The 70,341-nt window shown below is 44.4% G+C and overlaps 1 protein-coding gene across 1 annotated transcript; it reads left to right on the top strand.

Annotated features, from left to right (window-relative positions):
* Window positions 1-16,474: 16,474 nt before the first annotated feature.
* LOC117206527 (homeobox protein SIX3) lies at window positions 16,475-69,850 on the top strand. The gene is made up of 3 exons (XM_033445970.1): window positions 16,475-17,365; window positions 66,663-67,058; window positions 67,754-69,850. The coding sequence occupies exons 1-3, from the start codon at window positions 16,722-16,724 to the stop codon at window positions 68,136-68,138; spliced, it is 1,425 nt and encodes a 474-aa protein (XP_033301861.1). The 5' UTR covers window positions 16,475-16,721; the 3' UTR covers window positions 68,139-69,850.
* Window positions 69,851-70,341: the final 491 nt, after the last annotated feature.

Below are 70,341 nucleotides of genomic sequence, written 5' to 3'. Positions count from 1 at the left end.
CGCGCGAACTCCATGATAGAAGAGAAAACAGACTTTTTCCATGGCCACGTTTTACCAAGCCCCTCGGAGATCTAGCACGGATTTAAACGGCAAATCAGGGGTTACATGGTTACCTATTGCTGTTACAAATGGCGCTTTTCCCTCGAGCAAGTTTATAACGAGGAAAAATCGGCCGGATGACGGTCGTAGAGCTTCGAGCAGGAAGCGCGATATCGCGTACATATTAATTTCACGTATAAGCGATAACGGAAGTTACCAAGTTACGGAGATTTTAGATGACGCTGCATACTGTTCCATTCTTTTCTTTTTTTTTTCTTTTTTTAACTCTTGCAATATCGAGTCACACTCGTGGCTTGATAAAAGTAGATTTGTTTGTTTTGTTGGCGATAAAATTTCATTTGCGATGCCTGAATTTTGTTTCTGTTTTCCGACCGAGCTTTTACGTTTCTGTTTGCTGGACGAATACAATGGAAGAGTTCGCGACAGCGACTCTCTGACTGTTTCAAGCAATACGACACTGCAATTATACGGAGAAAAGCTGTCGAAAGAGAACCGTTTGAAAGATTTCAAATTACACAGATACGGCTATTTCGAATGTACCTTTCGCCGATACGAAAATACTTTGGAAAAATGCTTCTCGCAATCACGTGGCTGGTACCTTTGCGAGCCTCGCTTACGGTATGAATTTTTCTTTTTTTAATTAAAATTTACAATCAATTCTCGCATTGAGAATTTTCAGTAATTTTTCTGGTGTGGCACAGTGACATGGCTAATTATTTATAATAGGTTAATACTTATTATAGATAAGTATAATTTGTAAGTAAGTATTATAAATAAGTAAATATTACTTAATTTAAATAACTAATTGAATCTAGCGGGTAGTGTCTCTTCAGCCTGCGGATCTGGTCCGACGTATCGAGTAATCCAGTAATTAGGGTGTTTCGGTGTTTTTTGACTCTTCTGCTATATCCGTCGCTATATTTTGCAATTTCCTCTTTGACCATGGGTATCTTGATGCCGCGATGTATTGTTTCGTTGGTAACATACCAAGGTGCATCTATTAAGGATCTTGGCATTTTCGATTGGAAGCGTCAAAGTATCTCGATGTTGGAGTTACTTGCTGTTCCCCATAGTTGCATTTCGTAGGTCCAGACAGGTTTTATTACGGTCTTGTAGAGAGTAATTTTATTCCGTATGTTTAGTTTGGAGCGTCGGCCCGTGAGCCAATAGAACTTTTTTAGTTTGTCCTTTAATTGCTTCGTTTTATCCGAGATATGGTACGGTATAAATGTCGCGACTCTAATGGCCGAATGCCTCCAGCTTTGCCGGATACTCCGATTATGCCAAGGTGTGAATTTACGAAGCTAGCAAATAGCTGGTTCCGAGCACAAAGGTAGTCTCCACGGGGGCAAGCCGCTTACGATCAATACCTTGATCCTTCGATCTCCGCTAGTCTCTCACGCCCTACGCTCGAAAGTGTCCATTCGACGGCGCACAATGCCAAATGGACGGAATATGCTTCTTAAATACCCAACGGGCACTTCTCTGGGACGAGAGGCTGCCCGAAGCTGCGGCAATTCAGGCCGAGGCACGTTCCAGCCGCGAAATAATATCGCAACGCGAATCGAATGGCAATTGGTCGAGACGCGATTCATCGTTCTACGTCAAATTTTCATTTTCCTACCTTTCGATTTCTCTATCGTGGAAATAACAGAAGATTCCTGCTCTTAAATCTAAACTAACTTACCAGAGGTATTTACATAATCGGATTTATAAATAGACAAATACACGGATTTGTCGAAAGAAAGTTTTACCGACTTTAGTTTCTCGATAATAAATCTTACGGAACTGTTTCGTTGACGTGGATGATTATAATATATCATAATCGCTGACAACGAAGTCATCGTTGCATGTTACGAGTGACTATGGTGATCAAACGTAGACAGTAGATCATCCGACGTAATCCAACAATATGGAAAGATCTGTTAATATTCATAAATCGTATAATAAAGTCATAGAAAATGATAATGTAATATCGTATTTAGGTTTCATTCGTTACTTAATCGGCTGAAAGTTCGATTAACTGTTATCACGATACCTGACTACTTACGCTTTCCTGCTGTTCGTATTCAAATTTCGGAAAACGCGATGTTACGATAAAATGCAACATTCTTCGGATAATACGGAACTTTGAAAATCACATCGTCTTCGTATTCTTCAGATTCTTCCAGATGATTCTTACGGGAAACGATAGAAAAAGAATAAATTACCTAAATATCAATGTGACTTAATAAGAGCTGTCGTGATGTGAGATTCGCGTCGTTGTTGTTAAAGCAGATAAACACAACGCGTTGCAAAGTTACAGAAGTACATATCGTGATGCGAAATTTCTCTTCGTGGCTATTTACGTATAAATAAATAAACTTTTTTGCAAGCAGTGTAAGCACATAGGCGACCAATCAGGGAAATACACTGGCGCTATAAATAGCTTTCAAAAGTGTATAATATTTAAGTATATAATATTTACCGACCTAATATGAAACAGTCAAGGCGAAGAACGACTTGGATCACAACAGGTTGACACACCACTTTTTCTCGAAAGAGCGGAACGAACGTGTCGAACAGCAAAACGAAGGTAATGGGACGACGAAACTGGTGTTGAGGTTGCATGTAAAACAGCAACGACCAATCTTTTTCAGGTGAATAATACATTTTGTCTCGGTATACTGTTACAGATGGCACACTGTTTCGAAACGTCTGCGAAGAAAGAAAGAGATTGTATCGCGACTTCTGCCTCTTCCGTGAGGAAGAAGAAAACCAGAAAACCAAAAAGCATCGGTCACTAATCCCGGTACCTGACGAAATGTCACGTTCGATACCGCGTGGAGCGCTACCTTGCAGCCTCGAGTTTCTATTTCCACCTTAAAGGATCTTACACCTGAACGTTGGGTCAGTATCCTTCGTAATTACTTCCAGATGTGCTGTCGCTCGGCCGTAACGACTTATGTACGACTGGTACAAGTTCGATTTTATTGTCGTAGAAAGACCCAACTAAGTGTTAAGTCCTTGAACGACGACCTATCGCAGTTCTGTAAAATTTCTCGGAACCTAGCGGAACCTGACCTTTGTCGCGTGCAATTAACGTAAGATTCACTACTACTAGATAATAACCACTTGCAACTGGTAATTCGAGTAGTTCGATACGAAAACTTTTCCACCACTGTGTTGCTTCGGTGCTATTATCCGCATGCCGCATTTTACTATATTTTCGTCGATTTCAGGTTCTGATTTTTGCATCACTCTGCCAGAGACTTCAATAGTCTCGAAAAACCCTATTACTTTACGAAACTCTACGGTACGTTTTTCTCTTGGCTTTTGTTCGCGCGTGACAAACGAAGTGCTCAGGTAAGAAAATATTTTTTATTTTTTGCCGAATAATACGCTTTTCGTTCATTCGTCGATCAAGTACTATAACGTGATAATATAACGAGCGAGTTAATTTTTGCAGTACAATATGGATCGTCCGTGTGGCACTGTCTTCTTCGATATCGCTAATACTTTCAATAGGTCGAAATAGTTTAAATTTCATCGAGGATTATTCGATCGCAGTGAAGTTCACCGAAACTTATTCTTGTTCTCGATGGGAAATTTAATAATTTATATGCGAACGCTAAAGTAAGTTGAAATATATTTTACTATCTTATAAATATAATGCGTTTTATTTCACGTAATGAAACAAGGTAAAATTTACAACGTAATATGTTTGTTACCAAGTATATTAATTTAACGCCTTCCGATGTATCTTTTCATCTTATGAAAGCTTTCGATAGTTTCGTATTCGAACGCGTATGTAAGTTCACATTCACGACTTGTTAAACGATGCAAACTATCTGGATTCGTACTGCGTTACAAATAGCGACAGTTAACCAACATTTCTCTTATCGAGGAACATTTACCAAGATCAACGATAACTTTAAAGCACTGAAAAGAACTTTCACGCGAGAAGGTCAAAGGTCTGGTAGCTCGATTTTTCTTGGTCATCGTGCCAGTCCTCTATTTACCCTGCGTTTTATACGCGCGACAGGTTTATTGCCACTTTGTAGAGAGCGTCGCGTCGGTGCAAAAATCTCGTTGGCGTTTAAGCGGCGGTAACCTTCGAAACGAAGGAGATGGCTCGCGGCAACGAAGACCGAGTGTAACGTTTAATTTCAGCTCGTTGTTATACCTCGAGGTAAACGGGGAGAAGAACGAGCCGCGTGAAAGCTCGCGGATTTTTCGAAGATTAGACAGGCCCCTTTTCGCATTACCAAGGGAAACGAGTCGACGTTGTCGTCGTCGTCGTCGTCGTCGTCGTCGTCGACAAGGTTCTCGTGCTAGCGCCACACGAAGTGACAACGAGACGTTTTAAAAGGCCACCCCGTTCGCCAAGCAAAGATGTAACATAACAAACAGCCCCGAGGCAAACGTATTTGCCCGGGGCGAGATCGAGTTCCCGGCCACTTCCTGCGCTCCTTCATCGTCTTCTTGCCTCGTGGCGCCGTTGCACTCGCCGACCTGACGTCTCTACCGAGTGACGAGTGCCACCCTTGAACGCATCAGGAATAGACCTTCTCACGAGTGCATTTAGTCGCAAACGTATATTTTTTTTCTTTCTTCGTTTCGCGTCTCTTTCCATCGTTTTCGTTTCCTTGGTGGTTTTTATGCCGATAAAAAAACCAACGTACGGGAACGTTGCGGACGACAGGCGACGCGCGGACAAATTTTCCAATTGAAATAACAAACACCGGTATATATATCTGTGTTCTTGTTGGCTGATTTGCATCGTAACAGAGGAAGGTGTCTCGACGTATTTCTCTCGTTTTGCGAAAACAATCCGTGGAAAGAAGATTTCTTTCCTACGACGACGATTTAGCGTTGGCGTTGGATATTCGTTTTATCGATCGATCCTACGATTGCATTAATTACAACGAATGAAACGGAACGAAGGATAATCCCCCTATAAACACGGAATCTCTCAGTCCGTCGATCTCATTAATACTCGCGGCAACGAAAGGATTTTCGTCGAAATGAAAAATCGAGCGCATCGTGTAAAAAAGTATGTCTGTAAAAAAAAAAAAAAAAAACAGGAAAAAGAAAAATACGCGAAGAGGAAGGAAAAAAGAAAGAGGGATGGAGAATGGCGGGTTAGAGAAGGAGGGGTGGAAAAAACACGCGGGGCAACAACACGCGGAATGAAGGGACGGGAGATTGGCCGGCGATAATCATCGGCGCCGTCAATTTTCCGGCGAATGTAAAATCACCGTCACGTCGGCGAATTATGGCCGCGTCAGGCCGCGTTCTTTGTACATATTTCGGCCGAAATTCGAGTGTCAGTGCATGGGATAAAACGTAATGAGCCGCGCGTTCCGGTCGGCCAGCTTTGGGTACCAGCGGGGAAATTATGGCGGAGGCGACCGATGTTAAAAGCGCGATGTAAATTCGGGACAACGTGCATGGCACACGCACCTGTACGTATACGCGTGAACACGTGCACACGTATGTATGCACGCGTAACACGTAGAAATACAGACGCGTATTTACACGCGCGGCGCGACACGACGCGGGCTGGCAGACGCGGGCTGGTAGACGCGGGAAGGGCGGCAAGGAAGGTACTTGGTGCTCATGATTGCGATAATGCCAAACGCAATATCGCGGCAAAATTTATCGGTCGCTCGAGCAACGGCACGCGTAGCGAACCGTGCGAAAAATAGTAATGAGTTGCCGGGGAGAGCACGAAAAAGCGTAATAATGAGAGGACGCGGCTGGTGAAAAGAGACGGACACGAAGATAGAGGGATAGAGACGGAAGAGAACGAGCCGGCAAGCGGGCAGAGAAAGAGAGAGAGAGAGAGAGAGAGTGAGAGGCTGATGGAAGGGGTAGGGGTGCGTACGGGGGCAAAAAGATAATGGAAGAGTGTGGGAATAAAAATCGAGAGGATAGAGAGGTGGAAGCGAAGAGAGGAATCGAGAGGACCGCGATAAGGGGATAAAATCGAGAAAGAAAATAAAAGGCGGAATAGAAGAGCGGGCGAAGGTAGACGTAAAGAATATAAAATGACGATCGTCGAAGAGGGATAGGGAGGGGGGGGAGGAGAGGGTTTAAAAAACAGAAACGTAAAAGGAAAGGAGGGAATCAGTGGGCGAGGAAGAGTCGAAGGTGGAATGAAAAAAAGCGTGGAACGTTTAATCGGCGCACGGCAAGCTCTCTCTCTCTCTCTCTCTCTCTCGCTCGCGCTTTCTCTCTCTTTTGGTATATATTTGAAAGGAAAAAGAGGAAAAAAGAAAAGGGGTGGCGCGTTGAAAAAGCCTGTCGCTACGAGTCTTCCGTATTTCGGATATAACGGTGAACGATGAGGTTTTTTCCAGCGCGAAGGAAAAAGCGCGTCGGCCAGATGAACGCGCAAACAGGATTCCGCGGAAAAGCAATTTTTTAATAAATCCTGTTTGCACCGGGATATATTTTCTACGACGTGCGTCGCTTTAAAGTTTGACGACGGAGTCGGGCTGCGCGTCGCTCCATTTCAAAAATGAATCGCGGGTAATCCGTAAGACGGAGCCGCGTAACGATTAATTATGCGCGACCGTTAATACTATCGTGGTTATTTTCATTACTTTATAGTACGATATAATTCAGTAGCTCGTGTAATTTTACTTTTCCTGTCACGTCACGATGCGAAAAATTTCAAACAGTTTAATAATATAACACAGCGGCTGCAAGAGTCGAACGAAGCGAAATCCTAAAGCAGTCGCCAGAAACATTGAGTCTGTGCAGCACTTGTGCAGAGGATGGTTGATCGTGAGATTTATTAGACGAGATTGCTCCTTGTTGAAACCATCGAGTATATTTAAAATGTTAAACAAATAAATACGGATAACGTTGTAACGGATTCGCTAAGACAGTGTATAAGTCGCAAAATAAGATCGCTAATAACTCGTCGATGACTGATAGACACTCGGTAGATACTCATAGATACCGACTTCCTTACGATCGCGTCCGTTTATTTTACTGGTCGGGGAGAGCCGGAAAATTCAAATTCGTCTTCGTTTGACGGTTGCACGACGACATCGTTTTGCCCGGAGTTTACTTATTATCGCATTATGCGTATCCTAACGATACTGCTACTGCGAGGCAAAACAACGACATAATTTGAATTGTCCTGTGGCTCGTGTGCCGCTACAAGTCCGTTGGAAACGAAAAGATCGAGAAATAAAATAAAAAAGACAACGTTCGTTTGATTGCTTTGTTTTAAACGAAGTAATAATTGAAAAATAAAGAGCACGTTAAACGTCGGCGGGAAAGAAAGAGGGTCGTACGAGACGTCGATTCAAGGCCCGCCACGAGGTGGCTGGTCGAACGAAACAAGGGAAACAAAACCAGCATGGATTCCAACGAGGTACGATATTATCTGGCAGAAAGAAGGCGCGGCACAGCTTCCCGGCTAAGATAGTGGAATTAGTGGAAGTCTCGTTAACGACCTCATTAACTCACGGTTAGAGTCGATGGAGGGCCGGGTTAGAAGGCAGCCTGCCCAGAAAAGTAAAACAAACAAATGGCCGTGGCGCCATCGCGCAGATGAGTCCTGTCAAGACTTTGGAACGAATTCCGCACCGATCCACGCCAGCTTTTCCTTCGCCGTCTACGTCTAACCCCTCGGTCGCGTCGCGGCCGTTTCAAACCTCAAATTTCATCCCCGGCTTTCCAAGTTTCCTCTGTAAACATAGCACGAGGAGGGACACGCCGGGCGCCACTTGCAGCTTCTCGACAACGACCTACCCAAAAATCGACTTCTCCGCTTCTCTCGCTGCATTTTCCTAGTCTCTAACCTCTCTGTCCGCCTACTTTCATCTTTCGGACGCTTCTGTTAGCTGATCGTAATAGATAAGAAGAAATTAAGCTTCGGAATACATCGTCGAGGAAACGGTAAACGAGCGACGACGACGAATATCGTAAAAAGAAATGACGTTGAAACAAGTTGATGCAAGATAAATTCCAGATACGTTCGATATTCTTATAGAGAAGATTTTAATACGCCAAAATTACGCGCGATTACATCTTCGACGAAACGTGTCTACGCGTCTGCACCGGCGAAAACCGACCACATCTGTATAACACGTTCTTCCGAATTCGGATGGCTTAAACGAATGCAGAACAGTTCGGAGAACGACAGAAAAGCATGCTATAACGCAAACATCGAAGTATTGCACGAAGGACAGTCGAATCCCCGAATTTTCCTTTCAAAGCACGCCATTCAGCACTTGGTTTTTCCTGCAATTTTCCTCCCTACTTACTCTACGTTTTCGGTCCTTCTTTCGTCTTGAGGATAATTCTATTGTTAATACCGATAATGATGAATACGAAGTTAAGCTTTCGAGTACACATGTACCTTGTCGAGGAAATAACAAATGACCGAGGCTTGGAAGAATACTCCGAAGGATATGGCGTTAAAAGAAGAGGAACAACGGAAGACGAATTTGCAATAAGTACGATAAACTGTAAAGAAGATTTTAATAGAGAGGAATCTGGTTGGACTTTAGTGCCGAAATACGCTCGCACGCAAGATTGCGGAATAATACAGAGCAACGCCCCATTAGTACGTCGTTAAATAATAAAGCCTCCATATTAGGCACCCTATAGCCCGCACAACCAGAAGAGGATTATTCCACAACGATATGTGTAACGCTCCCCATTTCTCTGTACCGGCAACCAACACCGTTAGGCTGGTGTCGTGCACGAAAACTCCTCGTACGTTCGGATAGAACTGTGCTCGATGGAATCGTTTCGACGAGTGATTTGCACGATTTAATCCTGGGACAAACAGGAACGTTTTATTCGACTGTGTAATACATACAGAGTAATCCCGTGCGCGTTTGCAGCGGTGCCTTGTTAGCTTTTAAACTGTTACCAAACGCGTAATCCTTGAGTATTCGATTATAAAGCGTAGATACAGGGCTTGTACAGGGGCGATTTTCTAAGTATAAATCGCGAAAAGAATATTACGCCACATCGGAACTGTTAAAATTGTCCGAACGATGATTTCGGGTCTGTCTCGATATTCTATCGTTTCCGCAACGATCGACTCGCATCTGAGAGAAAAATTAAATAAGTACATAAAACGATACATCTTATTCTAAATTTTCAAATTTTTGTTGCAGCTCGTTCGACGCGTTTTAACGTTCTTTTAACGGAATTTTCTATTAAAACGTACGTCGATCGAAATGATCCTTCGCGTACGATATAACGACGTACTTAAAATCATTTTTATCAGATACAGTAAATACGACCATGTAAATTTCGAGATATCGAAAGAAAGGTTAAAGGAAAGATATATTCGAACGTGTTAGAAAGTTCGATAAATTGCTACCAATAATTAACAAGCCAAACTCTTCTTCCTTCACTTGAAATTCTATGTTCAAGATAACGTTGAAAATCCTCATTTCGAATCAACGAATCAACAAAAATTCAGTCCTGGAAAAATCAACATTCGTTTCTCTTATATCTTGCATGTCCACAACGTCGAATCAGCGGAACGTGCTCGCATGCTCGATATTCTAATCCGTAGAGACATCGGGTGCGGCGTGTGCGTAATTCATTATGCGTGTCGCGAGCGCGGACACAATGTATCCGGGCGATACGCGGCGGCGAACGCCGTCCGACGTTTTCCTTTCTTTGGTTTCTAGACCGTGATTAATCTACCCTCGGTAACGAGTCCCGCTTGACAGTTCTCATCGCGGAAAGTAATAGCGGTGCCCGATGGAATTCAATGAAAGAACCTTTGTACGGGGGCCCGGTACACGCGAGATGACGCCTTGTTACCGGTACGAGCGGAGAACGCGTGATAAGAGGAGCGAATATTTCTCTCTCGCCCTCTCGTCGAGTGAGAGATTTCCCCCGTCGAGTTTGAGGAACGTGGTCGAAAAGATGGAAGGTTGTTGGAAGCAACGAACGAGCAATTGCTTTGGAAACTGGAACAAGTTGGGACATACACCGGCGTTCCTAAGTATTGGAACATACGCGTAAGGTAAAGTATACAATAAAGAATAGAGTTGTAAAATTATTAGGAAATTATCGACAATCAGATATTATCGATTGTTTAACCGTATTTAAATATATCGTACATGGACGATGAGATAATCGCGATAGGAATAAACGTTTCTGTTAGTGACAGTTCATTTTTTCGAGAGTCTCGCGTGTTGTTAGCGAATTGCGAAAACACAAAGTGTCCAAGTTTGGCAGTTTCAACGTTGAAGCTTATCGTTATAACATTTCGTATGAAACTTTAGACGAAAGCATTTATGTGTATTTCGAGTATTATAATACCAATCTGATCAATTATACGGAGGCAATAGCGTTATGTTAATTTTCTTTATGCGTGTCCGTGACATATCTGGAACGCAGCTTTAATCAGTTTTAATATTCGTATTACGAAGTTTCGCGTTATATCCGGCCCTACGTGTGTTATAAATCATTCCACGAATTTGATTCTTCTCTGAATTTCCCTTTTCATCTGCTTCAATTTTGTTTGAAAATTTGACTCGATTGCAAAGGCGAATGGGCAATTGTTAATTGCGCGGCTCTTGCGCGTAATATCTGCGAACTTTCATCCTGTACTTGCGATCGTTATCCTGCGCCAATGTAAAATCGTACACCTCCGATCCCTTCTTTCGTCATCTGAATCGATTATCATCACGCTATTATAGAGATCAGCAGATATCCTGATACTTCTGACGCGTGGTGCACCAGCGAAGAAAAGAAGAAGCGGATGGAACAAGAAAATGGTAAAATGGTTGTCGTGCGACGAAATCATTTGTCTAGGAAGGTCAGCAAACAAACGGACACCAGCGGCCGATAGATCGATCCGCGTAATCGGAGGTTGGATGATGGAACGGTGTAATACTCACGGCCTGTCTGTCGTTATCGCGACATTTATCTGCGAGACACTTGGCACCCCGATATTCTATTATATTCGACGGCAAATGTAATTCATCATTCAATCGTGGCGCATGGCCGGTCATCGTTAAACGCGTTTATCCGTCACGTTCCTTAGTACATAATTAAGAATGAAATTTCGCGCAGTCGACGTAAAACACCGATGACCAGTACGAGCTGCTGGGAATTTTGGATTTTAATTTGTACGACTCGCTATTAATTCTCCGAAGTTTCACGTTCGCCTTCTTAGGAAAAAATAAAATTGCAACGATTTGTTCGCTGTCTTTTTACATCGATTTGAAATTGGACAAACGATTACGTGCAGCTATGGAATAGGTAAAACGTATCTATACGTTTACTGTGCAGGGTAACGGCGTTATGGTTGATTAACGAGCTGCGAATGTTTAGGAAAATTTTCAAATATTTTTACGAACGCTACCGAGGAAACGAAACTTGATCGAAAAGCTCTTTCGTCCATTTTATAACAGAACTTTGTACTCGGGTATCTTATCGTCTTTAAATTTCCCATGAATTCATAAACACATCTGCAATCTACTATACATGCCGATCCTATTCGAAATTTGTGAAACGACACGCGACAATTTGAGAAAGTTTGAAAGAACATCGTAATTAAAGAAACTAATTGATTTGAATAATACACTGGCGCATTCACCGATTACGCGTATTTATTGACAAAGTTTGCGAGAACTATCTGCAAACAATTGTGCGCCCGTTGTCGCATTATGCAATACGCGTATTCCACCGTCGCCTATGCAATTCTACAAACACGTATCTGTTCGTTCGTGCCTACTAATGCGCGCAATCAGAGGAATTTATCCATTAGACGGGACGATTAATTGCTCACCATTCACGAAGATTAAAGACAGGTGAAGGTCAACGAAGAATCCGCACCGTACTAAACTCGCTTAGAGAGTCACGATCAGGATCGCATAACCTCGTCCATTAACCGAAATTAGTAACAATTTTCTGGCAACTATAGAGGATCCCTATCGACACGCATCTCTCTATTTATCAAAAATATTCTCTGTCCCAATATCAATTTGAATCGTGCATTCGCGTCGAACGCAAACGCATTTATATTAATCACTGATATATTTATCAATGCGCGTTTAATTAAATAGAATTGCAGCCGTCCGAAACAAACGCCGACGATTAGAATTTAGCAGCTGTGCAAGTCCGTCAGGTCTGTAGTTGGAACAAAGCGATTAACGTTTATCGGTAGCCGCCAGAAAGAGTTAATACGTATAGCGAGCGTTAACAATTACTTATGCAACCGACATTTTCCATTTATAAATCCGTTTAAAATAGATTACGTCTATCCATCGATTGATAACCGATCAAATTTGCTGGGAAGAGAAGAAATTATTTCTATAATCCGTATCTTAACTTGCGTCTACAACTTCGACTATACATTTAGTTTAAAAGTACGAAAGTGGTCGGATGTTTTTTTACTAGAGTTTTACGCGCAAGAACAGCGGAAATGTGAAATCGTGCAGCGTTAATACTCGAAGTGCAGACGACGGCACAAGGAAAGTACGAGGAAAGAATGAAGCCACCAGTCGTAGGATAATTGAGCCGTGAGTTCGGTAAGTGTGTACGATGTCCGGATTTTGCCGGTCAGTTGGTAGTTTCAGCAGGGATCCGTTGAAGGTTTCAACAGAAACCGTTGGTGCCTTCTCAGTGGGTCTTTTATTACATGTACCTAGTCGACTTGTGGACGTCTATTGTACTGTTAAGACCTTTGGGGAAAACCCAAGAATTTTCATTTTCCAAATATTCTACAATGACTGGAAGAAACATATATTTTGGATCGAAACAAATCGTATTCCAGGCACATTACACCTGTTTTTCAACATCTTCGATCAGAATATAACATTCTGCCTCTATCGTAAATTTCTAGAAAATTCCCATTGTTCTCCTATTGTTCGTTATAAATCCGATAATTGATATTTCAGTTATAAATAATTAGGTCGATAATACCTTTTACACATAGCTTTTTGCGAATATAACAATAACGCTAAGAAAACCATTTAATATGTATACATTGCAAACGTTATTGTATATGTAATCTCGCTGCACTTTTCAATAGGTTTATTCACACAGACTATAATACTTGCCTGTTGCTAATCTCAAATTTCAGAGTGAAATGAGGAGACCGATTTGACACGCCTAATTTGATATTCGAGTTCGTTTGAGATATAAAGATTCAATAGCTGTCTTAAATGAGCAAACATCCTAGATTTACCCATGTGTCAATACATTTAGTGTCATGTTACCGTATTTATTAAACAAATTCGTTAAACCTTAGAAAGTGAATATATAACGCTCGATATATACGAGGTTACATATTAACGACTGAAAACAAATGAAAAACCGACCCTTCATTAACAGGTATATTACCAAAAGATAACCAAAGGTATGGCATAGTTTGGTAGATTACCAAAGATAATATGTACAATATACAATTTGACAAAAGAAAAGAAGCATTTATGCAACTGAGCGAAAGGAAGTAGCATTTAACGCTACCTACCTCTTGGAATCCAGGACAAAGCGATAACTGCGAAAGTGGCCATTTTCCTATATTCCTTCGATAATAAAATCCAGTCGTTATCCGGGTTTAACTTTGTGCGATTTCATAGCACGGCAATTGAAATTTTGAACACCAACGCTGGTCGCTATCGAGCAATCACTGTTAAAGTCTATCCGTTTCCATTTACTTGACTACTTGCGAGCTGACGCAAACGGATGGATGGTAGCTCTTAATCGGAAGAACGCAGGCAATTACGACGAGAAGGATGTCTTTCGAAAAACTCGTGATCCAGCTTCTCCCGTAATACGATTTAACCAGGGCCAATCGGTCTGGTATCGGCCGTATAACGGAACGAACGATCGCAAAACGAGACCAATCGACGGCATCATCGACGCTCGAGATTATATTTCCTTCCATTTCGTTCGAGTGACGCGATATCCAAGAAACTTATCCGAAAATAAATGCCAAGACTACAAGGGAGAGATAGGTAGACGATAAGTCGAAGAATTCGATTTAAAATTCAAGTATATCGTTGCACGCGTTTGCGAAAATTATCCGTTTATTCGGTTTTGGAAACTGCCGTTTCAACCTCCTCGTAATCACAAATCCACGTAAAGTTACCACATCGAAGACGTTCAAATTTATAATAATAACTTGCGGCTGGTTTCCGGGAGATCTACATCTTCGAACCAAAGATATCGCAGATCGTTTTCGTTTTCAACAACTCGTATCAAAATACCAATCCTTGGTCGTAAAGCGGCGTTTAATATGAAAAAATTAACGCGTTGCTGAACCCTGGTCTTGGTGTATTTTCAGCCGATCGGTCTAAATAATATTCGCGATAATTCGTGGAAATATTGGGTAGATTTTGCGAGGAGATTTTGCCAGGTTATTCTATCAATTCGTCTAAGTCGGTGTTAAGGGTTGCTACATGGAATGGTATGCGAGTTGTTTGAAGGTAAGCAGAGGTGAAGTATGGCGAAAAAGTTGGTAAAAAGGCTGACGACCAATATCGCGAAGGTAGGAAAGTAGACACGTCGGCCTGGATACGTCAGAGTTACAAATCAGAATATTTATCACGAGACTGAAGCTGCTGCGGCGGCTGTGCGTTCGATAAAACGGAGACGCCTTCGGCGCCGTCGCGCGTCCTCGGCTTCTCGATACGCGTGCACCTGTCGTCTTGACGAGAAATGAAATCTAGTCGCGTGTCGATAAAGGGCTTCTATCCGTATTGCCCCGATATCGGCGTGGTGAAATTCTGTCGAAGACGCGACGAATGAAAAATGGCGCGAGAGTCCGTAGGTTCAACGTCCTCTTTTCGTCGGATGCGCCAACAAAGGGACGACATCTCGATCCTTCGACGCCACGAACGTGTAATTTAACCACGGAAAAATCTTCGATAATCGCGGAAAGTTGTAAGTTGTAATAAAAATCCTATTAAAATGAAGCTTGGAACGTATCTGCGCTAAAACGAACGTAACTTATAGCCGAGACGCGATCGAAACATCCCCCGGAAGCACATGCACGAATCCCACGTTTGCGAAACGTGAAACGAAAATGAAAAGAGAGCGTTCTCTAGAAAGCAGAGATTTTTCTAGAACGATGCCAAACGTCGGGACGAGAATCGCGAGAAAGTGATGGCGCGAGCAGAACATAGCGACGGAGAAACAGAGAGGCGAAAAGCCGATGGACCTTAGAGTCGTGGATGTTGCGCGAGAACGAGAGCGGCGAGTCTGGTCTCGAAAGCAGTTCGTCGAGAGATCACGGCAGCAGGAGCAACAGAAGGTACGGAACGGCAGCAGGAACGGCAGCAGTTGAACGTGGGGATCATGCCTTCGTTCCCCGCGTCCTTGCTTCCACCCCACTTTTCCATACTCTCCGTCCCACTTTCCGCTCGGCGAATCGATCGTGCTCTCTCTCTCCGTGTTCCCTCGTCTCTCTCGCTTTATGGTTGGCGCGAGAGGTAAGGGGGCACGAGGGACGTCTCTGGCGGGAGCATTCGCGGATCGTTGGCAGGGGTATGGGTTACGGCACGAGGAGCGAAGGGGATGATCGAAGGAATAGACGGAGAGTGGGGGACGATGTGGATTGCGGAAAGCTTTTGGTGGGGTGCGAACGGTGTGGTGCTGGATAGCACGTGGAAGGGATAATTAAACGGACACACACGTGAACACGGACGCTGGTTACGGAAGGACGAAGAAAGGTTACCATGGTAACGTGGATGGGATCCGGCCAATCCCAGTTTGGCTGATGGGCGTGGCTTGTACATTGGCCCCCCGAGCATCGCTATAGCCGTCTCTTTTTCTCCAGTTATCCCTCTGTTGGTGTTTCGAAGCAGGGGGCAGGGAGAAAGGACGAGGACGCGAGAGTGGAAGTAGGAGAGAGAGAGGGAGGAAGCGAAAGAGAGATGTAGAGGTAGGTCGCAAGAGTCGGCGGGACTACCCGGTTGTAACGGGCGCGTACAAACGTATCATGCTGGGTAGGGCCGGTGCCGAGATGCCGGCTTGTAAACGAAACCAGTTTGCTATACGATACGATCCAGGCAACAGCGGCCTCGCGTGATATCCCCACGGCTGAGAAGAACGTCAACGTGTGCTATTGCGTCCGATGTGACCCCGTAGGATATCTACTTGGAGAATGTTACTTGTACCGGGGTTCGTCTGACGGATAGCGCTCGGGGGTGAGATTCAGTCGGCGAGAGACGAAGCAGCGGACAGCAACCAATGGTTCATTCGTTGCGAACCGACCGTTCCCGAATGTTACCCGAAACCGTCCTGCGAACCCTTCGTATTTCTGGAAAGGAAAAACTCGTATTTCTCGCCAAACCGTATTGCGCAGATCACGCATCGTTCTTCGTTGCAGAAACATTGGGAAACACAGCATTCCTCGTGTCGTTAGAAACTGGTGAACATTTTGTGTCCAATCGGTTGAAACAGTATATTCAGTGCAAACTATTCGTGAAGTGAGTTGTACGTCGATGATCGAGAGTTCTATAGAAGTGATCGAACGGCTAAGAAGTTGAGTAAGATTCGAGTCGAGACAACAGGATGAAAAGCGCCAAAAGTAAACACAAACCGAGTCGGAGAGTTCCTTAGGTTACCGAGTGGAATCGTCAGTTACGTGTGACAAAATCGATGTATTGAAAAGGTTATCAGTGTCTTAGAGTACACGAAATAATTGTATCTTAGAAGGGCAAGCAAAAGAGATGTCGGCTGTTGCACCAGCGGGCACCGGTGCCACAGCGCCCACAACCAATGGTCCAATCGTACCGGCTCCTGTTTTTGCATTGCCAACGTTATCGTTCACCGTCGGCCAGGTTGCCACAGTCTGCGAGACCCTCGAGGAGAGCGGCGATATCGAGAGACTGGCGAGATTCCTCTGGAGTCTGCCAGTAGCTCATCCAAATATCCAGGAGTTGAATCAAAGCGAGGCCGTGCTGAGAGCCAGAGCGATTGTCGCGTTTCATTCGGGCCACTATAGAGAATTGTACGCCATACTGGAGAGGCATAAGTTCACCAAGGACTCTCATGGTAAACTTCAGGCGATGTGGCTGGAGGCGCATTATCAAGAAGCCGAGAAGCTTCGCGGAAGACCACTGGGTCCGGTGGATAAGTACAGAGTTCGGAAGAAATTTCCATTGCCGAGGACGATCTGGGACGGGGAACAGAAAACCCATTGCTTCAAGGAGAGAACCAGATCGTTGCTGAGAGAATGGTATCTTCAGGATCCGTATCCGAATCCCGGGAAAAAGAGAGAATTGGCTGCTGCCACGGGTCTCACGCCGACCCAAGTTGGAAACTGGTTCAAGAACAGAAGGCAAAGAGATCGAGCAGCTGCTGCGAAAAATAGGTACATTTATTATATTCTTGTTTATGGATACGTCGCCTGCTGGTTCAAACAACTGTCATCCTGGATTAATCGTTTCTCAGTCAAAGAAACTACGAACAACGAGTTGTCGATAGAACGAGAAATAATTCCTTCGATCGACGCAATTACCTTTTAAGTTTCTAAGAGACAACGTTTTCGTATATCGTAGATTGGCAACGAAGAAGAATATGTTAAGCTTATTGAGAAGAATATATGTATATATACATATATTACATATATACATATATCTTTATCTATTTCACGTTACTGTTATTAGTCACGCGATCACGAGTGCAATGTTTAATCTAACGGAATTTAATTTAACCAGTGAGAAAGTTTATTTTATAATAAATCGAAAGTCGATTAACAAATTCGTTTGTTACGTTGCGTTTTTATACGCGAACGATCGCGGTTAGCTGCAGGACGCGAAAGTTTTGTTCATTAAGTAGCGTTTAATGGAAGTTAATCGCGAAACGATTAGTGGTTTAGGTCCCTTTAGTCAGATTGTTGCGCTGTGTCCTCGGCAAACGAGCCTTTGTGCTGGTCCCAAGGTCCCCGCGTCGAGGGTCGCGTAATTTCATTTTGACGTCCGACGGAGGGTCGCTGCCGTCGGGCGTACAACGATTTTCGAATTACGTCTTTCAAATTGTATTTCGTCGATGCTTTCCTCTCCTTTCGTCCCACGATACGTCCTCTGCATAGACGAGTCCTGCCCAAATCGACTCTGAACACCGTCCCAGTCAATTTCGTGGCGCTCTCCTGTTTCAAACAGGATATGAAACGAGCTATCGAATGATATAACCAGATCTATCTTTCAACATCTTCTTGCATCATTAATGGATATTTCATCCGGTGATTTCTATCGTCGATTAAATTATTCGCCAACCATTTAAATAATCGTAAATTAACGCTTATAAAGTTCGTTTATTTTATTCCACGAGCTAGAATTTTCTTGGGAAATTAAAAATTTAATTTTAACGTCCTAGAATAGATAAAGAGAGAGAGAGACGTATAATACAACGGTTGATACAGACAGATCATCGTCTAACGGATTACCGAGCAGAACAGCGCCGTAATCGTCGAGGCTCTTTCGACTGTTCTACCGCTACTAAAATAAAAGAAAGGAACGTGATAATCCGCTCCAATCTCGATTAGTCACGACTGATCGTCGCTAAGAGGTCGACGATCGTAGAAAAAGCAGCTGCACAACCTGTCGTTCCGATTCGAAGCACCTCGCTCTTGAACAACGCCTGGTGGCAATATTGTACGATTACTTGTCCCGACTGAATAGTGTCAACATTGTTTCCGTTATAGGGTCCTATGGTTGGTTTTTCCCATAGCCTGTACCTGGAACTTTTCCTAAATTTCTCTGTATTTCCAACGTCAGAAACCTCCAAGGACGGACCGAAATTTCTCTTTGATTTACGAGTTTTGGAAAGGTCGTTCGAAAAACGTTTTACCAACTTTGTGCACCTCGTGTACATAAGTTTGCATATGCTTCACACGTGTTAAAGTATTTTATGACAGCGTGAAGGTTCAAATGCTTGAAAAATTGAATCCCCCTCGGCGTAACGAAAGCGTACAAGCATGCATTTTCACATTCTTACGTAGCGCGCGTCTTCGCAGTCGAAGAAGAAAATGGAAACACGTTTAACGTTTCAAATTACTTCGAGTCTCACGATGCAAAAAGCATTTTAAAGGGCAGTACGCTATAAGAGACGCGTTCAATTCTATCTTTTCCAGAAACTATTAATAAACTCGAAGATTCGCTGCGATGTAAGATAAAAGTTTGTTTCACTCGCACGTGGAACCACGAATTCGTATTTTCTTTTTTTTCTTTCTATGTCGATAGCTAGTAGATTCGCTAGTTCAGAATCGTCTCGACCCAGATTCTTGGTGATGCTCGGACATCTGTAATTACTGTGCCCTGAATGAAGTCATTAATAGTTATTACCTACGTCTATGCTGTAATTGATATATCGTTAACGACCGAGGATCGTCCGACTATACTGGTCTAATTGATCTTGATGAGGCCGCACAACGGGAAAAAGATTACACGTTTCAGTCTTGCGCTGTCTTTACTCTGCATCCAGATCGTTTCCTTACAGCTTCAACCTCCTACGAATTCTAGTAATTTTGGAATTTGCATTTGGATAGCCGGTCTTCGAATCGCTTGCATCGTTCTCCGGGTATTCGATAGCGATGATTTTTGTTCAATTAGTAGTCTCGAAATTACGTTCAACGTGTACACACTGGCCGGCTATTCGAGCGTACTGCGTTTCAAAGTAGAGAAAGTAATTGCAGGTCAGACGTTACTTCTGCGCCGCTAATTGGCATCGGTGGCTGTAGTAAGGTTTTTTCAAATTTCAAATTTCGCGTTTCAAACATCGAGTTTCGAAACTTCAGACGTCGACTTTCAAACGATACAATTTTTATTTCTTACTTGAAATTTCGAACTTCAACGTTGTTTTCGTAGCAACTAGCCTCTAATAGCTTGTAACATAAAACCATTACGACAACGTTGAATATTCGATAAACGTTCGAAGAGGATTGGAAATACGATTCGTTTGTTAAGTCAAAAAATTTCAACGACACGAAATTACTTTAATTAGGAGAGGACTTAGAAAACAGAAAGAACATCTTTGATTCTTTATGAATTTGCAGAGGACTGACCTCCGAGGATCGTAAATGCCCGGATGACCATTTCTTTTTACTTTTCCGGCGATAGAAGCTGTGTATTCTAGTCAGGTTATTCGACAATGGCCTTACCCGTACCTATCGTTACCCCAGCGTAACGACATTCCGTTTCTGGCCTGGAGCCACATTTTTCCTGCACGTAATCCTGCGAATCCCCCGGACGAATCCTCCTCCTCTTCCCTTACGTACCCACATCCTGTCCCGACGCGTACCAAAAGCTCCGACTGCTTCGCTAAAAAACATCGATTCGTGTATTGAACTCGACGTCCGTACAAAATACTTCTATATCGCAGTTATCCCTTCCTCTCCTTTTTTTTCCCTCCCTCTGCCCCCATTCCCATTTGTCATTCACTGGCGTTCGAAACATCCGAGCGCAACATTTTTCACCGCAAGAATTACCCGTAAACCCTCTTGAAACAGCCAATAACCATACAAAACAGATCCACGATCTAAAATACCACAAGAATCCATCATCGATTTTAGATTTAGTTCCTCGAATCGGAGAAACGATTAAAACACGTTATTCCTAACAGGATTTTGCCAGTGTACGGGGTAAAAGGGAACACGAAAAGATGATCTTGTTGCGTTTACGTGTATACATATGTCGTGTGTGTATGTGTATATATGTATATGTACATGTATATACACGTACACACACACACACACACACAACTGCGATCGTTTCGTCGGTACAATGCTATCGCAACGTGAAATTCCCTTAGTGATGCATTTTCAGCATCGGGCACGGAGGTAATACGGGCGTCCAGGTCTCCTCCAACGTTGGGTATAGTCGTCGTCATTTCGCTCAGGGTGGGTTAGGTAGACACTGTAGACAGGATACAGTGCCCGCCCCGAGGATCCTGCAAGGTCCTTTCAGGAACGTCGATCCGCATACTAGCAGCCTCGCGGTATATTTTCGCGGTCCAGCGAGCGAGTTATTCAATATGCTCAACCCCGAAAGCCCCGGAGCAATCTCCGTGCTCGCACGTACTTGCATATACCTATGTACCTTGTCTGAACTCTATCTACGTGTCTGCGCGAATGTTTGTGTATGTGTGTGTGTGTGTGTGTGCGTGTATGTGTTTCTTCGTACGTACACGAGCGAATCTGTATAAGTACGTGATACGAGAAACGACGACGACGTATGCTCATCTCTATGTAGAAGTTATATATTACGAGGACGAGGCTGGGACACGTACGTTCCGTCTGCTAGTACTCTGCTATATGCGAGCAATCGGTCACGTTCTAAACCGCGCTACGTTGCGGCAACTTGCAGATCGCCAACTTCGTATTCGAACCGAGATTGTCGCGTATTTTCAGCGAATTATTCATATGACAAATTGTTTATGGTGAGAGGAAGATTTTCAGGTTGGAATTGTTGCTGATATTTAATCCATTTGGAACCGGTGACGTACTGTGTGCGTCATGCGATGTCTGTCTGATTTATCGGTGACGCAACGTATGCGTCGAGCAAGGAGAATCGTTCTGTCGTTGTCAGACGCTATTGAAAATGTAATCGCGGAAATCAGACCGCGTGGAAAGAGTATATCGAACGACGATACAGTATGGATTTAACAGTAGCCTGGAAATTATTAGTCTATAGCATGATCGGCAGTTGTAAACGTCGAAATTCGAGTTTGCCAGGAATTATTGAATTATTAAGGATAGACTCGTTCCTATCGATTTCTTTCGATCGTACGCGCGTATCCGCGACGGAAGTACGATAATTCTGGGATTCTTCTTGTATTTGCATATTAACTTAAAAAAAATAACGTTGCATTTTGGAAGGTATTGGCGATACCAAGGGATTCCCTCGGTATATGAACGCGTTCCTCGAGCGTAAATTTTCATATCGTACGTATACACGTTATATCGAAGGAGAGCTAACAGGAGTGGCAAGGCTTTTCATAGGGATGTCAGTAGGAAGTAGAGGGGATAACCACCTCAACAACCCTCCGCGTAGCCGGCTTTTCGGGGGTGGCTTAGCTCGAGCGTGTTTCACCTCTCTCCTCTTTCGCTGTTGCCTTCGCTTCTGAAGTTATCAGATTTTGATAAAGTCCCCGGTGTATTAGAGACCGGCGCTGTTTGCGTTTCCACGCAGATCCTGTCTGGTTGCCACCTCGTTCACTCCACCCTCCACTCTCTCTCTCTCTCTCTGTCTCTCCTCTCTTTTCCTCCTTCCTTTCTGTTTCTGTTCCATCAGGATCTGTGGGGTGCTACTTACTTTTCTTTCTTTGTGGTCGCCTCGTCGAATTCTCAACGCGCAAGTGTTGTTCCTTTTCTCTTTATCGCAACGCGACTCGACGAAGGGGCGAGGGGATGGGAGAGGAGGGAGGAGGGAAGAGATTGCTCGTTACAAACGCGTGCATGTTTCCGGACGATTATTTTTCTTAATGAAAATTTCTTTCGCCGCGATCCTTTTTCTCCGAATCGCATCGACGGCAGGGGGATTTCGATTAGCGAACGATTGAGATAATGCCGTTGATTCGCCGGCGCGTAAACGGCAAAGAATTCCACTTTAATTTTCAATAAGCAGCGTAAAGAGTGGCCGCAGGATTTACGGCCGCGCGCCGTTTCCTGCAGTGAGCCTTCGCGGCAATCATTATCGCGAGAATACCTGTTAGCTCGTTCAGTCGTGACCGTGCATCAGTCGCATCTCCTCCGTTATCTTGATGACCCTAAACGAGAAAGGAATACAAGAAGACGCGAATGTCATCGGCGCACACGTTGCGCAATCTTGCTCCGTGATACAAGCAGAGAGAGAGAGAGAGAGAGAGAGAGAGAAAGGGAAAAGAGAAACGAAAGAAAAAAGGAACGTCTTGTCGCTGGCGTCTTCGGACCCATTCTTCTTCGGATAGAACGACAGCTGTCTGACGAAACGAACAGAATTCCGGTTGAAAAGCGGCGGGCGATCTACGCGGCAAAATCATCCATGTTTCTAACCCTTGCTCGAATTAACCTATTCCACTAGTCTTCTCCAAGGAATCCCATGAACATTGTTAGTTTCGATATATACTCGGTTAATACAGCACCTATTCGATGTTCGATTCAATTTTCTGGCCGCAACTCTGTTCGTAGTTGGCAACCACGGTTCCAGGAAGGGAAAGACCGCTCGTTGGAAGCAAAATGTTTTGCCTATCCGAGATACAGGCAAAGAGTCGATCGTTTAAGGAACGTCGGAAATCGGTGGACGGTCGACGAGCGAGAAATTAACGATGATAATGACCGAAGGAAGCTCGGAGGAAAGGAGAGAGGAGAGCAACAGGCGAATTGCGCGCGATGGAAAAGCAAGAGCCGAAAAGGAGCGCGGCATCGCGTACGACGATGGCAAAAAGCACGGGAGAGACAAAGGCAATGATTAATTCCACGTTGGATGTCCAGGATCATTAGCGGCAGACTGCCATGACACCTGCTCGCACGAGCCCTTCGTGATAGATTACCATGGCCAGCAACGATGCAGAAAGACGGGAGAGAGAAGCGATGATCTCGCTTGCGGATCGTCCACGGCCGGTTACTAATGATTCCGTATTTCGACATTCTGAGCGATATTCAGGAAGCCATGGAAAAGAAACGCCTGGGTATTACTGGCCAGCAGCCTCTCTCTCAGGGTGGCCACGGAATTCGCGTGGCAGCTTTTTGTCAAAAGCCTGTCACGATGTAACGTGATTGATGGTGCGACGGTGGCACGGTCGAATCACGAGAAATTCGTGTTCTCGCGCGGCCCGCGCCGCGTGAACGAAACCGCAGGAAAAACGATGAATTAATAAGACCAGAGGAGAGGAGAGGAGAGGAGAGGAGAAGAACGCACGACTGGTATGCGTCGTAATTAAATGGCAGCCAAAACGCGATCGCATTAGCGACGCTGTTAATTGTCACGCTCCGCGGCACCCTTGACAGTGCTCGTTAAGGATTCACGAGGCGGCCCTCCACAAATCTTCCACCTCTTCTTATCGCTAATCGTATTTTTTTCTTTCTACCATAGCGCCCTCCGATGCGTTTTCTCGCTCTTTCTAACACCGGTTACCCTCTTAGCGTTAATCTTCATTAATATTTCCTCCTTTCTATCGCGTCAATCTGAATCGTATTTCCACTCTATGGATCGTTCGTTGATTTTCACAGTTTCAAAGTCACATCTCCGATCTCATCGTATTAAACGATTATATTCTACGATCACATGCTTCGAATTTAGAAACGTTGCGTTCGAAACACGTAGCACGCTATAATTAAGAGTCCGACTGCTATTATACATCGCGTTACGTATAAGATTAGATAAACCTGGTAGCAACCGAACGTATCGGAATATATGATCAGGATATAATTTTTCAAAGCTCGAACGATTAACCTCGTTGCAGTTTATCAGTGGTTTTACGGCTGAGCCCGTTGATTTAAAACCGTGCCTTTCAAATCCCTCCCACTTCTTTCTCATTATTTAACCACATATTATTATATTTCGTTCATTCGATATTCTCAATGTACCGTCGTTTTTACGTGGCCGCAAAGTTTCTTCATTCGCGACCACGAACCACCGTACAAATTTTCATCGTACGTAAAACACCAACAAGACTATTTACCTTTTCTAGACACAGTTACACACCGCCTTTTCACCACAAAATTCTTCATCACCAAAACCACAAGACACCCTACAAATCTCCTGACAAATCGTCGCAGCGCCGCCTTCTCCGTAACCCTAATTCTTCTCTGACACACGGGTCGCCCCGAACATCTAGTTTCGAAGCTCCCTTCCGCGGTCCTTTCATCGCCGATCTTCCGTTCGAGACATATTGACGTGTAATTAGGTGCACCAATAACAGAAGTAGAAAAAAGCGTGTAGTAGGAGCTGGTAATTGACGCGACACGGTGTTCCGCTGTCACTTGTTTCCGTGACGGTCGCTTTTTGTTTCGTCGAGCAGGGCACAGGCGAACTCGAGCCTGGTGACTGTTTTCACGCCATCGCCATGGGGGTTCCCCTTCGTGCACACCACGCGTGCCGTGTGTGCACGAACGCGGATATAGAAACGTACGAACGAAGGTGAGAGAGGGTAGGAGGAGAGGGGCGGGGGGCTTGAACATTCTGGACGCGGAGGGCGGCCCAAATATTAGGGTGAGATATTGGACCGCAAGCTACTAATTCGTACGGTGATATCGATTCGGACACGGAATCGTTCGGGTGATGTGCATCCGGCAATTTCTCCCGTTCCGTGTACAGACTCACCCTCTTCCCACCGTCCCAGTATCCTGCAGTTAATGCCTTGGACAGCATCCCAGAACCTTTGTCCTTGCTAGATACGAGAGACTCGTTCGACGATCTCGTTTCGTGACGAAAACCTATACTCGCAGAGTAACGCGGTCGTTTCGAGGGAAAATGTCGATTTCGATAGTTGTATCCCGATGGAATTGAAATCGTTCCAATTGATCTTCCTTTTACTTTACGCGTTTATGATATCATTGATTATACAGTATCGGTGAAAGGATAATGGCGGAGCGTCGATAGGAAAGGATTTGAGAAAAGAGATTTTCCTCACGCATGTACGCAGACGATCGAAGAAGATATGGTTGGGAATTATCGACTGGCGAAGCGAGATATAAATAATTCGTTCACGTGACGCGTTTAATCGCGGAGCTAATATTAAACGGCAAACGGAACGCAACGAACGCTTTGTCATTCATACAAAGGTTAATTCTACTTGAACCAACGATATTTCGTTAATGGAGACGATCGACCTTCGGTAACTCATTCAGGGATCTTTCGTGCATTAACTTTCCTCCGTTGTCCATCTACGTGGCAGCCGTTTCAAAGACAGGTCGATCCATTCTCTCGTCCCCCTTTTTTTTTTTTTTTTTGAATTCGTTACTTGGAAAAACGTGAAAAATGTATATATACGTACATACTTGTAAATTATCTTCGGCACGACGCATTTAGTAGTTTAACAAACCAGCAGTTTGTAGCATCGAACTTATCGTTGATATCACAGCGATCGATCAAATAACCGAGTGTCAAAAACGACGCGTCTCGGCGAATTTCAGCGATCGTCTCGCGGACATCGGATCGTACAACGTTGATTGTTTAACATTTCTAAAGTCAAACGGTCGTCCTCGATAGAGATAATCAACTTGGCTTCTACGTAATGTGACTCGCGTCATTCTCACGAAACCAAACTAATCTACATGATTTTCCATTCTTCGCATGCAACTCCAAAATAATTACGCTTTTGTAATTTTTGGCATTTAATTCACGATCGACGGCGATAAGACGCGCTTCCAACGTCCTGAAACTAATTCAATTACTCCGGTGCACCGTAGGCCGCTACTTCCTTTGTGATTCCACAACGTCGGTCTCTAACGTAATACGCGAGAACGCGATCCTTTCCCTGACAAGATTATACGAAAGCTCGAGACGAGTCAGGTTTCCCTTTGTTTCACCTACTCTCCTATGTTCATCCGTCCGACGTTGGGATCGTGATCGGTCATCGCTCACGCCTTCGATCCATCGTCCTACGTCGTTTGCCGGGCCAACGGAGGACGATGATCACACACGTGCGACCTCATCGGTTCATTCAACAACGCGTTACACGCTCCTTCCAGTTTCCTTTGTTTTGTTCCCCGCGAACAAATGACCACCGGTTCACGGAGGGCGTGCTCTCCCTCCGCGAGAGGGATCATCGATCGTCACTGATCGTTAGTCGTAGAGACACCGTAATTGCCGCTCATTAGGGAGCTAAAGGAGCGTATTATGCGCGCTGAAAAGAAGCAACGTACCAGCCGGGTTGCCGTGGCGAGGAGCCGTGCAAGGAAGACAGCGAAAGATGCCGGATTGTCGGTGGCGAACGGCAGGAAGACTCGCGGCAAGGAGAAAGAGCAAGAAAAGACGAAGGAGAGAGGCTAAGAGAGAAGGCAAAGAAAAGAGAAGAGGATTTTGAGCGGGAGGGATCGTGGAAGGCGTTGAAAAGAGTACTCGAGATACGTGAAGGGGCTCATGAGGTAACCGATACCCTTTCTCTCGATACCGCTTTGTTCACAGGACCTGGAAATGAAATATAGCGATGAAACGCAGTCGCGAACGAGCCTCCCTTCCGAGGAGGATCTGTGCTGGCGTACGGTCCCGACTGACTCCACCTTCCTTAGCCTGTCGCGTTGCTGCTCCAACTTACGAGATTCTACTAAACCAGCTTCGCTGAAAAAATGTATACGAGGAGTGTCGCACATGGCAACGGGACGTTTTTAATTACGATGCTTGGTCGGTCGACGCGTGTCTCGAGGAAATTGATTTCGCGTTAGGGGACAGGATTGCGTGGAGGGTGGAGAAGAGATTCGTAGATTGTTTACGTCTCAAGTACATCCTGTGTGTGTCGAACGATAGAGTGCGAAAAAGCGGAACAAATACTACGGTAACGCGTATTAATCTCTGCAGAAGCTACATCGACAAAGTTCGTAAATTAAGCAGCTTCGAAATGAAATTTGGTGTAGAGATGGGCCGGTATTATCTATGGAATTACGAAAAAATCACGAGTCATTTGTGTCTGAAAAATCAAACATTGATGGCGTATCTGAGATCGAGGAATCAATTTGCCGTGCCTTTCAGATGCTTACGTGTGCAATAATTACGCCACGTTGTTATCTATTACGGGTCACTGTTTCCATCGAACACCGTATAGAGTTTTACCATTCTTTACAGCTATATTACATTTTTCCCAGTATGGAGATCGTGTTGCGCTGCTTTTAAGCCACACTGTGCGATACGCTCGATCGCATAAATAACCGCTCGAACCAACTCGAGTCTGGTAATCTATTCGAAGTCGTTCGTCAGACGGTGGAAATGAAATATAAAATTCCATCGCGTGAATCGAATTTAAAATCGTCGGCTTGTAGAGCCGATCGACGGGCAGTTCATCGACTTCTCCTCTTTAACAACGGCGTTGCACTGCTGCAGCTTCGCTGGGATCCTTTGAAATCCGGTTGCCCGCGCCTAGGCAGGTGTCGAAGAACGCGTAACGAGCAATGAATCACCGGCATGGTATCGCATGATATTAAGTAACTCGGAAAGGGGTGCCGACGCACAAGGATATACCTCGTGTTGTCGGCTGGCCTCAACGCTGCCAACCGATCCACTGAAACGAGCTTCGATCACCTGACACTGTTCATTACACGCGTGCTGCAATAACGCGCTCGTCGGATAATTAACGATATCCTGCTTCGATACGAGACAGCCAAGGTCGTTTGCAAAATCTCTGCCTACTCCCCCGAGGGTTCCTGTTTGATTTCGTCCAGAGTTTCGCAAGCCGTGTGTTTCGTCGCTTGGTAAACGTGACGAGCGCGAATCAAGTCGGGGGCCGGTATTACGCTAATCGATCGAGCTACGAATCAATTAACGTCACCGGCAGTGGTGGGTTACGGAGTCGGGTCGCCAACTAGGAAACTTGCTACTTGCGAAGTCGGGATCATCGTAGAGCCTTAACGCGTTCCGTACTATGCCAGAAAATTAATCGATACCGATAGAACTTTGACAGAGAGGCAAAAATTTTCGTTGGGATGTTTAGTCGTAGGAAAACGAGGACGCGCGATGGACTGCGCAGATCCTTAGTTTTCTCTTGTGTCGATTCTTTCCTCGAATCGTCGCGATAAACGTAAAACTCTACTTACTCGTAAATTATGGCAGAGCTCTCGTATCTCAGAATGTGTTGCAAATTTGTCTACGTTTCCTTAATTAATTTCTCGCTGATGTCGCGTTGATTTCGCACGAATGATCTCCGTGAAAATGGAAGACATCGCCGGTAGATCATCGCGTCAAATTTGATAACTCGAATGGAAACTAACGAACACGCATCATCGTTCGATCCTTATTGCAAGTTTCCTGATACACTCGATTACCGTAACGAATCCAGAAGAGAGGAAAGTGCTTCTTAGAAAGGAATAAAAAAAGAGCATCTCTTTGACAGTCAGAGGACCTTCGTACGCAGCCACTACCACCTGTGATATAGAGTTCCAGCGGTCCGTGATCAGGGTGTCCGGTTACCTGGTTCGAGCAACCTACCTACGTTGCTCTTCAAGGACTACCTTGTATAGAGAGGCGAACCTCATCCACTCTCCTCCTTCCATCGTTACTCCCCCCCCCCCTCTCTCTCTCTCTCTCTCGATTCCAATCTCTTTTTCCTCTTTCCACGCGTTGCCGTTCCAGCGAGAGAGAGTTCGGGGGTGTATCGAATATCCTGCCATCGTGCGGTCTCGTCTATGGTGTCCGACTACCCCTCGCTCGTTTCACGGTTAATTAAGCGGCTGACAATCTGACCACGAGACGGTTAGCGGCCAGGGGGGTCCGCGATCTTCAGGAACTCGTAAACAGAAGGAATTCCTTGAGCATGAATGAAGACGAGAAGAAGACGACGAAGAAGAAGAATAAGAAGAAGATCGGAGAAGAGAAGAGGCAGAGTACGAGCAGGGACTGTATAAGATATCGATCATCTTGATTACCAGGGCCCACCTCGGGAAGACCCGTCCACAGGATCGTCGGCAGCGCTTTTTTAGAACTTTCCATCGAATAGTATTTCGTCGTGTGTCCACCTTCCTGCTTGGGATCAGTGGTGCGACGCGTACATAAAGGGCCGGCGACTTTGGTTACCGAAGGAAAGATCGGATAGATCGACGAACCGTATAGGAGGATCGGGAATTTTTGGAAACGTCGCGCTGTAGAGTGGCTCGCGAAGATTGATTTACGTGGATCGATGCGTGGGTCCGGCCAGGGTTATTCGCTTTTGTCAGGATAGCTGGAACATGGTGGATACGCTTGACTCGAGGATTTGTAACTTAACTCTGCTGGAACCGGTGGTCTATGATCTCTCGAGGACGATCGATTTCTCTTTTGTGAAACTTTGGTACTAGGAATGGACCGACTTTCTATCGTGGAAATTCGTGTATGTCGCGTCGAACGTCGTAGGAAGATCGCAACGATAGTGCTCGCAACAACGCGTAGTTTACGAATCTCGTAAAAGTAAAGCGACAGTAGCAACAGTAGGAAAATATCGATCCGGCGTAGGCGCATTACACGCAAGAACGTTTCAAAGGTAGTTTTCGAGGTTCGATGGAAACCTTTGTGAGAAATTTGAATCAACTTCCGAGTCATAAGAATTTTCTAAGATAGGAGTGGAAATTTTATTTTCCAAGCAAAGGTCCGATAGAAATTGAGGAAAAATACATGAACGATTCAATTCGTCGTACTCTTCCGTAATTTTTAGCTAAACTTTTGATCGAAAAAAGAAGAGAGCGACGAAATATACAAAAGTAAAATTCACAGAAGAACGAAATAGAATTTTCATCCACGTTCGCTTACCGATCTAATTCTTGCGAACTTGACGACGAAGTAGAAGGCTGTTCCAGTCGTTTCACCGATTCGTCGAAGATGGATCGAAGGAAAACGAGAGCGGATTATATCGTCGAAGTATCGAAGGCATCGTCTCTCGTTTCTTGGCCCCACGGCTGATAGTTACACCAGGAGGCGGCCCCTGTACCTGCCAACAAACGACCAGCAGATGATTTAGCACATATTCCAGCGAGAGGCTCGTTCGCGTCTCGATCGCCTTTTACGTGTACCCGGTGCCCCAGCTTGAGCGTGATTGTTTTATAATTAAGCCGTTACTGGATATAAGGCACGGACGCGCGGGAGGCGGTGGTGATTAATTGTTTTCGAATTGAAAACCTATCGCGGTACCGTCTTAATTTCATCGTGCCCCAGCTAGAGTACAAGACGTGGAACTTATAGGCGTAATTACGCGGCCGGTTCCCCTGCAGACGTTAAAAAACTAATGAATAACAAACACCGGTGAAACCAGTCTGCAGCTTTATACGCTGTATACGCGTCGTAAACGCGGTTGAACCCTCAAAAACAAGGGAAAAAGGAACGAAACCGTGGTTGCTTCGAAGTTATCGAGTCTTTATACCCTGTTCCGTATAAAAGAGTGATTTTACGCTGAATTTCCGTGCGTTTTAATGGAAATACTTTGTGACCAGAATAGAGCTTCTTGGTAGAAATACGAGAGACGGTAGCAGAGTATCCAACTATTTAACGTCGAAAAGAAATTACGCGTGGAGGGTAACGACCTTTTAACGTTCTTAAGAATATCCTTGGCATTTTGTACATTTACCTCAACGTTCCTACTTTTCAACTTCTTCTTTGTCTCATATATTATTTGATATATATTCTACGTTTCAATGGTAATCTTACTTCCGAAGAAAACCAGAGATCAGGGGAGTTTCTGAGCTTGAAGGAAGACCGGTGTGTCCGAATTTCGTCAGATTCTTTCTTCGTTCAAAGTTGAAGATCAAAACTCGATACCGATTCGCCGACGAATACGTAACATCGATCGCGATAGCGTACACGATAAGGTCTCTACCTGTTACTACTTTTGATAGATAGGAGCGTTCGTTGAACGAGACCGAAATCGAGAACTTCTATACACTTTCGTTACTACGATCGTTATTACGTCGTCTCTGTATCAAGCGATCGCCTATTATATCCGTTTAAAAGGACTCTCGCGTTCCTCGTAATTGAAACTACATTCGGTCGTATTTCTCATAATAGGAACTCGTCTGCAAATTCCACCGCTTGAAACCCGGCATTAACTGGTTCGTACGAAACAAAACTTTCGTTCTCTTCCCTTATCCATGACTTTATTCTGTCGTTCCGGTATCTTAAGATCCGTTCAATTCGCCCGTGTGTACTGTGCGTAGAGATTTTTTCACACGATTCCACGGAAACACCGGTGAAATTCGCTACACGAGCCTCCTTTCGCGTTCCCTGGCGAAAAGTTTCTTGCGTTCGACTGTTCACCCCCTCGATGGAACTCGACGACAGCCTCTCTCCCTCGCCGAATCCATCTCTGTTGCTCCGTCGTTGGAAAATTCGGGCGAGTCTCGAAAGCGCGCCACATTAAACGGAGCAAATAGACGGTGCCGTGCGGCAAAAGGGTGCCGACTGAAAGGCAAACAGTTTAGCTGGAAACAATTGACTGCAGATTGAAGAGAGAGAACGAGGGGCTCGGAGAGGGCTCACGGGAGAGACATCTGACGATCGATGCACGCGTCGCTGCCAGCGAGAGAGCGAAGTTACATCTGTCCGACGATGAAAATAGATTTTGAGAGAGCCCGGGTCCGGGCAACGGGGGGTCCGCGAGGGAGGGAGTTGTTAAAACACTCGTTTCCAGACCAGGAATTCGTGTTTCTCGTCACAATGCCACGGTGCTTTGATCGACCGCCCCCGTCGAACCACCGAAGGCAACGCGTTACCCCGTCTCTCATTCTCTCTCTCGCTCTCTCTCTCTCTCTCTCTCTCTCTGTATTTTGCGTGTAACGTTTTATAAATTGAAAAAATTATCAATGGTATTATACGAGTTGATGCCGATACAAAAGAGAGGACGGCAGCGTACCGACCGGGTAAATTGCGCGGGATTTCGCGTTCCACGCGTGCCTGCATATTTTATATGGACGAGTTCATTCATACTTAATGTCCCGTGGTTCTTTTCGATTCGGTGTGCCAGTGGACGTGCGCAACGCGCGAAAAAACCGCCCCAACCTGACCGTACGCAATCAAATCATCGATGTTTCGTTGCGCGGTTTTATTAAACAAAGCCCCTGGCCGCGATACAAATGTCGGAGATTTACTCTTATGGACGTTTTAACCGTTCGGCGAACTTGTTGAAATTTTTCTGCGATTCAACCTGGCGCACCGGCGGTGAATCGCGCCGATAGAAATGTGGAAAACGTCGGAAGCAGGGAAAATCAGCGAGACTTTTAGACGTACGCATATAAATATATATGTCTAAAAATCTAAATGATATAATATATGGAAGGACAATGGCTCATCGATAAGAAGGAAAGAACGTGTCAAAAAAATTGCGACACGAGCGGTTGGACGATGGGGGTGGTTCACCCCTCGTGTGTGTGTGTTTTGTCTCGTCCGATCCTTTTAACGTCACTTAAAACAAAACACTGTATCGATTTGACCGCTTCTCCCCCTTGGTGAACGCACTCGACGAGCGCCCAGGGGGATGTTCGATGCGTCGAAGACAAGTGACACTCGATTCGGAGCTGGTCCTCCGAGTGTGTTTCGTTTTTCTCTTTTTCACACTTCACCGTGCCACGTCGCTTTTCTTTTCGCCACCCTCATAGCGTACCGATGCGATCTTGCGCAAACATAGCGTCCAATCGAGCGACCGACTCGACGATATCTCGCTAAGAATTGCTCGAGCGAACGATCGTGCAAAATGTGCGCAAAATTTTATGAAAAAGGTTGCTGGAACTTTGATAAAAATTTCCTGCAACTACGCGTTGACATCTTTGCGACCGATATACATATAATTACCAAGCACAAGTAAGCCGTACTACGTTTCCTATTATATTTTCAGAAATAAAATCTTACTATACGGCGTTGTATTAATTTAAATAAAAATGGTCTTTTTGTAGGACGTATGTACGAAAGCTTTCGCGTGTGACTTCACGCTTGGTTCTGCTCTCGAAGCTTACGTTAAACCGTTTAACGTTAAACTTGGATTGTTGAAAATTGTGGATCTTTGAAGCCGACACAATGTTATAGGAACACTAAATTTATATCGAGGATTAATATCAAAATAATGAAATATTTATTTCATGAACGATTCCTTATATATTCATCGATACATATTTGCACGCGTCTCAGCACTTTCTTCTATACCCCACTGTTAACCGACTCTAGAGTTTACATTCCTTTGTTTTCGATACACTGCGGACACACATATTTCCACACACTGATATTCACATACAAGTATCTCTACTACGCGTTTAACCTAGTCCAGCACAGAAAATTATACATATCTCAACATGGATCTTTCTTGAAAATCTACGTATACCTGCCAATGACGCAAAGAGTTGCAACACCAAAAAGTATAAACGTAAAAGCAGACGAAAGTATCGAACGTCCACGACGGTGATTTTCAGTTGCAAATAAGAAGCTATGACGGAGCTTGCGTACGGAGCGTGAGAGTAATCTGACGCGATAAAATAAGCCGCCACGGAATGATTACGTTACTATAGGCGTAGAACTATAGGACGCCACTTGGGTCGATGAATCTTTAATCCTCTTTAACGCGGCCACGAAACGACCGAGGAACCGCGTCGAAATCGAACGGTAATCGGCCGTGAAACGCTAGAGAGAGCGTGTTTTGGTAAAATTCAGCGTGCGCTGGGTAGAAGTCGGAGACGCGGTGGCCGCCGATAAATTCGACGATTACGGTGTGTGTAGAGCGCACAATAGCCGGGGCGGCCACAGAATCGCGAGGCAGATCGGCACGTACATTAAATAATACGTCTTCATTACACGTCGATGGAACAGGTCGCGTGGCATAAAAGAGCCGTCGAACATCGTGGTACTGCCCACTAGGATGACTTTTTCTGTCGGCCAGCCACGTTAGACGTGTTCGTTTTTCTTTTTTCACTCGTATAGCCTCGAGTCGCCAGCGAGAAAATTGAATGTCGACGTCGATTCCCTCGTTGTTTCGTTCTTTCTTCGTCTCTTTTTTTTTTTCTTTTCTTTTCTTTTCTCCCCCTGCCGCTAGTACCACTAGTAGTCGCCTTTATTCGTCGTCGTCGTCGTCGTCCGCCGCTCCTATTATAAAGTATAATACGTAATACCGGACTCGGTGTTTCCCAGATTATCGTCGCTCGGCCAAGACGCGATACCCTACGCCTCGCGTGTCAATTAGACACGGTATATGAGGTTACAAAGTATGCCAGGTCTTTGCACCGCGCGTACTAGCCTCGTCAAGCCACGACATCGTTTCCGATCGTTAGGTAAAGTCGACCGGACGAGAAGCGATCTGCGTTCGACTCGTCAAAGACACCACCGCTATTTAACTTCAGACTGAGAATTACGCCGAGGTTTCATCCACGCTATGCCAGTTCGAATTTCCATGATAAAGATCGAGAGTACGAACTACCGAAGGAACGAACAAAGGTCCGCACGAAAGGCGTCTGTCAGGCGAAGGATGATACCAGTTACAGGTGGTCGTCGCGATTCCTTTACGAATTGTTACGCGATATATATACACACAGATGTTCGTAGTTACCGCACGTACATCGAAATTTAATCGAGTGTTTTCTGATAGAATTCGATACGATAGACGCCTATAGCAAGGGTGAATATCTCAAATTAGAATGCACCGTAGGCACGTTGATACACGCTGGTGAAAGCGACGCGACGATCGGAGTATCGTTCGAACTGTTCGAATCGGATTCAGGCGATTAATATATATTCGTACTACGACACGTCTGAATATTTGTTTTTCAACGTACACTAAGATAGCGGAATTTGATTTGATCGAAGCGATATTTCGTAGAGGAGAATCGCTTTACCATGACCATCGCGATCTTCAGATTTAAGGGAGTGTTATCAAAAGCTGTGTGCAAAAGCGTAAATCTTTACAAGCGGAACTGGATGAAAATCTAATCGAATATATCGGTCGTGTTACATTTCCGTGCTCTGCTGTATGTTTCAACCTCGCTGATTCAGTTCGAATTTCCACGATAAAGATCGAGACAGCGAAAGTTCGCACGGTAAGGTGTTTCTCGTCAGCAGGGAAGGACGATCCTTAAAGTGGCCTTCGCGAATTGTTCCACGCGACAGCATATCGTTACGCGTTACGGTAAGACGATAGTCCCGTTGCATTTATTACGCGTTTCGATTGGTCTGCGGATTAAGTCGTTCAGGTGGCCGGCGGCTATTGTTTGTTAAGGACCAGGACATGCAAATGAGGAGTTCAGTCGGTGAAGTGGTCATGTGCGTTTTGATTGGTTCGTCGTTTCTCGGCTGTTTTCCTTCCCTGCAGAGTCTATCAAGCCGAGCACGCAGTAAATCTCGAACCGAGCTGCTCCTTTTTCCTGCGGTGGCTCAATTCGTGGCCGCGGTGATTGCACGCTGCATAAATTACTCGACTGCAACAACCGATTAACGGCCACCGGTGCACCACGGCCGACGATTACACACAGTTTTGTTCGCTTGGTCCCGCCGATCGCCAGGCGATTAATCCTCTCGTCATTTATCTTAGCCCGTTCCGCAAAAAGGCCCACCTCGATGTGTGTCGCGATGCAGCTGACTTCGTTCGAGGAATCCTCGTTACTCGGGATATCAGATGTGCTTGAACACGTTGAATTTGCAGACCGAATATGTAATTCGTGTTACGCGTATATATATTTCACTTACTTCTTCATTAACCGACATAAGTCATTTGATATCAGATGCACGGTAAAGAGGGATTAATTGGAGCGAAGAAATACAAGAGAAGATAAAAAAGTGGAGCCACATCTGTGTCGCTATAATTATAATGATAAATCTATTAACCGGTGAAGACCAGTTAACTCGTCGTTAGAATTATCGACCTATGGCGCATGAATTTGAATTGAGGATCGTCGTACGCGTGATCCATTCATCTGCGTGCGAAACAAAATCGACTCGATTGCAATTGAAATCGATCGTGTCTTTATATTAATTTTCAATTTTCTAATTCGAGAGGCATCGTCGTAAAAGATGGCTCGGTTAACAAGCTAAGCGAACGAAGCTTGATACGGTTACGACGAGTTATCGTTGAAAGTACAGTTGCACGCTTGAAACGAAGGTTTTGAAAGACGTGGTAGATCCACGAAAAAAGCTTAGACACGCTTCCGTAAATGTCGTTGGACGCGTACATCTTGTTGATTCAGTCAGCTATTTTATGTATTTCGCGTAAGTAGGTACTTTGAAAGGATGCAGGGTTGGCTGTAAAGAAAATTGATTAAAGGATGGTAATTTACGCGGATGCGTTTGCTGTCGTAAATGATAGTGAAAGATAGACATACACAGCGGCCTTTTCCAACTTTGTTTCCTCTTCAGTGCATGCAGAAATTTATGATATCATCGCGAGTTGACTCGTCTTTACTTGTAGTACGGTTAATGCGGGTAACGGGAAGTCAAGAAGGTTTATCTTTCGTGCAACCCGGCTGATGTTTTCAACATCGACGACCACGGTGTCTCGAAACACTTCAGGATATCATTAGCTGTATAATTATGCCGTGGCACACTAATGACTTAGGGGCAGCCTGGTGATTTCAACGTCTCGTACTCCGTTCTGTGGAAGGCGCCACGCGAGAGGAAGATAAAAAACTTATTGGAATGAAATAGTCAGCGGCATTAACACCAGAACCACTGATCTGTAATATAGCATGATGAAAAAAAAAAAACCACTCACGGATAATTATAATTAAACTCGTGCAATGAAAATCCATAAGTATATATAATTACGTTTCTATCTCGATAGAAGTCAACGTTAATTTCGTTGCGAGTACTTGCCTGTGTATTTTAGTAATCGCGAGGAATTAAAAATTCCTACGTCTAACATTATGACGTCTTCGAACACGCTGTTTCGATTTTATACAAAGTCGCAGACGCTAATGCGCCTGGTTGAAAATAAAACGTAAACCCGAGCGTCTAATAAACGTCGTGCGTGGACATTATAAATAATGACTTGTTTTAAAAGGGACCTGGAAAGTATCACTTTCAACGCGTTCAGTCATACACTGAACTCTACTACTGTGGTCCCCCGGTGGCCGCGAGACGGCCGCGTTCTTAAAAGGCAGTAAATCACGCCTTCCTTTTTATCCGCCACCGAGGCCGCTGATTGTGCCATACATAAAATTACGATAAATTCATAAGGTTTCTCGTGCTGTCACGACCCGCGGCGGTCGATTGTTCCCGGATGCTAATAGCCGAGCCGCAGCATCTCGGTGGGTGGTGCCACCGATTGTCAACGAAATGGATCCGTATTGTACGCGTCTCGTGCAACGAAACAACAAAAGTAACAAGTACGGTTTGAACCTTCGGTATTCGAGTTAATAGAGATACGGTTTAGACGAGAGAATTCTGGGGTGAAAGTACGGTTATTTCTACGTACGACGATTATCCTGTGACTCGGACGGAATATTTGTCAACAACGGTAACGCGAGATGAGACGTAACGCTTGTTTAATTGCTTGTTAAATTAATATCTTCGATATCGCTAGATGACAGAAATTGATCGAAATAACGTTGGATATAATTTAGAATAGCGTTAAATTGGACGGTTAAATTACATTTAATTTATGAGCCATTTATAAATTCTCTTTTTTCTTCTTTCTCTTTTTGATAGCGTAAATGATTCGAAGCGAAAATGCCTTTGACAGTTTTGCTTTTATCGATCTTTGCTAATATTTGCATTACCAATTTCTCAGCTCTAAACTATTTTTGTTTTCGTCTCTAATCCCTCGTTCGGTACCAATTTACTCACACCGATAAGTACGTGATATTAATTTCATGTTACAAGCAGTGGAAAAAACGTAATCCGACTGATAAAAACATAGTTGGGTTAATAAAACGTTTGCATAGTGGAATATCACGTGGTAAAACATGCTCGGATAATGAAGGCTCTACGATGTAATAATATAAAACAGAGACCGTTATCTAGAAAATGTGCAATGTACCGATTAAACGAACGCGTGATTTCGATCAGTTAATTTCGGGAAAGTTAGTTGATCAAGCGTGAACCAGTTTTTTAAAAAGGAGAGACGAAGAGAGATAGAGAGAGAGAGAGAGAGAGAGAAAGAGAGAGATAGACAGAGAACGGAGAAACAAGAATATCACGAATCTGAAAATTGTCGAGCATCTAATTACATATAGATGATATCTGCAATTTCTGTTCGCTCAAGAAGTACCGCAAGAGGGACGCGAGAACAGACCGGATTATAATTTCGCTGGGAAACTAGTTTGATTAATGTTTCGCCGATCGCCGACAGCTCTAAACGTTGTAGTCGACTATGCGATATCTATTAAAACCCGATAGGAATTACGCGCCATTAATTAACCGGATCGCTGAACCTTTGCGTTTGATCATTTTTGATTTCGCGTGTCTCGGTTAAGTAAGTTGCCGTAATACGAGCGAGACATTACGCAATCTGCTTTTAACTTGGAAGATCGCAGTCGAGTGTTTCCTTCGATACTCAAACGAATATTCTTGCAACAAGAAACGCCGGTAATTTGTCAAGAGGGTAGCTCGATGGATATGACGAGAACGAGGCGTAAATTGAAAATACGTAACGTTAGTTTCGACGATTCGTGCGTTTACGAATTATCGAATTCCTCGAGAACGTTGCGAAGCTTGGAAATTCGAGCGAATAAATTTTCAAGAATCGTTGGGTCGTAGGCGAGACCTTGATAAACGCACGATTAGACGGGGAGCACGCGTAAATCAAACGATGGTCCCGGTGTATCGGTGCAGAGGGGTGGCGCGAGATGAACGTCGTTAGTCCGGCACAATACTGTTTTGACGGTGTAACAAAAGACAGGCCGGCCCGTGAGCAGACAAATGACCGTGGATCCGAGAACAAATGACAGTGGCTGTCCAAACGTGAACGCGGCTCTTTTGTGAACGCACCTCATTACCGGCTGCTCGAAATTTTTCATATCCGCACGTCCTGACGTCCGCGGCCTCGCGTTCAAGAAAAATTGATCGTCGCTCGTGCCCGATACCGGATGGAGATCCCTCACCATTACTACCATACGTTCTCGTCTCTCTTCGAACCGACACGAACCTGTCCTGATCAACGCGTAGGATCGAAAAGATACGAGCGTGAATCGTGCACGAATGGGATCGCTCGGTTTGCCTTGCCATCGAAGCACGTTCGTTTAGGAATCGAGTGAAAGCGGTTGAATCGGTCAGGCCACGATTACATTCCGAGAATGAAACAACCGTCACTGACGAGTAGGAAAAATGGTTACTTGTAGCGGAACGTTCGTTACATGGAGAAGGAGACGTCGTAGCCGGAGTCGGAGGATATTTGTCTTTTTCATTGAAAAAGTCGAGGCTGCTTGTGAAATCTCAGCCTTATGTTGCGACTCTTGGCGGCGGGACGAAGACGAGACGCATACGCAGACACGTTACTGCTCGCAGAGGGCAAATAAGCGTCAAATGAAGCGTGCTTGAAGATCAAACGAGCGAGCAAACACGAAACAAGTGACGGGGCGTTAACGTGTCCCCGTTGGAAAAACATCGCCAGCTACCGGTCGTGTAATACCACGCTTTGCCTACCGGATTACCATTTGGACTAATCCCGCCTCCGTCGCGACTACGACCGTCAAGAAACGCAAACATACACCGTGTAAAATAGAAAACAACCACGTTCGAGGGTGAGGTAAGAGGATAGGTTTAATCCTTCGCCGAGAGAAATCGTCATCTGCTTGTCGATATAAATCTGTGATACAGTCTAACGTGCTCGAAATTATCAACGGAATATATAATTCCTTTTCTACGTACTAAAGCTACTTTATCGAAAGCCGCGTTACGGCCAGGGTGGCAAAAAGTATGGCGAAAAACAGGCTGAAAACTTTGAACGGACGACAGTTGGCAAATGCGAAATTCGAAATTATAAGTAATTTAGCGATTCGAAGTTCCCGTCGTCGAAGATCCGATAGTTTGGAGGAGCATATGATAAACTTCAAAGGTGACTATCAAGAGGCGGGACGATCTCCTCGAAGAGGATCGTAAGCGCGACGACACTCGTGAACGCAGAACCTCGCGATTAAACACGTGTCCGAGTGTTTTATTTGCTCGTCAAAAAATGTCTAACAGACGAGATTTGACAGCCCTGGTGTCGATGCAGGCGCGTCGATTTAAGAAACAGTCGTACGACTGTGAATTATTATCCTCGCCAGCCACGACGAGATACAGCATATTCGCATATTCGCTCTTCCCAATTCTGCAATCGAAATATCTCCTGCCTACGCCGAGCAACACTCACGCTAAATGAAGACACGCCTAGAGCGTTAATCATTCCCGGTGTCGTCTTACGATCGTCGTCGCGTCTATGTTCTGCCTACGCTCTCACGGCTAGAAAATCTGCAAACCGTGGTACCGCTCGACGTTGTCGAGCCGTCCACGATAACCGGTAACAACAATTACGCGAGTAATCGAACGAGAAGAAAATGATAGATAACGGGTCCGGTAGTGTTCGTCGTAGGTCCGAACACGGCCCACGGAATTCGTGTTAATCGTATGCCAATGGGTGGACGATGATCGGCGGGGTTGCTGGTGTACAAGTCGCGCGTTACTTGTCGAGTCATCAAACAAAGATGGCCGCCTGGTTCCTGCGGCGTCGAGTGCCATATTTGTAAAACAAAGAGGAGGCTAGGGAACACGGGTTGGCGGCCATTTACATAAATATGTGCAGTTTCTGTGGATTCATCTATAGCGAGGGGTACCGCGGCGATTCCTCCTGGGGATTGCTCCTTCTCCGCGTGATTAACTTGTCACGAAACGCTGTAGTCACGTCTCGAGCTATTTATTAGACGGATAAGGATCGGCGGTGAACGCGTTCGCGCCCGCGCCGACCGCTCCTTCCAGACGAATCGTGAGCTTCACAGAGGAGAAGCTCGGCTAGCGATGACGGCCAACTCTTCGCAGTTGCGCCAAGGTCTCTCTCTCTCTCTCTCTCTCTCTCTCTCTCTTTCTCTCTATCTCTTGCCCTGTCTCTAACCTTCGTCCTATTCGGGGCTATTCGATATCCTAAACGGATACCGGCTAGAAAGTCGATTCGTTATCTCTCGGATTGGCTTCTTCTCGCGTACATTTCCGCCATCATTCTTCTCTACTAAACGGTCATCGTATCTTTCCTGCATTAGTCGCGGAGACAATCTTCCGACTAGGAAACGAAGTCTTTTAACCCTTGGTATCGACAAACGAGCCTTAGCCGCGGATACGCGTTAAACGAAAACGTTCCACGGGAACGTTTCAGTAAGAAGAGATCCGGTAAGAAGATAAGAATACTCGGCGAGGAGACGAAGAGCGGTAGAACGGACATTGTTAGCGTTGTTTCGTTTTACTTCGTATCTAGCTGCTGATAAACAGTAACGCCGACGGTGGCTCACCAGAAACGATAATTTAAACGATGACTCTCGGCTTCCTCGCATTCAATTACTAAATAATTGACGGGGAGGGTGAAGGAAAGCTGGGTACGCGGCGGAAAGAGACGCGGAGGGGGTCGAAAGGGCTCTCGACGAACGCGCTCTCATGCGTCCTCTCTTTCTTCCGCGGGCGGATTCCCTCTCTCGGTCTCCGGTTCTCGGCCATTTCGCAGTCGAGGTGACGAGCGTGACTTATCTCCTGCAAATTATAATCCAATTTGCGATTATCGTCGTGCCATCGTGGCCGCGCGCAGCCTTTGGGCCTCGCTGAAGGACCAGATGGACGCCTCACCTCTGGCTGATTAGTAAGGGATAATTAACCGCGTGGCTGACGCGATTTGCGCGTTTCTCGACCACCTTTCGTTTCGAGAAAGACACACGGTGACACGCATATGATGTTCCGTGGTCCGAATCGCCACCACTCAGGCGCATAAATCTTCGCTACTTTTTCGGACGTCACCGCGACCAACGAAGCTAAATATGGCACCGACGTTGTTTCAACCGCCTCGCGTCTATTTAACGCGCTAACGTGCGAAACTGCGCGACCATACCGTAGTTGACTTCGTGGTTACTTGGCGAGTATATAAATACCAACTGCCGGTTTAATATCGAAAATTAATTGAGAATTTTAACAATTTTCATGCCGTTTAAACTTGTATCGTTTTGCTTTAAACGAACGTATTTGATCGAAATTTATACAGCTTTTCCAACAAGGTACACGCTGTATTTATACCGCTGTATACTCTGCTATACCGCTCCGTTTTTATCAAAATACGGTGTTTCAGAATCGGTGAATTATTCAGGTATACAACATGGTCGGTATCGTGAAAGCTTCGCTGTTGCAAAAGGTCGATCATCGTTGAAGTAATTACTTCGAGAAAAACTCTACATATTTACTTTCGTATATCCGTGACTTGGAGACCGTTCTTATCGAGAGAATAGAATTTAGCGAAAGAAAAAAAAAATATTCTAAGTAAGGAGGAATCCATATTATTGTACCCTTGAATATAAATTATGTTTTGGATTACAAGGTCTAGAAACAAAGGAGCTGTAAGTAAATTTCTGTCGCTGTTTCTCATAGATGTTTATCTAGAGCTACAAGGTTAACTTTCTTTGTAATGTCCTTTACTGTAAATATACGAACGTGTCCGCTTCTATCGTATCGTATCCCATCGCTTCTATCGAATTCTAAGACTATAAAAGCGAGGATTTGGATCAGCATACATTATACTTATACCTTTATTTATTTCGATACATTTTCCTATTACAAATTCATCCACTCGTTCTTCTATAGGTCAACCTCGACGATCACGAAAGTTAATAACTCAACTTTTAGAAGCTTGCTTTCGCTACATTCCTGTTTCTACTTTAGAAAAAAAAAAGTCGATATTAATATATAAATACAGAATATGTGTTGGAAAATACAAGGTTCAAATAGCAGATACAATTCATCTTACGATCAAATAATATCTTAAATTCCTATACCGAAAGAAGCTCCGTCACTGGATAGATCCAGCGTAACCAAGAAGCATCGATTTTTTCCCCGCTTCAATACCTTTCGATGTTCCATGATTAAGCTCCGCAGTCGTGCAGTCTCTCGGAAGATGAACTCGTAGATTCGCATTTCTCGCATACTTCGCGATCCATCTGTCAAATGGCGGGGCGAAAGGGTAGCCGTTCTTGCGGCGGCTACGTGCGCACGAAATCGCGGATGACACGCGGCGTCAAAGCGGAAAGCCGCGCGACGTAACTAGCCGGGAACGACAGGTGGCTCTCCGCGGGCATTTCCTGCTTCTCATCCCGCGAAATTGCGAGTCGCGTTTCAGCCACGGTGAAATTCGCCGGCCGATCAAACGACCGATCGAACAAGAAGAAGAGGAAGATGATAAAAGAAAGAAGAGGAGAAAGGAAGCCGCGAGTCAGACACGCCAAATCGAGCCTATCGAGATTCCATCGTTGCGAGACAACGTGACAGATTCCGTGCTTGAAATTTCTCCCGGTTGTTTTTGTAAAACAATTAGACGACGCGAGCTTCAGTTCAGTGGAGATTTACGCTTGACGTTTAACGAGACCTCGATAATCCCCGTTACCAACGTCGTCATTTACGCGAACGACTGCACGCCTGTTACAGCTACGTGGATCGCGGAAAGAAATCGCCGTCTCATTCGGTTGCCTTCGAGATGTAGCTTCGAGGTTGAAAAGGAGTGGAAGAAGAGACCGAAATGGACGCCTCCTCGTCTCGCGTTTCGTTACACGATCGTTATAACCTTCCTAACGGAGGCGTTTCTTGCCCGTGCACCGAATTATCCGGGGATCGTTATCGTTTGCTAACCTTTTTATCATCGATAGTAAGCAAAGTGGTGGTTTAATGGGTTGCGTTTTACGATTATCTAGTTTGAAAGGAACTCTTGCAACGCTACAGGCGCTCGTTCCAACAGCGCGGCTATAATCGCCGTTATCCATTCATCGAAATACACGCTACGTATTTTTAGATACTTGCAAATTCGCGAAATTAATTCATTTATTTATTTATTTTACACGTTGTTCCGAGACACGCGTTGGCATTCGTTCTTAGACGAAACATAGATATTTGGTGCATCTACTAAGTTTTCCACTAAGTTTTAACGAGATCGATAAAAAAGCAAAGTCGATAAGAAAACAAAATTGTTGTTATATTATCATATTATACAGGGTGATTGGTAACGAGCTGAAAGGTGGTGATTCCACGCGAAAAAAGAAGTCGAAAATATAGAATAAACATTTTTCGTTCGAGGCTCTGTTTTCGGCTCGGTACGCGTGCACTTTATCGCGTCTCGTTATAACGGATCTCACTGTAGATTTAAAAAAAAAATTAAAAAATCTGATAGAATATCTGATAGAATCAAAATAACACGGATGACGGAAAATTTACGATGTTAAATACTCACCAAACAGAATCTCATCGCCGCTCGTTATACGCTACTCGAATCAACTACGATAAAATACTATTTCCACGTGTGTTTGATTATACGGTCGAGACTTTGTACAATTGGCTTTGGATATCTTACTAATTACTCGGTTATTAGATGCTCGAACAAACGGATAAAAGTTGATAGAAGCAACGCGTGAATAGAAAAATACTCGTTACACGTAATATAAAGTAACCGGTGGTAGTTCTTTATCCGTTACGATGTTCTGTACAGGGCAAAGTGAATATTTTTTATCGGGCGAACGAGATCCGAAAACAATATAGACGGAGGGCCGCTAAAAAGCGCGATGGTTAACGGCAAACGAGCAGAAAGGGCAGCAAACCGCTATTAACGCCGGCCAGGCGAGCGAATGGTCCGCGGCTCCTAACAAAAAGGGCCACTTCCGAAGGCTGCAACGTCACATCCGCCATCGAAAATAGCCACGGGCCCCTAATTTACGGAGAAAAGCGAGGTTTTCGACCGAGGAAAAGATTCCACGCCGCGATAAGCTCCTGTTGCTCCGAATACGACGAATGCGTGAACGCTTCGTGACTCGCGTTATATACCTGTCTTCTCCTCTCCTTTAGCCTACAACGCGACTCTCTACCAACGACAGCACACCTCGACGCTACGGGGCAAACACCGGTTTTTAATCACTAGAACTCGCGGCAACAGTATTCGCGCTTTTTCCACCGTACGTTCTCGTAATACGATCGGCCGATCGAAGACCGAAGCAACCGAGACATTGCGCCGTGTATATCTGCGCGCTGGCGTTCGACGTCTACTAAAAAGCGATATTAATCCACCGGGATCGTTCTAAACCGGTTTTATCGTTTTGTCGAATCGAAATTTCTATACGCAACGCCATGGCACTAGGCCTGCGTGGCTTATATATCACGAACGAGACGCCTAGTTTCGCGAGACGTCCGCTCGTTCGTTCGTTTCTGGCTGCAGGTATTCGCGAGGGGAAAAATCCCGAGCAACTGCAACTAGGAGAGTGAAAAAAGAAAAAAGAAGAAAGAAAGAAAAAGAGGACAGAAAACAAAAACAGGCATACATTTGCGCGCACAATGGGACCGGCGAGTAATTTCGTTCTCGCGTTACGCAAAAGCCTGCTGCTAATTTCGTAGCGAACGCCACTAGACGGCCAAGATACGAGCTCGTGGTTCACCTCTGGCTAGCTGGTTGTTCTAATTACAGCGGAAATGGAAAAGCGTATGTACGAATCCGTATATATCGTACACGTGCATGTACATATCGAAATATACCGACACCATAGCCTGCGCTAGACTGGTCGATGGAAAAATCTGTCCTATATGCGAAACGTTAGGTGATATAGTAGCGACGAGTTGCGTAATAATTGCACGATCAAACGAGCGGGCCACGAACAAACGAGCGAGCGAACACTCGCGTACGAACGCGCGTGGGTATCGTTTAAAGCACGATTTCCTCCGCTCGCCTCTATGTACTTCCTGTCTGCGTGGAACGCGCGCACACCGTCCAACACTCCAGGCATTTTTCGAGTAATAGCACGGTGTAATTACCGGCGGACAAAGTAGCGATAATTACAGCCATGTTTTTAGATACGGTAGCCGTTTGCGATCCGCGTTACAGAAGGATTTATGGCAGGACTGTAAATTAACCGAGTGAAACGCAAAAACCAGCGAGTTGTCCTCTCGAGAAGAGAAGTGGCGGCAGATTCTAAAAACGGACGCTAGGAAAAATTCGGACGAGGCAGAGTCTCCAGCGACTACATGGATATCTTGTTATCAGAAACGTCGTTGCTACAGCCTCGTTATCGATCCTTGTCCAGGCGAACTAGTCAAAAATCGATGAGTCTACCACGGTATCGCAATATTCTTCGGATATGTTTGTTATCCTTTGAAAAGAACGAGATAATTTCACGATATTTCGCGACTAGCCAGAGTTAGTTTAACGTTTTTTGGAATAGCAATATTTTTTTTTTTTTTTTTAAGTTAACGACGTATAGTTCGATGTATGCAATATATAAATGTATAATCGAAAGTTTGCACGACGAGAAAGTTGTACCATTTTGAAGAAATATCAAACACATTCTCGTACATACCCGGACTAAGCGCGAGGATGCAACAGCGATAAATATTTAGCGATCGTTAAAAGAACTGACGAGAACCCTGACTTATTAGTTAAACCGTGGAATCACCATCAAGCTTCAAAGGATCGTATTAAAATCGCGCGAGTCACTTAGCTATCTCGCTACTTCTCGCTATCAACGATGTCCAATGAGCGATCGATTCGGCCGTACAATCGGAAAAGAAAAAGAAAAAAACGCGCCACTTTCAGCGTAATCGAGAAACCGGTCGGCGCCCGTCGGCTACATTGCAAAATCTCGAAAAATCAACCTGTCCCGCACCGAGAGCTACCCGGTGGAAACGCGTTTCAGGAGAATTCGCGTGATCGAGCCCACGATTGATACCGCTTTATACCCGGAGTTAATTACAAGTTGCAAGCCGCGGAAAGAATCAACGACAGCCTCTGACGTAACTGATGGAACCAGGATTAAAAAGGAGTCTCTCACACGAAACAGACGGTTGAGTTTTCGTCCCGGAAGCATCCACCGGGGCCTCCAACTTTGATTAATGCCGTGTATATAACTCTTCGTACATACGAAACACGTACGAAGAACCATCGACGATCCCTCGAGACGCGAAATTAATCGTGACCGGACGGTAGAGATAACGGGTTAATTAGTTCTTAGCTCGCGGCCTGGCCCCGCGTATACTTTCTTGGACCTTTTGTTCCGTTGTCCAGCCACCTTTCTCGCGTAAACACCCGACCGAGATACGATCTACGAGCAGCGTTTCGCACGCGCGTGTGCGCGAGCCGGCTCTAAAACGGTTTAAAAGCAGGCCCGCTGCTTCGTGAACAGTCGACGAAAGTGTGTAACCCGGGCAAAAACTGTAACGATCCAGCTGAGCTGGTAGAAATCTGCATGTAATCCAGCTACCGTGTTTCCAGGAAACAGGCCGGGACCGATCGAGCGGCCAGATAATTCGACGAAATTCTTTTGGGTAACCGGCTGTTGTATCGTTTTGTCAAGCTCTACCCTCTCTGATCGTCATTAAGCTTCTTGCGCGTACAACTCGTACGCGAGTACCATAAGTCGAACGCGTAACACCTCGTTCCGATGGTTTCCTTAAGCAGAAGGTGTATGCAGCTACATTCAAGAGTTCGTTGTACGGTTCTTTAGTTTGCGAGCGTGTTCGAACGATAAAAGTATAAGCTGGTGGACGCGACCTTAATGTTTGCCCGGTGCAATATGCAGCCGACATATATACGAAACGACGTGGCTGGTGTTAATGACGTCGTATCAACATGCAACGTTGTCAACCGGTAGCCAATGTCTTAACAAGGGCTCGGTCATTGCGCGAAATGTAATTATCCGGGAGCGGTGCGCAAATCGTTAATATTAAACACTAATGTTTCGATCGTTGGTCCGATACGTTTGTTCCATTCTCACGGCAAACGGTATTTTATATTTCCATGTTTATATTTCCAGTCGCCTTCCAGCCACCTTTTAGCTACCATCGTGCAAGGCTACTTCTACAGAAAGCCGCGTACTACTCACGTAGGACGTTAACAAAATTTGCACGAACAGGGTATTGCCTTGACTATTCGTCGCTGGAAACTAGAGGGAGCTTGAGGTGGCAAAGAAATAAAATGGAATCATGGTACCGAGATCGAAGGAGAAAGAAAGGACGAGAAAGACAGAAAGCTATCGGCAATTTACGCGGCCTCGATAATCGAGTTTCCCTGAAACGCGGAACTGACTCCTTTGCAAGGAGCGTACTAAATTCCGCCACGACGTCTAAGCAAATTATACGGCGTGGATTACTATTTATCGCATCAATACGATAACGTATCTCGCAAACGGAAAAAGTTCACCGTTACTCTTCTATCGAGCTTACGACGAAAATATCGAACGATAATGTAAACGTTCTTCTAAATTATATTCGCGAGAGGATGCTTCGATATTTCGAAGGTGGCTTTTGCGGAGTGTATTCCGGTCCGAGGAAAATCGGGATAGCGAGCTTATTAAATTTGACAGTCGAAGAAACCGGAACATTGAAAAGGGGCCAGGAATACGAAGCGGTGCGTGTTGTAACACAACGAGCAAACCATGGACGACGCGTATCCTGCTGCCTCGAGGGAGCAGGGATTTGCTAATTTCACTCAGGACACGCGGCTACGCGGCTCTCTGAAAATACACTCGCGATAAAGCGGTACGCGAGCGGTTCCCTTGGGAGACGACACTGGGATTTTGTTCCTTTCGAAACGACGAAGACTGCTGTGTCTTTTATCTTATAGTTGGTGTATATATCGAACGTATTATTATTCTCCTTATACTTTTATTATTATTATTATTATTCTAATACTTTATTATTATTCTCCAATACTTATTGCATCGATCGACAAACGATTTTTCCTATCAGAAATTTTAGGACGTGCATCGATCGATTTTATCGACTAATGTGCGTCAATTTATAACGTCGCTATATCTCTGTGGCGGCACTCGACCACGGAAATTTCCAACGGCTTCGCGACACAAAGCGCTATACCTTCGAAGCTTAAGGCAGACAGGCCTAACGTATCATCGATATGCCTACGGTTCTTTAGCCGAATATTCGGAAGAATGCATACGCGGCAATCGTCGCGGACTTCTAATAAACGCGCGCGTACTGGGGATATCGAGGGGCAACAACGAAAAGAATCTGTTTGGTTTGGAAGCAAAAGGTTCATTATGCCTCGAGCTGCGATGCGCGAAAGGTTACGCGAAGCCAACGCAATCAGAGAAACGGGTTATTCACTCTTGATAGTTCAGTGTTAATCGTTATTTGTTATTAATAGTTGTTAATCGTTAACCGTTGTTACTTGTTAATCGTGGTTGATCGTTATTTGTTGTTAATCGTTAAGAGTTTAATAAGCGTTATTGTTGAAAATCAAGAGTATTTCTCGTGGTCACCTTCACCGACGATCACCTCATCTCTTTCACCAAGTATACGTTAAACGAAATAATATTTACAGACTCGGTATCAAACATCTCAGATTAACTCTGTCTTATAAATGACATTTTCGCTGGACCCGTGCTTCGCTGAAAAACGAAATCGAAAGGAAAGATTTTTCGGTCAAGGAGAGGAGAAGCTTTCTCGGCGACGTCTGATTCATCTCGATCTCATGATCGTCGTCGCCGAAGGGGAAGCTAGCGGTGAGTTGGAACACGAACGCCTGCCCGTTGCCGAAGAAGTATTCTCGAGATCGGTTAAAATTGGAAAGGTCCTCGCGTGGGGTCAATTCATTGTTGAAGAGGCTATTCTTGACGCGAAATTGCCTGAAATTGGTTTACACGGACACGGCCGACACGTCAGAAATTGATTCGCACTCTCTCCCCCTTCTTTGGTCCACCCTATGGGACACTGAATGCGTTTAATTTTTCTGCTCGGCTACGTTTATTCCCCATAGACTACCGTTCTATTCCTCATCGACGACAAGGCAGAAGAAAGATAAAAAAAAAAAGAAAAAAGAAACAGAGAAAGAGATTCACACCGATGGACGTTGAAGTCTGCGAGGAATCTCGAACCTTCGTACCAACGCGCGTAATACGTTCGTAGAAATTTGTATTTTTAGTAATACCGAATTAAAAGTCGGGATACTTTGGCGAATCGCTACGTGTATCTACGCTCGATAGAGTAGCATGTTAATCAAGAAGAATTTCTTCGGTGTCTCGAAACGAAGCCGTGAAACGAACGTAATTTGGAAATGATAATGACGTGGAAGGTCGGTAATAAATCCGACGGGCGACGTCGCTGAATTTTCACGGGCCTGGTAATTTCCTCGCTTATTCTCTTTCTTCCCTTTCAGCAGCAGCAAAGAACAGAAGGAGTTTGCTCGAACGGACCGATTTCGGGGGTGACTCGTCGTAATGTCTTTAATTCAGCAGTCGTCGAGGACGCCTCTGCTTTCGTCTCCGGATCGAATTATCGTGGGGAATGAGAAAAATTAATAAAATGAATCAACAGTGAACGCCGTGGGGGGGCCTGCTCTTCTCGGAGTCTGCCGACAGAAATTAGCTAAACGGATTCTTTCTCGACGTGACTCGACTGTTGGCCGCTCGCCGCTCTCGACGTTGTTAATTCGAAATCGCGTCTAATCACTGCTAAATAATTGCCGGTGAATTCCAGCTTCTGCTTCGTTCCCGTAATTCATCGTTCAGTGGTAGCCTGTGCTGCACGCACGGTTACATAAATCAATTCTTGATTAACTCGGGCCGCTTGTGCAAAACCGATACAGAGCCGCAATCATACGGTTAAAATTAATATGTTCGCCGTTTTCTCGAAAAGATTGCCTCCATCCATTCCATTAATATACTCTTCCTCGATCACTGGTGAATAGCTTGGACGATGGAAAGTCGGGATCGTCCCGCGCGAACCTTCGCGTTATTAGCTAAGATAATTAACGACCCCTCTGTTCCTCTCTGCGGCCCCGCGATCGTTAGCTTCTAGCAACTTGGAATTTCGGTCTTGCCGCGTAGATTATAGCGACAATTAACAGCGGGCTATACCGTGACGAGATTTCCGACGTATTCCCTCCCCTTTTTCCATTCGTCTTGTATCGTCGTAAGACCGCAGCTAAGCAAGACGATAGCGGACAACGAAAGAGGGAGAAACGGAGTAGCCGAGGAAGAGGCAGCGTCGTACCTGGCAAGCTTCCATATCGAAGACGCTTGAATTTATAACGAGAATTGCTGGCTGGCCACGCGGCAAAAACTCCACCAAGCGCCTCCGTACGGCTTAATTGCTTAATCAGACGTAGTAAATCTTGCGACACAGGCATTTATACACGATACGATACGATGTTCTGCATCTTTGTCGGTCGCACGAACGATTTAGCCTGGTCGATTCGCGTCCGTGAATGTCCAACGCCGTGCGTTTCCCCGTTGATCGAAATGAACACGTTGCTGCAATTGAACGCGACACGCGAATGTCAGAGCCCGTGTCTTCTGAGAGGTGGCTCGCGAGGCTGGCAATTCATATGGCGTTGGTATTTAGCAGAAATAATCGGTAATAACAGCTCGTAAACGCGCTCGATTAGATGTCAAACGATGACACGCGGTTTGTAATTTGCTCGGCGATCGCCGCTTCCACGGCCGGTATTTTAATTATGTAATTGTATGAAACGTTACGTCGCTGTGATATCCTGTCCCGGGTAAAACAGCCGGGCTCCATCGGTATTATGATAAACGACGCTATATTTAAATATTCCTTGCACGTTTCTTCGAACGTTTCTTCGAACATGTCTTGAAATATTTCTCCGATATTTCTTCGTACGGACTCTCTTCCTTCTTTTCTGTTTTTCTTTTTTCTATCGTTAAAGATCCCTTCGTAACACGACTCTCGTTTACGGGCTCGTTAAGAGAACACCCGGTGTATTAAGGGATAACCATGACCGGTGATGTAATGCAACACTGTACTCCTGATCCTGATCCTTAAACGAGATGGTATCTCCGGCGTTCTGTACGAGACGCGTACGTTTAACGCGTACGTACCTGGGTCGCAAGCGCGTTGCACGCACGTATGGTGTGCGTATTATGCTACGGGAAGGTATCGAGTAACCTATGGTATAAATTCTTTGTCGCTCGAACGAGCCACGAAGAGTTATTTCCTATCTGCGAAGGCATCAAGCCTGATGATCCTTTTGGAGAATACTTTCCATAAGAAATACCATGTGTATTCCATATCACCCTCTGTACGATCTCTCTCCCCCTACTCTTTCTTTTTTTTTTCTTTTTTTTAATTACACATCAATCTATCTTTATAGGAAAAACTACGGCAAAATATAAAATCGATCTTCGTCGTCCGAAGATAGCCATCTCTTTATTCACGTTCAACTATGAAACGGAATGAAAGGTTTGACGTTTCAGGGACTTTAGACTCTAAATATTTGATGGATCAGCCATTATTAGATACTGGTATTAGCGATCTAACTGGAAGATAAAGAAATTATACGTCGGGCGACGCGTATTAGACACGGCGATAGGTGTTGCCAAACGTATGGTACGCGCGCATGTACGTAGAAAAGAAAATAAGAATTAGAGAAAAGTGTGGCATCAGCCAGGCGATAAGGGTTAACTTTTTCGTCACGCGATTCGTGAATTATTTTCGGCTATAATGGGAACAAATGATACGACCAAAAAGCCGTTTCAACGTTGTAATCATTCCAGTCATGGGATTACGGAATATCGTCGACCTCCCGCCACGATTTTTACATTTGAATCTTGACAATGACGACAACCCCGCCCCCGGGGCTATGAAAACGTTACCCCTATCGCGCGCAATGATATCCCCCTAGTCGGTCACTGGTGCATGAAACAGTTAAGCATCGACAATGTAGGCCAATCAAGGGGTGGATACATAAGGGGTGTATCACAGGGCCGCGGTAATCACTTGGAATTGCGTTAAATTTTTACTCCCGCGCCCCGAGGGCCTCGGGCCTTAGTCTTTTGATGCTGGCACCATCAACCGGATAAAGAAGGCAGATTTAGCTGCGACGATATATCGCGTTTCGTATCCCATCAGTGTTTTCAAGATATTCCTTAGACTAAGGTTTATTCGCAAATTGAAACTTTTACCTTCTTAACGGAGACATGGCTGTTGTTTTCTACGATAATTAACTCCATGGAAACGATGTTATTTTCTTATTATTCGTGGTTCAATTGTTGGAAATCAGTGGGACGTTGAAGGGCGAGGATGCACTAGAAATCGCGAGACAACATTATGGTGTAACGATGCTTCTGTTGGTACGTTTGGACCAAAATTTAGTATTCAGATCGTAGCAGGTACCGTTATTATAAAACGTTTCCAAATGTAGACGAGACTTATTAATAAGCGACTCGAAAATGTAAAATAAATCAAGAATGACAATTGACAAATCGGAAATGCCAGCAACACTGGACTATAAATAAACGTAATTACCATAGAACACGCGTTTTTATAGAGTACACGGAATAAATACTGTAGCGTGTATCATATCATATCGTCTCATCAATGATACACGCAGTCTGAATGGGAAGTCACGAAGAACATGTTCATTACATGTTTTCCTAATTGTTCTAATATTCAGAGTAGCTATTACAAAAACCAGTATAATATGATCTACACAAAAGATAAACTTTATTGAGTACAATCATTTGCTGGCTGAAAAGTCGAGTATTAATTTTGTTTAACATTGTTTTTAGTACTAACATTCAGAATTTTTTGGAAAACGAGCCGATCGATCTCACAGAGAAACATAAAACCGTACAAAATTTCTTTTTCCCCGCGATTAAGCTCCAAACGTTTATACCCATCGAATTTAGCTCCAGAATCACCAGAGTATCGTTCGTAATTTTCCACAGAAATTTTAGATCTACGACTTTTAAAGGTTCCTTAACGATATTTCGAAAAGTATTTCTTATCTCGCACTATATCTTCTTCCATATACTTTCCATTCTGATTTTTCTCGTACAGCTTTCACGCTTCAATATCAAATCGACACTTTCCGCGTTAAAGCGCGTCTTCTAATATACAAAATACTTGTTACAACGGCCAACGTAATATACAAGTATCTTTATCGCAGGCAAGCTATAAAGGAGAACGATGGAACCCTTACTTTCTGTACCAGAATTAATTGTTCCGACGATTAAACGTTAGACGTTAGAACGTGCGCACCTAATTTAAAGTTGTCCGTGTTATTCCGTACTGGCGGGATAAAAGGGCAAACCCGTAGCCGATTGATAATTCGCCGAGTTCACAACTATTTCTGTAACGTGCAACCCCTAGACCGCGAGCTCCGGTTAAATTCTCTTTAGAGTGGCCTGGCGAAACCCCACGGGGGTTTCCAGGATATTACCGGCCAACAAAATAATAACGCAAGACCGTCGAGAGCGAAGGGATGGCGGGGCCAGAGGTGGACGACGAGTAGGATAGGAAAGGTGGTGGACGGGGGAGGTTTAGGGTGCAGCCAGCAAAACACACAGGGCGACTAAAAGGCTTACGGGGTAATTTGCGACGGCTTAAGGCCAGGCCAATCTGATCCATCCCGCGCGTATACGTGAAATCTTACACCCAACGGTACGGTACGATCTTCGTGTATATAAGAAGAGGCAAAAAGACAACGGAAGAGAAGAGAGAGAGAGAGAGAGAGAAAGAGAGAGAGAGAGACAGAAGGATAGAAAAGTCGAGAACAAGGTCGAAACGAAAAGAAAGAGACAAACGGGAGAGGGTATACCTCTTTGAAAAACGATACAGGGTTGCCTCAATGGTCCTCCCCTTGCTTTCTTCGTCTTCTTTCCTCCCTTCGTCTTACCCTCTGTCCTTTCCCTTTTTGTTATTTTCTCCATTTTTTACGCATCGATATAGCTGTGCTCCCTGCTTCGTTCTGCTTCTCCTTCTCGATTCCTTCTACCTACGTGTTCCGCGTCGTCCAGCCCGGTTGCCTCGCGGTGAACACGAGCCGCGGACTTCACGGGCTGTCGCGTAGAATTTGGCCGGCGAATTTTTTCTCTGGAAATGGTTAATTGAGCGTGCGCCGGTGCAAACGAGAGGTTACCGGGGGCTATTTCCTCTTTTTGCACGCTGGTCGACCAACTCGCCCGCTTCTCGCTTCACTAACGCTCCGACCGGACCTCCTTAAGTTACGTTCGGGTTCCTTGTCCGCGGTGTAATAGGAATTAAACCCACCCCGTCCCCTTTCCATTCATCGCGCGAGACAAGAGTTTTTTTTTCGGGAATTCGATACACTGCGAGTATTGTCGAAATTTTTGCTCGCTTTTAGAAGCCCAACGAGACACACTTTGTCGTGAGGGAAACGATCGAAGCAGGATGATTTGGAAGGGTGGAGGTAGGACAGAAGGAACGATAGAGGAACGTTTTAGTGTCGCGATCTCCCGTCGTTCCTACTCATGGTGGACGTTTTGTTAAGAAAACAATCGGCCTCGATGCGATTCGCAACGGTACGGAACACGATTCGCTGAACCGATCTCCGCAGATAAAAGACAGGTAAAGATGAATGGCGATGGAAAGACACGGCGGTCTGTGAGGCGGTAGGCGAAAGAAAGGGAAAGAGGGAGAAGAGCATATTTCAGAAGCGAAACTTAATTTGCCCCGAAGTGTGCCACGGGACTCGAATCAATTCGAGGGCTCTCGAACCTCGGAGAGCCTCTAAGCGACGGCGCGTGCCTCAATCGGATGCCATTGAAGTTCCTCCTCTTTCTCGTCATGCGATAATTGAGAGACGTCGATTGTGGTGCACTCGTTTCGCCTGAGAAACTCCTACCGTCCTTTAAGCAACGAAGCTTCTCCGCTGTTTCAAAAATTCCACGCAAGCTTACGAAGTTTTCGAAACGTTTGGAAAATTGCCGCCACTATAATTGCCACGGAGTACGTATATAGAGATCACAGTGATTTTAATCGCGTTTAGTTTCTTCGTTATCCTATGATCTGATTTCGCGATACATTGTAGCGAATAACAAGAACTATATTGCAAGAGAATCGTGTAATATCGTGGTATTGTACCGTACGTAAAGCGATAACGGTCTATTAAGTGACACTAGAACTGTCAGAATCATCAGAATGGTCAATTTGTAATTTACAACGATACGATTTTGGAGATACGCGTGACCCTATGTAAAATATACGAACGATAGTTCGTTTCGCTTCTTCCACGATATATTTCGCTATATTCCATACATTTTGATCTGTTTGTTACAAGTTTTATAGCATATAATTTACATCCAAATTCTTCTATCGTTTAACGTACTTTTCCTTTGGCGACGGGACAGCGATCCAATTTCCACCGCTAGTCACCAAGCGAATAAATTGATAAATTCACGTATCCACTCTAATCGTCTCAACTCGAGCGACATACAAACGACTGAAGTTTGTTTTCGCCAGTCGGTTTTCTAGACAGAATTCGTCGAGCAAATATTGTCCGTCGGATTTCTCGAGAATGCAGAACAGAAATTAAAAGACGAGCACGAGCTCTCCTGCTTTCTTCTCTGATACCTATCTTCCACGTCAGTTTGTCCGACGAAAAGAGCCCCACGCATAGGTTTAGAATGCGTTAAGAGGTCCTCGATGGTGTTTGCTGACAAACACCCTTCCGTTCTCGCGTTGCCTCGATGGCGCCCTTGCTACTGCCTCGAGTGAGTCGATGGCATTCGTCGTCGACCCTTTCACTCGCGCACACAAACGGAGTCTGATTACACATTAATTATTTACCGAGTGATTTCCGATGTATGCGTCGACCAGCTTCTCGAAAACGGGTCATTAAATTAAATGAGACGCCGGAATTCTCATCGAGATCGTGTCTCTAAACGCGCTCGTGCAAATGTCATGGAAAAAAGATACCGTTTACGAGAGACGGCCGACTAATATAGCGGCGATTAGCGGCAAATAGGCTTTCTTGCGTTCTACTTGGCCGGTTCATCGAGCAGAAAATAACCCCGGAAAAGATACACGAAGAGGAACACGCTTAACATCGCGTAGAAGCGAACAAGGGAACTATTCGATAACGATCTATGGCGATGAACAAAAGCATAGGTACGTTTCCAAGTTTCCCTCTAGAATCCTGCGTAAATCGGCAAAACTTTATATTCTTCGCTCGATTTCTTTCGGGAATATCACTGTCGAGCGTAAACGTACGTATCCGTTGCAATATATAAGATCTGTGAAACGGATTATAAAATATATACAATTTTCTAGAGCTTTAAAAAATTTCAGATTTCGATCGCCGGAAAATTAATTCTCACAGAAGAATCGATCGTACGATCATTTTGCAATCGGTGTAGAATGTAAAAAAGAACGAACGGTGATTCTGGAACTGTACATGGGAACATGAGAAATTTTCAATTATACGAAATAAAAATTTATCAGGATTATTCTAAGAAGTGGGATCGGTGTCGTAACTACAACGAATAGTTTCGCTTATAATGCATTTAGTCTTTCAAATGGAAAATCTTCGAAATGAAAAATCGACGGAAGAATCGTGTGTTTTTAGCAGAAAAAGCCGACCCTCGCAACTTTGCTACTTTTGTTCATCACCGTGTAGTTCCTTGAAGGATGATCGAAACTGGTTAATTGCCCTCTCGGATCATTAAACCGATTGGTAAATTGTTTTCCAGCGAGGTACACGGTCGTCGTTCGAAACTCGCAATAACAAGAGACGCGGTGCGTTTTCCGGCAGAAAAATTATCCCTCTTGCTCGTTTATCTCGGTCGAGTGCAAATATTGTTTCTACGACTCATCGGACGGACAAGCATTTTTCCAAATCGCGTTCCATGTTCGTCGGACTACTCGCGATGTCTAACCAACCGAGAATAATTTTTGTCCCGGGAGCCGCTCGGAAAAGCCTAAAACAACGAGATTAGTCTCGACGAAGCATCCTCCTCAAAGAAGGCCAAGGCAAGGATTTAATTTCCAAGGATTTTCCCACGAAGCGGTCAGGTTAGTAGATGCCTAACTCTGGGGGACCTCCGCAAACACTCGAAATGTCTATGCCTCTGTAAAAAATTATTTGTCGTTCTTCGGAGATGACGAGGATGTTCCAAAGCGGGAAACAGTGTCGTTCAGACGAAATCCTTGAGAATTCTTTTTCGCGGTAATTTGCTAATGCGTTATAGTTAGGCTGTTACGTGTCACAGACTCTATCGTCCAACTTATCGAATTTTTATTTTTGTATTTTTCGTTGAATATTTCCAATAAAATTTTATTTACTATTACTCGATACTTCCGTTAGCGAATGTTATTGAATATCGAAAATGTTGTCACGTGAATTCGAACGATGTCTTTGTTAGGTCGATCGTTGGGAATACCATTGCAAATCATACTTATTCGAATATTATCTAAAATACTATAAACTATTTCTTCCTGTGTTATATATGTTCATATATGCGTTAAATATATCAATGTATATAGGGCATCTCCTTCTTGTTTAATTTATACTTTTTTTCGTTTTTTTTTGTGGAATATTTGCGAATAATATTTAATAATATCTAATCTCTGCTAGCTTATCTTTTACGATGTTTATAACTCGATAACACGATATTCGAGTCAGTTCACTCGCATTTTTCGCAACTTTCACGCGCTATTTCGCTGCGTGATCCTTAATGACCCTTCGAACGGGTCTCGATTTTAGAAACGCTCGCGTCAGTGGATACTCTCTTTGTCCGCGGACAAACATTTGCCCGGTTTCTCGGGAGTGGAGGGTAACAGGAAGACGAAAACGATCGTGGAGCCGCAAACGGGGCCACTCTAAACGCGGCCGTGTTCGCTTTTAGACGCCATATTGTGGCGAACGACGACGAAGACGACGCTTGCCCGATCTCGGCCCGGATTAAAATACTGCAAATCATGGGCTACCTGTGAACGAGCCTCTCGCGTTCGTTCCATCGTTTCATTCCTTCGTTTCGTGCCACCAGATATATCCTCTACTTCAGAGAAACTCGGTAGTGGTAAAAGAACGCGTCGAGGATGAAATTTTCGCGAAAGCGCGGATGCCACGATTCGTTTCGCCGCTTCTTCCTCGAGCAACGCGTTCTTCATTTCCTTTCGCGCGTAACAGCGTAACGCGAACGAACAAACAAATCACTAGCCGATGATTCATTCGACGAATTCAACGCCACGCTTTCCAACCTTCCGTTAAATATCTCGTTCGATAAGTCTCGTATAATACGATTAAAGAGCTACAAGAGATCGCTGTACGACGAGAAAGTCGCGAACGCCAAACGACCGCTATTGGCTAGTTGAAAAAATCCAAATTCCATTGATTTATAGCGTAAGAGGGTCACATTTCGCGAGAATTTTTTAGGACAGAGCATTCTTTTTATCGACAAAGGTGGAATCTCCTACAAATTAATCATCCACACATTTGAGGAGCTTGTTATTCCCATGCAAATCTACCAGCTGTCTTCTCAACCGTGCTAAATAGACGCGTAATTTTTGGCTCACTCACATTTCATTATCGCAATACTGAATATCGATGTTGTATCTAATCCACAATTGCGAATCCTCTAAGGAACCATTAATTCGAACGATCGATATTATCGTCGATATTATTGTCAATATTATCGTCAATATCATTGTCAATACTTAAGGTTCTCAACGTTGGATTGACAATATTTATCGATCGTCTAGAGGGTTTCTCGCCTACGGTAATATCGAGAACCTTAAATATCATCGATCGTATCGATCGTCGCTCCTTAACAAAGGCAAACATGCTCTACGCTTCTGCGCTCGAAATACCGATAAATCCAATCTCGTCTCTTTTGAAATAGGCATCGCTGCTATAACAAATTAAACAAACCGACTCTAAATAAGCACGCGTTTCGTCCAACAGTTACCCTCGTTTCTTACGTGAAACAGACGTTGTTCAAACGAACGCTGTTCAATAGCCAACAGTATATAATCGAGGGTGGAAAGCGGCGTTTTAAGAGACAAACAAGCGTAGACGTGACTATACCCAAGGGGTGGAATACAAGAAAGAGAGACAGAGACAGAGAGAGAAAGAGAGAGAGAGAGAGAGAAAGAGTGGCTGTAAGCGAAGAAAGAATTGAGCATCGGAACCGAGTCGGCCAAGAGGGCCCGTATCGTTTTAACGTCTCTATTAGCGGCTATTAAAAATGAGCTAGAGACGAAAAAAAGCGGTGAAACGATGGTAAGAGATGGACGAGAGGCAGGAGGGGGTGGGGTGGGTCAAGGGGGTCCCGGTTGCTTGAAATCGCGGGCCCTCTGTTCACATGCCGTCTCCTCCTCGTACCGGTATCCAGTTACCTTTTGTACAGGCCCTCGTATAGCTCAGATTTTCGAATGATATGTTCTCCATTGTGCGCAACGAGTATTTAGCATGGCACGGGGTTGGTCTAAATCGAGGGTTCACCCGGGGGAAGGGAGGAGGGCAGCAAGGAGATGGACTCGTACGAGACGGCACGAAAATCCACGGCTTTCTCTCTCTCTCTCTCTCTCTCTCTCTCTTTCTCTCTCTGTGTTCAACACACGGGGGTAGATTCTGTTAAAATGATATCCCTCGTCACTCTGGTAGAGTCGAGAATAGATCCGATTCTGATATCAAGTTGAAATTGATCGTTCTCCACGCGCTTTTTTCCCCTCTCTCTTCTTTCATTCGCTTTGTAGTACCTGGGAGAATCGTAGAAACTAGTTTCGAGAGGAGAGCAGAGACTGGCTTGGAGATATTTTGGATGTTGCAACGGAGTAAAGTCAGTAATACGAGTAAAATTCGAGTCACTCTCGAGCGAAGGATTGGTACTTTTGTATGTAATTGGTCTGCAGCGAGGAAATTGTTCGTGCTTCAAATATGGTAGGTTGGAAATGTTCGAATCTAAAAAGATCTTCAAACACGATTGAACATGTAGCGGCACATGACTCGACGGAAGACTTGAACAGGGAAGAGACTCGTAATATCGTGCCTTGGAATGCCAACTTTGTTTTGGTTTGCTAGGTCTAAAGGTAAACAAACTCCGGACAAAATATTATTCCCGTTATTTATAATCGTCAACCGGAGTTACATATGAACTCTAACTTTGTTGATATAAATAGACGAACGTGCTGTCTAGGACAGTTAAATAGTCGAATAGTTAACGGCTAGAGGAATTGAATTATTTCGAGCGAGCAACGATTACGTCCAGTATACACTATTTCTGTACTTGTACTTACATTGACTTTAATATAATTGACTATTACAATTTTACCACTCGTCTCTTTATTAAACGAACCGACACGTTTAATAACCACCTGAGACATAAACAAAAAAAGCTGCATATAATATCGTCTACTTATGAAATATTCATTCGTCTACAAAATTCTCAACTTATAATATTTATATACCTAGATATATCGAATATTTGCGATCGGGCAAACATTTTGCATGGTTGTCAGTGAACCCTCTTCTTGCATATGCTGCGCCAAAAATCTAACTCGCAAAAATCCTTACCCTCGACTATGATCGTGGAGCGCAAATATCGTATAGATATCGACGGCGTTAAAACTGGTCGAAACGATCGAATCAGTCTTTAAAGAGGCTGTCAGACGCGGCACGAAAACCGGCATCCTTTCACCGGCCGTAGTTTCTCGATCGCAGATCAATCGGGCGAACTCTTCTACCGGCACACACCGCAAGGACGACCATCTTGCGCGTAATTACAGTAGCTTCCGTCACGGTTTGAGACCCGCGTCGCCGTCCGCGTGCATAATACTTTACAACATACACGAGGGATTACAAAAGTGACTCGTCATGCGGCGTAAATACTTAACGGCGGGGCGCATCCTCATCGCCGCGCGGCGTTCCTTACGTTGCACCTGATACTTTCCCCGGCGGCGGTAGAAGCCGCTTGATGAATTTCTTTTTTAATCATGGCCATCGGCAGTGCCGAAACTTACCGCGTCACCTGTGATAGCTCGTTCGAGCTGTTCGACGCGGTCCTCGATTCGCCACGCGAAATACGCCCTGAACTTTTGCGAACGCGTGCGCGCACGGACACATGCCGCGAATATATTAAACATACCGGATCCTACCGAAATAACGATAAAAAAGGGAAAATAAGGAAAGAGAAAAAGCGGAGCTCGTTGCAATATTCGTCGGGCCGTGGCCCTTTTTCGTAGCGAGCTCGTTGAGTTTTAACGAGCGGCCGAACCGTGAACGCCGATATCCCTCGTTAACCGCGGAAACAGTGTAGAAGCAACACACGGTTTGCTGGCATAACTCGGGCCGACGCTGTCTCGCAGTTTCGTAATTGTTCGTACGTGTGAACAGGAATAAAATTCGTGTTTTGAAATGGAACACCACGCCCCCTTGTTAAGCTTTCGATTAATTCAACGACGATAACGATGGGAATACAGCCGATGGATTTAATACCTGTGGAAGTTAACATCGATCGTACAATAGAATACCGGTCTCTGTCGACAAAGTATTAATTTATCAGTCAATAAGTCGATCTTTGGAGAGATCCTATGGCGAAAGTTTAAATCGTTGTTAATTTCGTTATTGATCGATCGGCGGTATTCCTTTTTACTTCCATAGATTCGTATTAAGGAGTTACTTTTTAACATAACAAATGTATTGTTCGCTCGATGTTGACGATGTAAGATACTTCTCAATATAGAAAGAATATACTGTATCAGTTTCAAATATATCTTCGAACAACGTTCCAAAGATACTGTTGGTTATAAATCGCGCAAAGAATCAGAGAAATTAACGTCGGTCTGGTGGTATTCACGGCGAAAAATTGACACCGTAAGCTCGAGCCTCCGCACTTTAATGCCACGACATTAAGACGCGTTGAATAGGGACGACGATCGGTGGACGAGCACTAAGTGGAACAAAACGGGAGAGGCTGGCACATAATAAGTCGCACCGCTCGTGCGGGTGTCTCGTGAAAGGGCCGAGACAAAGAGGAAGCGGTCTTGAGGCATAATTAAAACGCGTCGAGTGTCCCGCTGATGCGAGACACGTTAAAAAAAAAAAAAGAACCAACAGAGGAAGAGGGAAAGAGAAAAAGAGAGAGAAAAAGAGAGAGAAAAGGAGAGAGAAAAGGAGAGTAGGTAGGTACGGGTTCGATTACCATGTCCAACGCGTTTCAAACAGGTCCATGTGAGAGTGGCCTCTACTCGAATCGCGTCTCGCTACCGCTCTTACCTTCCTCTATTACCCACGGAATCGAATAAATCGCTTTCATACCTTCGTCAGGGAAATTGACGTCTCGTTATATATTTCTATATATAGAAAGTGTGAAAGGAATGTCAGACTTACGGGGGATGTTGGTGAATAGAAAAGAGCCGGCGAGATATATGATTTAACCCCTTGATGATGGACGTTGTGAAACAGGAAGTTTATACAGAGGCAAACCTCAAGGTGATAATTTCACGAGTAACAAATAAATAGGAATTTTTTGTTTTTTTTTTTTTTTGTCAATGTATCTTGCGAGTATCTCTAGTTTAAATAATAATTTCTATTCTAATATCGATGCTCTCCGTTTTATACGGTTATTTTCGAGTAATTTTGTCATAAAATACGAAGCGAGAAGAAGAGAAGTTGAAACGAAAGCAAAATTATCGAAAATAGGGATTACAAAGGCGCGAAGAAGACGAATAGCGCGTGGGGCAAGCGTCTAAACTTAAATGATCGAATCAGTTGGATAGTTGGCGCGGTTCCTACGCGTACGTTCGTCTTTTTGGAGCGTGAGGAAGCATCGAACGATCCGACGATTCTCGTTCGAGCAGCGAACCTGTTCGAAATCACTCGAGGTGTTACCGTGGTAACAGTGCGGGCTGGAAACTCGATTAGCAAAGAAAATACGGGAGTATCTCAGGAGCCTCGGCGTTGAATCGATCTGGAGTAAAGAGGCTTTTAAGGCGACCACAACATCTCATTGTCTCTGGCAGACTAGCGAATGATTCTCCTCTCTGTTAATACCACATCTAGAGAAAGCGTTTTCCACGATGGAGGTACAATTCTTCGCACGGTGTTTTCCTTTTCCCGTGTTACAGGATTACGCGATCGAAAGTGGCGGAAAAATTACGTTCACCTTAAGTTCAAGGTATTTGCAGTTTCCATCTTGCATGGTTCTACGGTTGAAAATTCCTTCGCTCGTAAGCGTAGAAAAACGCATTCTCACGAGGCTCGTCGATAAAGCGAATTATAATACGGATTTTCTCGATACCTTTGTCGGCCGGCCGGTTTAATACTTGACCGTGGGTGGGCACGATGAATAATACTTTCCCGTCGACAAGTCGGGACATCCGTTCCGATCGTGCCACGACTGTTCGTCATTTATCTCTGACCGCGATGGATGAGTCGCGTGAGAAGTTCGCGAAGCGTTTCTGTATCTATCCGTAATCTCTCGAGTAATGAGGTGGATCCTCCTTTTGTACGAACCCGTCCTAGGGAATCGTCGTTACTCTCCCGTGAATCCTTCTGCTCACCTGGGAAGGATGAGCCCGCTCATTAATTATAGTCGCTCCGCGGCGATGACTGGAAACAAAGTGTTTTCAGTGTCGGGGGTACATCCACCTAAGCCTGTCCTAGGACGGGAACGAATTGAAATTCTCATCGCGATCAACGCGCCTACGCGCCACTTCAGCTACGAGATGAAGGTGACCGACTTGCTACCAATAATAATCGCTGACCTTTCTCGTTAACGTTTCAACGGCAGATGCGTGCTCGAGTAAACGATCCGCGAAAGAGCGATAAGAGATAGCAGATGCGAGAAACGTCGTTGGTTCGCTTAAGAAAATTGCTAATTTTCTGTACGTCGTATAAGACAACGTAATATCGGCGATAAAGGCAGCTTGTATCTCTAAGGAAGTTTACGTGGTTCGATAGTTTTCAGGTGGGTAGTTTCACCTATAATGTTTCGACATGGTCGAATTATTCGGAGCTCGTTCAAATTCGTCCGAAGAGATTGTACGACAAGGAATTAAAAAGTGTACGTATACGGATAAGATGCTTGATTGTACTAAATTAAGGCAAGCTATTAATATTATCTGAATCTAGTATGGACATGAGATACAGAGTAACAGAGAACGTAGGAGAAAATAAAAATACATTTTTGGAAGACTCTGTAACGGCACAGGAATCAAAGGACGATGCGAGTCGAGAGCGACTCATGCTGTTGTTTTGCCTCAGGACATTCACTCAGCCTTGACGCAGAAATGTAATGATAAACAAACTCCGGGCAAAACAATGTCGCCGCTATATGCAACCGTCGAATGAAGACGAATTTGAATTTTCCGACTTTCCCTCGACCAGCATAAATAAACGGACGCGATCGCGAGCGACAGAGTATCGAACAGCATCGTACAGTATCGAACAGCATCGTACAGTATCGCACAGTATCGTACAGTATCGTACAGTATCGTACAGCATCGTACAGTATCGAACAGCATCATACAGTATCGTACAGTATCGAACAGCATCGTACAGTATCGAACAGCATCGTACAGTATCCAACAGCATTGTACAGTATCGAACAGCATCGTACAGTATCGTACAACATCGTATAGTATCGAACAACATCGTATAGTATCGAACAGCATCGTACAGTATCGAACAGCATCGTACAGTATCGTACAGTATCGTACAGTATCGTACAGTATCGTACAGTATCGTACAGTATCGTACAGTATCGTACAGTATCGAACAGCATCGTACAGTATCGTACAGTATCGTACAGCATCGTACAGTATCGAACAGCATCGTACAGTATCGTACAGTATCGTACAGTATCGTACAGCATCTACACAGTATCTACAGAGTATCTCGGAGTATCTCACGAGTATTTACCGAGTTACGCGACGAGCATTAACGAATGTTTATTCCACGATTTTATTCTGCGATTTATATTTCGTACTAACGACTGGCGTATACGTCTGTACGTTAATTTATTTGTTTGTTGGAAATATAATTGACGGATTGCGACAGCAATCTCTCGCTCTCGTTGTTTCACGTTATATTTATGCTCGACCAATCCTCCACAACTCGAATCTATCAAGTTCATGTTTCGACTGCAATTAACGTAAGTTTTATGAACGCAAAAACACGTTCTGTGTTTCAACCATGTTGTGTTTCAGAATGCAGCAGCAATCTGGTACAGGAAACGGGGGTACACGACGCACTTTGAGTCCTGGACCAGGAGCCAGCGATTCAGAGGATTCTGACATCTCGCTTGGTGGAACGTCGCCTGCGTCACCGAGTTCCTCACCTCCGCCAACTCATCAACCATCTCCTGTTCCTCTCGGGCCTCTAGGTCCTCTACCTCCACCATCCTTAAATTTCCGCTTCGATCCTTCGCAATCGCAGTTTCGATTCAACCACGCGACGGCCTTCAAATTCCCGCCGGCGGGTTTCCGATTTGGACCGCACAGCCCGCAACACAATCATCCGAACATCTCTGGCGGTGGAATCTTCAGGCTGACGGAAACGAGCCCGTTCCAAGCTGTGGGACCGAGAGGCGATCTTGGGTCGAGGCGAGTAGCTTTTAAAAACCTATCCTTAATCGCGCGCTCTTCGATTAATCCGCGTTCGATGAATCTCGAAAGTTCAAAACTGAACGTTTCAAAATCCTCTCGCGTTTTATCCATCGGATCGATCGGCTGGATTTTTTGTAAAAGTCTTTTCTTTAATCTGTTAACAGGAGGAGATTGTAGATTAACTCGTTATTCGAATCGACAATGTCTTATCGCTGGACAAAATAACGTCTCTAACAACTAATCAATTGGTTCGATATCAGTGATTTATCATATAAAATTTGTATTCCGTGACTGTAGAACTTGCTGTATATTTAAGGAACGACCCTGTTAACAGACGGTATCTGTATTTGCAAATTTCCTCGCCGTTTACAAATTACACGCCGAAGGAGCTTAGTGCCCGGTGCATGTTGATCGAGATGTTTCGATATACTCGGAGTACAATACGATATACGATTTTGCGAAAATATTATATCGCAATACAAATTACCAATCCTTGAATAATCGACGAATATGTCAACTTACTGTAATCATTCTGAAAGATTCAGTGCAATATGCGTCGACAACGACGACTACGACGATCAGCGCACGAACTTAATAAAACTAACGTCGATGAAAGCAATTCCTTCGAAAGTCACGAAGAAAATACTTTTTCTAAGAAAATATTGATCTGGAACTACACTTTTCAATTACAGACTACCGGATCCTCTGGGTCTACCACCGCCGAGGTTGCACCCACACGACAGTTTGCTCCATCATCCACAAATACAGCATCAGCTACCGGAAGGAATGTCGAGGATATCGGAAGGCTCGCGTCTCTCCGATGGTGGAATTTCGCGCCTGTCAGACAGCCTATCGGAAGCTCACAGCCCGCCATTAATGGCAACGAACTTGTCTGTGACGGGTCCGCTAAGGGTTGCAGTTCCGAGCCCTCACACGCCTTCCTCGCGGGGTAGTCCAACGGCCAGTCAACAGACTCCCCAGGGTCAGTCTCAAGGCCAGGGATTGATAAGGGTGGCGACACCACCTCCACTGAATCCGAAACCACCGCAGATCCACAGACCTTTCTCGCCAGCGTGATACGACGAATTGGGAAATGTCATTTCAAGAGCGAATGAACAGGATCGATCCATTGTATCGAGAAAAATCGTAGCTAACGACGAGAGTCAATTTCTCGACAAACGTTTCGAGGTTTTATGAAAGGAGTAAAGCGAACACGAAGATTTTCGGGCTCTAAGAATCTACGAAATGATTATTAAAAAGACGAATATCGAGGAAAGGTCGACAAAAATAGAAAAGCTTACTTGGACGAAGACATTGTTGTTGAAATTTACGTTAAAAGTGTTCGTTACCAAGTAGTAAAACAAGGTGAACATTTTGCAATACGGCTGACGATGTAGAATTCGTAATTATATGTTGCACTATGATAACATAAAGCAACCCGAATGTTCCGATGGACGAGGCGTCGGTAGATGGCTGAAGAGGACGTGTGCAATTATCCGAAGCAGATACGAACGATGATCGCATGTAAATAACGAGATCACACTTTGAACGACACATTTTTTGTTGAATGAAAACGGAACGCGAGATCGATCCGCTTTACAGAATAACAAATTTCGTGTAACGATATATTTTTTTATTTGTTTTTTTCCCCTCTTTCGTAGTCTGTACATAGCGATACCCCCGTTGAAAAAGAAGGACGCTGTTTGAACGTAAGAATCGCCCTGAAAACTGCCACTCATTGTTTCAAACGTGTTGGCCAGCTACGTTGAACGTGAAAATTTAACGCGAATCTGTTTCAAATCTTATGCTAATCCAAATAAGACAGAACGCTAACCCGAGATCGTAGAACTATGAACGGCCTAAACGTAGACTGAGGCCGAGCTTCGAAAATAACGCGTTGTTCGCTCTACAAAATTGTACGTGACTATTATAAGCGAGCCTTTTTATCTATTTACAACATCAAAGTCTCGTATGGAAATAGTTTTTTGTTTTCTTTTTTTCTTTGTTAAAAAATAATAATAAATAAACAAAATCTGGAAATCGTTCATGCTAACCATCGATCAAATTCAGATACGATTTTATGTATCGCGATTCAAACACCGTTTCTAGTGGATCGAAACGATACGGTATCGTTTGTTGTCGGCACAAATCGATATACATAAATATAAAGAAACAGTCTGATAAATAATTTGAACACCGGTTGATATAATTTAAGATATTTCGCAAAACGCTCCCTTCCCCCTCCCCTTTAGCTTAGGTAGAGATTAGAGATTTGTAAATTTCCTTAATCGGTACGCTCGTTAAAGGAATCGTTTACTCTCGGAGTAACACGCGGCTCGATCACGATTGTCAAGAGACAAAGACGATCGATCGACCAAGTTGAGTCTGGGTAACGATAAAGAAGAGAAAGAAAACGAAGTAGAAGAAGAAGAAGAAGAAGAAGAAGAAGAAAAAGAAGAAGAAGAAATAGCGCGAACATACGTCGGTTCGCATTTCCTTCTCTCTCTTTGTAGATATACACATAAATACGACACACGTTAGCAGAATTTCTTGTATAATCAGCCCTTTCTCCCTCTTATAAATATGAACATACTACAGCCCACGTATACATAAGTACCTTACGTAAAGAATATTAACACGAAACTATACATATATAAATATATGAGAAGAAGATGATTCATTATTATTATTAATATTATTAATATTATTATTAATATTATTATTTGCGCCTGTACATACATTCACGCGAAAATATATTAACAGATTATTATGATATTACAACAAAACTATACTGTGAGTGTTCAATTCATCGTTTGTTCCTGAATCGATCACAACACCCAGTCTCCATCCATGGAACTCGATACCGTACCCAGCAAGGTATCCATCTGCCAAAATTCGCGCGGCTCGTCAAAATTTCCCAACATCGGCCAAAATTAACTCGTTGAAATCAACACGGTTTGCCTCGCGCAATTAACATCCGCGTTTCGCGTTTCGCGTGCTCACTCGTCGGCCAATTTTCTCCTGCCAATTGTATCTATTAATATCGTTATTTCCTCGAGCCAGGCTAATTCACACCTAGCCTTTGATCGACGCTCCTGGCAAATTCTAGGTGTGGGTACGCGCATACGAGCAATACCAAGCAACGCGGCTAAAACGATTACAATAACTCGAAGGCGAGAAAGAGCGAGGCGATTCAGGTGGCCGCGTCCTTCCCACAATTTAAACGGCTCGCAAGGTCTCCTCTTCTTACCCACGGCTATAGTAACCAACGAAATTCGCA

The sequence above is a fragment of the Bombus bifarius genome, unplaced genomic scaffold (assembly GCF_011952205.1).
Source record: "Bombus bifarius isolate JDL3187 unplaced genomic scaffold, Bbif_JDL3187 scf7180000008008, whole genome shotgun sequence".
In the NCBI taxonomy this organism is placed as follows: Eukaryota; Metazoa; Arthropoda; class Insecta; order Hymenoptera; family Apidae; genus Bombus; species Bombus bifarius.
The sequence above is the reverse complement of the archived record's forward strand: the minus strand, read 5'-3'. Positions and strand labels throughout refer to the sequence as shown.

What these genes read in the sequence shown, in the direction of transcription:
- LOC117206527 (XM_033445970.1), top strand. Translation starts at nt 16,722, where the DNA reads ATGTCGGCTGTTGCACCAGCGGGCACCGGTGCCACAGCGCCCACAACC. An exon ending in GCAGCTGCTGCGAAAAATAG is followed by an intron (nt 17,366 to 66,662) that starts GTACATTTATTA and finishes GTTGTGTTTCAG; the next exon opens with AATGCAGCAGCAATCTGGTA. An exon ending in AGAGGCGATCTTGGGTCGAG is followed by an intron (nt 67,059 to 67,753) that starts GCGAGTAGCTTT and finishes TTTCAATTACAG; the next exon opens with ACTACCGGATCCTCTGGGTC.